Raw genomic sequence first — 72089 nt, 5'->3', positions numbered from 1 at the left:
CCAAAGTGACATAATTCGGGCCGGAAATGTGAGTAATTCCTGAATTACTTCCTGGATTCTGTCAGTGCAAGGCTTTCCTGTGGAGGGCAGACATGGCCAAAACAAGAAGAGTCCCCTCGCGCAAGTTCTGGCTGACTTGCAAGATTGTGCCAGAGGGGGACATTCCAGCTCCCTAGAAAATTCTGATGGTAAGAAACATTCCATCTGTTATAATCAGTAATAATTATAAGCGGGAAAGATTGTCATTTATATATCTTATGTATGCGTCTGCCCCACTACATGAATAGTGGTGGGGAAATGTCCACAAATATGCTCTGTTTTGTCATCATAGGACTGAAACCATGGATCCTAAGCACCAAGGAGGACCACTCGGGGACCGGAAGGAAAGACCCAAGGGGTCCGGGGTATCACTCCATACTCTTATCTGGAACCGGCGAGGTGAACCTGTTGATCCAGCACTGATGGGAGAAGCAGACACATTTTTCCCACTTGGACCAAAAAGAAAAACTGAACATCCCAATCTCCCGACTTCCCCTTGATTGGTGGTCAAAAGTCAAGTCGCGAGGGGGGACTTTGTGGGATGTATTAACCCACTTATACTCTGCCCTGCGGCATCACTGTGTCCTTGTCGTACCAGAATTATCAAAATGGCAGCAAAACCCTGGGCCCGCCAAAACCTATTGTAAATGGCGCTCTACAAAGCACAAAAAGATGGCGGTCAAATCTACCATGTATGTTGTCAGTGGTGGAACGGAGTCTCACTCCTGAAACATGTCACTGGGCTGCCCGACAAGTAAAAATGGAGACTGCATGAAAAGCAGTGCTTGTTGAAAGAAATCCGGAATCTTGTTTTTAAATCTTTTCTTGGTGGCTGAAAATACAGAATGCTGGTCCAAAACACCCACAAATATCCAAACTTCTTGCTGAGTGTCACAATTCACTGAGTTCAAGAAATCATTGTGAAATTGCAATATCCTGGAAAGCTGAATTGGTCATTAAAACACCCACAGCACAAGTTTGCCTGCCTTTGGGATCTGTCAAAATCTGGGCGTAGTACCAGCGGCTGCCTGAATGACTGTTTTCAAAAGCCTGCATCTAAACTGTAAACTTGTACCACTAAGATCTAATGTCTGAAATCTAGGTGACCTGTTCTCAAGAGTAACCTAGGTTGTAACTATTTAAACTTCATGGTTCAGAATCTGGAATCAGTGTTCTAGGTGCTTGTATTAAAATAACAAGTTTATTTAAACAAAGAAAATTGCAAAAAAATGACATTTAAATGTAAGCCTGACTCCAAGCCAAACCACAAACAACTTCCCCCAGAGGTACCAGGCACCTCCCTTCTGCTCTCTAGACCAGGAACTCGCACCCTTGTGTTGATTAAGAGGGGATGGGAACTTTGGCTGCTGTGGAAAGAGCACAACGGACTTCCTCCAAGACAAGCAGATACTAATCAGGAAGGATCGTATATGGCCTCTGCCAGAAGGAAGGGGGCGGAGATTGCTTCTGAGCTGCAAGAAGGAGAAGGAGGTGGGGACAGACAACCTTTTCTTTATTCACAATGGGCAAAAAGCATATTTCTAAAAAGACTGATAATTTAATGTGTACAAGTATAAAAAAATATGTAAAGCCCGGACTTCTAAACCTAATTTTTGGCTGCACATTTTAAAAGGAGCCAGAACTCTGTGCTATGTTCTGGGAAGTAACTGCAGAAATGGTGGTTTTATACCAAATGTAATTATGTCAAAAGAATGAAACTTCACATGCTTATGCCCAGATACCATGCGCACAGTTGTACACATTTTTGGACAATCTAGATATTGGGCCTCATTACGACCCAGGCGGTAATCTGCCGTCATTACCGCCATGGCGTAATGAGTGATTACGCCGTGGGCCGATGGCGTAAAGAGCGCCACATTACGACCCATCGCACACGAGCATTACGCCATGGCGGTAATGCAATTAACGCCATGGCGGAAAAGGCCCCTACAGGCATCGTAGGGCGTGCAAGGTGCACTTCCGCCACCGTAAGTAGTGGCCACCGTAAGTAGCGGCCACCGTAATTAGCGGTGGCCGCAATTAGCGGTGGCTGCAATTAGCGGTCACTGTAAAAAGCAGAACCGGAAATAGCGTCATCGCGGCGGAACGGGAAACAGCACGTCGGCCATCTTTAAAAACACAATCCATTGCCATCCTACCGAACAACACCAGATCCAACCCTGACACCTGTCCCAACCAATCACCCACCCATCCAACTACCCAAAAATGCCTAAAGTTGTTAAGAAGGCATGTGACCGCCAGCGCCAGGAAAGATTTAGCCGGGAGGAACTCTGCATGCTTGCGGAGACCCTGCAAGACAACGCAGCTGTCGTTTTCTCCCCGGAAATGACCAGGACAGCGATAGCGAAAAAGAAGGCCATCTGGGCCCTGGTGGCCGAGCGCGTCAGCGCGGTGGGGACCGTACCCCGCACCCCACAGCAGTGCAGGAAGCGCTGGGATGACCTTCGCATACGGGTCAGAGCCGTCATCTCTGCGAACCGCAACCTTGCCCTGGGTACCGGTGGAGGTTCGGAATCCCCACTAAAACTCCAACCGTGGGAGGAGATTTGTGCAACCACGATTGGCATGGAAGGCATTGAAGGCATCGGAGGGATGGAAAGGGGAGCTCCGACATCAGGCGATGAAGGTAGGTGCCTCAAACAAGACATGCCATAGTCACTGCAGTCCATTCATGTGTAGCACAAGGTTGCCCTAGAGTGTAAATGCAACACATTAGCTCCACACTGCCCATAGCCACATGCGAGCACCACCCTGTATACACTGCTGGCACCCACATACCTGCATCCACATTCCACACAAAAAGGAGACAACCTGCATGGCCCTGCCTGAAATCGGCCTCATCTACTGACCAGAATCATGTCAATCATTGTCATTCCAAAGTCCGCAGACCCATCAATAACGCCCTCCCTCCTTTGCTCCACCACAGGCACAGATTCACACCCCGAGGACCAGGACACCCCTGCGACGAAGAGAGCCAAGAAGGCCAATAATACCATCCCCGCACCCTCAACCTCAGCTGCAGTGAGGCAGACCCCACAACAAGCAGAATCCACTGCAAGCAAACCGGACGGCCCACCGGCAAGCACCCCTGTAGGCAGCAGGCCAGCACCAGCAGCAGCAGCTCCACCTGTACCAACATTGCCTGCCACAGAAGGCACCGGGTCTGCGGCCAGCAGCAACATGGGTGAAACAGCTGCAATTGCTGCTTGTTCAGACTCTGACATTGAGGAGCACGAAGTCAGAAGCCCCACTGACCTTCTACATTCCCCCTGTTTGTCAAACGCCAGCCCCCATGAGGATCACACACAGGGGCACACAGAGGAAGAGGAGTGGCCTTCTACCCCATGCCCAGACCTCAGTCCACAGGAGGGGAGCAGCCCCTCCATCACACCACCAGCACTGGGCATGGCCCAGCAGGGGTAGCAGTCCCTCGAGGACATCATAGAACGGCAGCAACAACTGTCCACGATGCTGACTGAGCATGCCGCGGAATGTGTGGGGGCTAGGGCAACCATTGAACAGGCCACGGAGACCCTAAGGGCCGAAGTAGCGCAGAGCACTGCCACCCTGAGGGATGCCATGCAGGCCATGTCTAGGGACATCTGTGGTGAACTTGCCGGGTTGCGTCGTGTGCTCACTGAGCTCACCCACACCCTACAGGACGTGCATGCACGGGGGCAGGCAGGGACATCCTCCGCTGCCAGTTCTGCACAGAGCAGCCCCGTCCGACGTTCCGGTCGTTACCTGCGCTCCACAGCCAGGGGTGCCCCGGGGGCCGGGAGAGGGGCCTTGTAACAGCCTGTGGCCACTGTCACAGGCATCTGTTGACACCTACATGGGGTGTGTTGGGGTGTGCAGGGGGGAGGTGGGAGGGGGTGTGTTGGGGTGTGCAGGGGGGAGATGGGAGGGGGGAGTGGTTGTGTCACGACGTTTTATGATTGAAATACACTTTTTGCTTTCCCGAAATGAAATGTGTGGACATTTTCATTGCATATGTGTGCTTTATTGGTGTACAGTCCACAGTGTGCATGTCCCAGAGACACACAGTGCCCCAAGTGCAGTCTCCATGTGATACACACCAGCCGTGTGTGCTAGAAGCAGTGGTCGATGATAGTTTGGCGCATTGCACGCCCCTCCTGTGCATCGCCTCCTCCATGGGGTGCCGCCCCATCTGCACCCTCCTCATCCTCATCGTCAGGTGGTTGCAGTTCTGCGTCAGGGGGCAGGGGCACATTCCGTCTGACGCACATATTGTGTAGCATGACACATGCCATGACGATCTTTGCCACCTTCTCATGGCGGTACAGGAGTGCCCCACCAGACCTGCTGAGGCATCGGAACCGTGCCTTCAATAGGCCGAATGTCTGCTCTATGACCACACGAGTACGTGTATGTGCACGGTTGAAGTCCTCCTCGTGCTGGTTCTGCGGGTTCCGGACTGGTGTAAGGAGCCACCTCTTCAGGGGATAGCCTGCATCCCCTGTATGTAGGCGAGAATGTATGTGTCAGTCATGTCGTCTGATCAAGAACATGATGTGCCACCATGGCTTGCATCCAACTGTTACTTTGGCTCACTTCTACATGTACTAATTGATTCACGCAATGCAACCAGTATATGCTCATGGCTCCCATGGCCTGTTTTGCATGCCATCACCCAATGTATGCAGAGGGGTTGAGTGCATTGTGAGTGCCCATCCATTGTGTCAGGTCATGCCGTTTGGTTAGTTGGCCTGGCACATGTCCTGTGATGGCAATGCGCACATCATTGCAACATTGCTGTGGGCCTCATCATGACCCCAGTGAGCAATGCTGATGTAGACAGGGACATTGTAGGGGCCCTGCTGTCTGTGTAATGGTGTGTTGATGTTTCTGTCCGTCATGTGCCTCCTTCGTGGGCAGTTATGGGGGACAGGCCTATCGGTTGATGGTGTTTGGTGACGTGTATGTAGGTGCTTTTCATTGTTGACAATGTGGTCTGATTTGGTAGAATGCACTTGCAGATGGTTGTGTCATGGTTGGGACACAACCTCATTCACATGGTAGGGCTGCATACATTGGCTATTGGCTTTACTGGTGTTGGGTGGAGTATGGGTTGCTTCAGGGTATCCTCTGTCTCCGTTCTCTCTGCTACTCACAGCCAGGTGGAGTATGCATCATTCCCCCCCCTTTCAGCCAGGTGGAGTATGCATCATCCCCCCCTTTCAGCCAGGTGGAGTATGCATCATTCCCCCCCCCCTTTCAGCCAGGTGGAGTATGCATCATTCCCCCCCCCCCTTTCAGCCAGGTGGAGTATGCATCATTCCCCCCCCCTTTCAGCCAGGTGGAGTATGCATCATTCCCCCCCCCTTTCAGCCAGGTGGAGTATGCATCGGTACGTCATTCACCTGCCCACTTCCATGACATTGGACTCACCGAGTAGCCAGGATCTTGGGCCTGCATGTCGCTCCATGTAGCGTGGTATTGTGGAGTTCCTCAGGACCATAGAATCATGGGTTGATCCGGGGAATCGGGCACAACAATGTGTGATGATCTTGTTGGAATCACAGACCATTTGCACGTTGATTGAGTGGAACTGTTTCCGGTTGCCGTACAGTACCTCCATGGCACGTGGAACCACCAATTCCACATGGGTGCAGTCGATGGCACCAATGCAACCGGGTATGCCGGCTAGTGCATGGAAACCCACTTTGGTGTTTGCAATCTCCTGGGCAGTCCGTGGTAATGAGATGTGGTCGTCTGTGTGCTTGAGGAGGGCATCGAGCACTTGGATGAGTGTTCGTGAGAATAATGGTTGTGAAATGCCATGCAAGTGCCCCACTGTGTGCTGGTAGGTGCCTGTGGCCAGGAAGTGGAGTACAGACACTACCTTCAGTAGGGGTGGGATGGCGGTTGGAGTTTCTATCATGCTGACGATGTCGTTGTGTGTCATGTCTACGATGGCGGTGATGGTGTCCCGGTCCAAACGGCACAGGGTGTGGATCTGCTTAGCAGTGAGGTTGAATGGATTGGCTCTGAAGCGTGGGATTGGGGGCTGCCTGCGTGGTGGCACTGGCTGTGCTGGTGGGGCTTGCTGGGCCTGCCTTGCCCTCCTTCTCCTCCTGCGTCTCCTCTGTGCTGCCTGTTGTTGTTGTTGCTGTTGTAGCACTTGCATTGCTATCAGGTCCTCCAGCCCCAACATTGCTAGTCGTATTGGTATCATTGTGGAGTGTGACTGGGTGTGGGAAGGGGTGGGGTGTGCTCTTTTTGTGCTTCCTGAGTCTGTATTGCCTTCACCTGTGCTGTTTCTGTGCACTTGTGGCAGCTGCATTCACTTTACATGGCCCTTTACGGTTGGTTCGCGATGGCGTAATTAGCACCATGGCGGTAAGGTACTTAACGGGCTGGGTGATGGCGTTAGGTGCATGTCCGCTTGGGTCGGCATTCGCGTACCTTTCCGCCATGGCGCTAAGTACGGTGTGGGAGGTCGCGTGCGCGTGCCCTTGGCGCAGTTAGCGGCAGCGTTAACTACGATGCCGCTAATGGCATCGTAGTTAACGGTCACAGGTCATGATCGGACCTGGTGGAAAACGATGGCGGTAACCATTTACCGCCATTGTTTTTCACTTAGCGCCAGGGTCGTAATGAGGCCCATTGTGTTCCGGCCAAAAAAGGGCAGAATTCTGTCAAAAGCCGACACAGATCCTACAACGACGGGGCTTGGAAGAGCATTTGCTCCACAAAATATGTGATCTAGTATGTTATTGTTATAATGTTTGAACAATTGTAAATATGTATTATACTAAAAGTAAATTTCATGTTCAAAAGCCAAGGAGAGGATTCTCTAACTCATAAACCCACATCATCATGGTGACATCCTGTTTTCTCCTCCAATCAAGGAGATGGGAGACTCTAGCCTATAGCCAGCCTAGGGGGCACACTTAGGTAAATCCAGCATACACACCCCTTTATGAAATGCATAAATAGAGAAAGCTGAGGACTTAGAAAGACAGACAGATTCACCCACTACCCCAATCCTGGCGAAGCACCCTAAAGAAGATCCATCAATATTCCTTGCTCCAGACTCCAGAAACTTTGCAAGCAGAAAGGCCCATTCCATTAGTTGAACCATTCTCAACCAGGCCTTGAATTTCAAGAACCAGAAAGAATTCCCCAAAACTAAAAGGGAACCAAATAACAGCCGTGCTGTGCTGTAACTGCTAACCTGCTAAATAATTATCTTCATAACCAACAAGGGCAGATTCAACCCAATCCTGTGCCGTGCTGTGCTGTGCTGTGACCAGAGAGCCATTGCAGACCCAGTCCAGTTGTGCTGTGCCATGCAGACCAGAGAGCCTTGCTCTCCAGTCCGGTGTGCCCAGCAGAATTCTTGTCCAGAACCAGATCCCTTACCAGAATTCCTGACGGTTCTGCTCAAATCTATATATTGAGTATCCATAGTATAGGACTGTCACTAACCTATGTACTGTCCATAGCAATCCCTATCCAAATCCATCCTATCTTATCTTCAGAACTGCATTGTTAGAAATATTTTGAATTGCCTGAACTCTCCATCTCACCCCTATTATCTCCTTCTATACTAGTATTGTTAAACTGATCTTTGCGCTGGTATATTTCATTTGAAGAAGCCAAGCTTCTCGGCAGGCAAAAACCTGATCCAGAGGCGCCCTGGTGAAGTGGATGTGCTGCCGTGTGGTATTTGCTTCTTCATAGTCAACCCCTAGTGTAAAGAAATCCTGTTTGTCTTTTAAAAGCGCATCCTTGTTGCTCATTGTTGCACCTATCTCAGAAAAACGACCTCCACGAAAACGTCCATAACTTCTTCAAATTCTATGCTAGTAACAACATTTAAACAGCTTGTAGCTAACATCCACAGCTTTCCATAGAACCAAAAACTGCATCTCAAATCCCTATAGTTCTCACATGATGACAATTTCCACGCGCGGAAAAGTTTGCTTGAAATTTTGTCTTAGGAAATTTCTATAACTTGTAAACTAGCTTTCAATTGCACCCGACCTCAAATTTCAGTTTGCACATTGCTTCTTAGTTTCAAATCATTGCTAGTGTTTGTCTGCAACCCTATAAAGCGCCACCCATTAGAATTTAAAGAATTTCAGTGATTTAAGCCATATTTAGTGTTTTACCTATTCCATTCAAAGCCAACTTTAAAACCATTTTGACAGTTTGCCAATCAGTTCTGTTTCTCATCTCTCGTCTTTGCTGGGGGGGAAATTGGGATTGATATATTTGCTTGAATTCTGCATTCCTGAAATCTGTTCTCTCTCCTCCTATCTCTCTACATTGCATATTGGGGGGTTGAGAGGTCTGCAGGGGGAAAGAGTTACCACATTGCTATTTGATTTGAACACACACCAACAAAAGTATTATTGCTGTGCTGCATTGTTTTTGCTCATTATTACTCCTGGTGATTAAAGGGATTGCTTAGTGTGACATCACCCCATTGGTGATTATTGTATCCCCATTAAAAATAGTGTGATTATATTGTGAATATATAAATAAATATTTTAACTTTGCAAACCAGCCTGATTCCTGGTTCAATGTGACCGGGGAGTGGGGGGGTTCCAAGAGAGGGGCGTGATATAAGTGGTACATCGTTCAGAATAAAATAACTTTTAGACACAAATAAATAAATAAGGATTTCAGTTGTGCATTACATGCTAGGCATTGACTTAGTGCCGGATTGAAATCACTTACACCGCGATGCCGGACCCAGCAGACCTGACCACACTCTGCATCCCGTACTGAAGCGGGTGACCGGCCCCCTGCTCCTTGTTGCATAGATGACCCCCTAGCACTCCTCCAGATCTCCGAGTTGAACCGGACCTCGTACGAGACCCAAACTTCCTCCATGACCTGTTTCTGCTTGGTTCCGGCCTGGGGAGGGGGACTAGTGCATGGGCACCAACAACAACCAACCCAAGGAATAGTGGCTATGTAGTGCAGTAGCACACCACGAGGCTCTGGGTTGCGGTATTACCCTCAACATCCCCCAGCAGCACTATCCAACCTGACGTAGCGACTGGCAGTGATACCGCCGAAACCCTTGCCCTGAGCCATACACTCCTAGCCCTGAAAAGCAGCACTGACAGTGTAGGTGCAAAAATAGACGCTTCGACATGCAAGGTGGATATATCAGCGATACAGATTGACAAACTATGCAGTCGCATGACCGAGGCTGAACAACGTATAGGGGAGGGCGAGGACAAGGTATCACCCCTGCAGCACGAGGGGGCAGACCTCCAGCAAGCCATTAAAAAATTGATGGCCAAAAACAATGAACTAGAAGGACGTTCTAGGCACAACAACATACTCATTCTTGATGTTCTGGAATCCACGGCTATCGACAACATGGAAACATACATAGAAACACTCCTAATGGAAATCCTGGACCACCCCCCAGCAACACCTTTTTTCATGGTGGAGAGAGCGCACCACTCACTAGCGGAAAAGCCTTCCCCCCGAGCCCCAGAACGACCAATCATAGCCAAGGTCTTCAGCTACCGGGACCGTGACATTATCCTCCATGCAGCCAGAGAAAAAGGAGAACTGCAATTGGGATCCTCTGTTATCAGACTGTTTCCGGACTTCAGCCCAGAGGTCCAAGACCAACGAAAGACATTTCAATCTTTCAAGAACACCCTTAGGAGAAAGGGCATCAAATACTCCATGCTATACCCAGCCAAACTCTGAGTACAGCACAACAGGTCTACTGTCTTCTTCACCTCCCCAGAAGCTGCAGAGTGATTTGCCTCAAACCTCCCGGATCCGGCCGGTACCCCAGGATGCTCAACACAACATCCCCAATGAATCATTGCGAGCAGATGGCAATTGCAACATCAACTGTATAAACACTTTACAATGATCCCGTCCTTTGGGAAAATCTCAGATGCAACATTTTGTGGCCTCGGTCAGCAAGAGCATGTTGACCGCCCTTAGCGCTCCATAACCACAGTCACTGTGCGATTTTTCATTATGTTCATGGGATTAGTTGGGATTGGGGGAGGGATAGAGGTGCCGGTAGGTTATGGTTTCTGGCATGGGTGGGAACTGGGAGGGGGAAACCCAAACTTGGGGTTAGTTTGGTTTATTACTAATGGTTACATGGGTATTCAACGGATTCCGGATGACGAACAAGATTCATATTGGTTTGATACACACATGTGGACCTACAAGGTACGGATCATAACTGAAATCATTGCAATGCTGCGAGCGCAATGACCATGCAGGCAGTAGGAAGGAAGAGGGGGATGCTGAGATCCATACTGTTGTTGAATCTAAGGGGCTTCACTAATGCCAAAAACATGTTTGATTGTGAACCATTGTAGAAATCACAGGATTAACATATTATGCCTACAAGAGACACACCTTACAAAAGGGGCATCCTTAACTAAACTCGCGGGCTGTGGCATTCACAGATACACCTCGTCCTATACATCACAGCCAGGGGCGTAGCCATTTACATTCACGGCTCTCAACAATACAGACTACATGAGCAAATTGATGAGGAGGGCATGTACATAATGTTAGCTGGGGAAATACATGGCTTTAAACTTCTACTCATAAACATATATGAACCCAATAGGGATTCCCCAGAGTTCTTCCACGAATGTTCAAGATACATACACAGATTCACGGGTTACGAGATGACATGGGCCGGGGACCTCAACATGGCCCTCATGCTGGAGGAGGACAGATCCACTACCCTTCAAGTAACTCTACCTGCGGCAGTGAGGGCCTGGTCCTCTGTATCCCAATCTTATGACTTACATGACGCGTGGCACTATCAGCATCCTGATACCAGGGAATACACTTTTTTCTCTGGGGTACACAGCAGCTCATCCAGGATTGATTACATAATGGTCTCCCCCCCATTCTCCGGCTCACAAGAGAGACGCTTATCCTCCCTCGGACACTGTCCGATCACTCCCCCATTTTAATTTGTTTTGGAGCCATAGCGTAACCTCCGGGCCAACTCCGATGGAGATTCAGAGCATCTGCTCTGGAAGACGTAGCATTCCGGTCTGAGATAGGACAGGACATACTGACATATTTCTTGGTCAATGCCGAGTCGGTCCCCGACCAAGGCATAATATAGGAAGCATTCACCGCCTACCTAAGAAGATGCTTTATCACTACGGAGTGTGGGGTTCTTAAATCCATCCGCAGGTCCATGCAACTACTAGAAAGAACAATCAGGGAAAAGGAAAACAGTCAAGGAAAGGCGGACACCCCCACACTCCTCAGTGAGCTGCAGGCCCATAGGGCTGAACTTTTTCAGCTGGCCAAAAGTGAGAAGAGGTACTTGAGAGAGCCAATCCTTGAGATTAAATATGGTGAAGGGGACCGCCCGAGCAAAACCCTAGCGTGGGTTATTAGAAAAGAGCAACAATCCAGCAACATAATCGAGATCGAAAGGCCGAATGGGACCCCCATCAAAGATTCTCAGGGGATTAACGATCAATTCAGAATACTATAATAGGCTGTACTCTGCGTGCTCCAACCTCGGGCACGATGCACTTACAAGATACTTAGACGAGGTAGCGCTGGGTTGGTTGGACCAAGACATGGGTAGATCCCTTAATATCCTCATCACAGAAGAAGAAATGTGTGAGGCTATAAAATCACGCCCCAATGGGAAGGCCCTCAGCCCAGATGGGATAACAGCCGAATTCAACAATGAATACGAGGACTTGGTCCTCCCTCACCTCCTTGCTATGTACGAAAGTGCATTCTCTAAAGGATTACTCCCAGAATCCATTAAGTCCGCCCTTGTAACGGTGCTCCTTAAGCCCGGAAAAGACCCCCGACTTTTGTCATCATACCGCCACCTGTTGCTCATTAACAACGACAATAAAATCCTCGCCAAAATACTCACCGCCCGTGTCCTTCCACACATGTCAGCCCTGGTACTGCTCGTCCAAGCTGGATTTATTCCCCATCACTCTACCCAATATAATCTCAGATGTCTCTTCACCATCATGCATAATATAAACCCAGAGGTACCAATGGCAATAGCTGCTTTGGATGCGGAGAAGGCCTTCGACTCAGTCCAATGGCCTTTTCTCTTTCAGGTACTCCGACGATCGGGTTTGGGTTGACATACATTCATTGGGTCAAAATTCTGTACACGGCCCCCAGAGCAGCAATATACACTAACAGTACAACATCGGAACACATCTACCCCACCCGAGGTACGCAACAGGGCTGTCCTTTCTCTCTGGTTCTGTTCGCTCTAGCTATGGAACCTCTGGCATGCCATATCTGAGAACTACACGCACATAGAGGCATCCGCTTACATACACACCTCGCCATTGTGTTCCTCTACGCGGACGACATCCTACTATACGTTAAGCACCCCCTACAGAATCTTAGCCGACTGACAAAGGAGGTGGTCAAATTCGGTGAGCTGTCCGGACTCAGGATTAACTGGAACAATTCAGAGGTCCTTCTCCTTAGCCCTAGTGTGCAGCAAACTGACGTGGGCGATGGATTTCGTTGGTGCCCGCAGGGGACACAATACCTAGGCATCATAGTTTCCACCTCGCTAGAAGACCTGTATAGAGACAACTACGTGAAAACAGTGGAAGCCTTGTATTAGGGAGAATTCTCATTCTATGGCTAAATAGAGTCCCCCAGCAGCTTTGCTGGATTTGAAGTGTTTGTTTTTTTCTCCTGCTAAGAGTGAGACTCTTTTTCCCACTCTTAGACATTTTTGCTATGTGTGTTCTAGGCTATTTTGTATTTAATGTCTATGGGGTTTCTCTCACCCCCATGGGAACCATCTTTATTCACATGTGTTACACAGCACCCTCCATGTAGTGACACAGGGGTGTCGTAGCGACCCCCAAACATAGACTCCATCCCCTGGGACTGACTACTGTCTCCCAGGGCATGTAAAGTCCCCATTGACTTTACTAGTCATTATTTGTGAACTAAACCAGTACAACCCTTCTTACTTTCGAGGTACTGGAATGGGTTAATAGTTTTTTCCTTATGTTCATTTTCGAGAGGGTACCGTACAGTCCCTCTCTCAAAGGTTTCTGGCTGGTGGCAGTGGTTACTACCGTAAATATTCGAACGCAAATATTTTCCTATGGGATTTTCCCATTGTTCGAGGCTACCACATTTTCTGACAGCCTCTAACATACCGCCGATGTATTTTAATATTAACTTTACTCCGGTAGGTTTTATTTGCCAGAACTTTAATATAACTTCTTTCTCGTGTCTTTCTGTAAACTCCTAACCCAGGTCAGGGATCCTTTGTTCGTCCTTTTGGCGGGCTTCTGCCAAGAAACCCTCCTTCCAGCACCACTGAGTCTGGGGTGGGTCCATTGTGTGGGAGGGGGAGTAGGACCCCTGGACAGGGTTGCCTCAGCAACCCATGTCGCACTCTATCCTGAAAGGCTGGAGGGTCTCCCGCCTAGAAGACCACTCCACTGTGTGAGTGACAGCTAGGCTGTATGAATGGGGCTCTTTTTGCATAAAAGCAGGGTCCTGAGGACTAGAAGAGCAAAACGTTGCCACTGGAACTATGAAGCTGAAAAGGAGAGAAGCCAAAGACATCTGCAACGACTGAACCACCGGTGAAGCCCTGCTGCAGCGTCTCACCGACGAGAGAAGATCTTCATCTGTAAGAGCCTTCTTCCCTTGAGCTGGTGGGGCCAACCAGTTTGCCAATCGCCTTCCCGGACCTGCCCTGGTCGAATCGCCAATACTCTGTACTCGGAGACTGGATAGACAGGCACCCATCCACCCGGACCGCGATTTAAAGGAGCGTACCTTTTATATGTCGGGCAGCACTGTGGCTGATTTAATCCCTGGGTAGTTCAGTAACTCAAACCTTCCTCCACAACGAGAGCCTCTCTTCCTCTGCTGGATCCCCGAACTTCACGAACTACCAGGAACTACCGCCACCACAGGAGCCACTTCTTCATTTTAAAGGTACATTGTTCCGCCAGGCCGCCCTTTCTGCGTGGTAGAGCTAAAGGTGTTTTAAATCCTTTACCTACCAGTTGGGTTGGCCGCCCCTCTCTCTTAACATTGTCTTTCACCTTCTGCATCCACCTTTTCAAAATCGTTAACCCAAGACTTGACTGCAGCTACAAGAACATTTTGCTCCTGGGCCCTTGCCCTGTACCACTGACTCGGGCAAAGGCCTACTGACTCTGGCTAAATTTGTTAGACCTGCCTTCACTAGATTGCTTCTCAACTAGAACTGTGTTGGTGCACCTACTTCTTATAACCACCCCTTCCTTCCCACTTTTAAACCTTGTGAAATGCCATTTTGCTCAGTTTTCATTTAAGTATTTACTATACTGATTTACTGCTTTGCCTAAACTGGTTCACAAACTCATGGGAAGTGTTGCTAGGGCATATAAGAAGATATTTCTATATGACTTGTGTTTTCCCTCCCTTGTAAGAAATTGCTAGAGTGCCATTTTGCTCAGTTTTCACTCTTGCTTAAACTTGTCTTCAATTTAACTAGGGAGTTGTGCATACTTTCTCTGACTGAATTTAACTTGCTTAAGAACTGTGATAAATGTGTTTTACTAGAAGTGTATAAAATAAATATATATATATATATATATATATTCCTTTTTAATACAAAGCTTTGGTCAGTGTTTCCTTATTCCAAAGCGCTGAAGGCCTATTGTGTATACCCTAAATACTGCTCATCTCGTTCTTGAGATAAGTCTGACTGCTCAGCCACAGCTACCAACTAAATCTTTATGGTACAGACTGATACCAAAGGGGATTTATTGCTCTCACCTGTAGTCCTAATCTTCTGTAGTGCTCCCTAATGGAACTGCACAGGATTCTGCCTAACACCTTGGAACAGAGAGTGGAATCATGGGTCCTACTCCCCATATCCCAGGTGGCCTGCATAGCCTAGCAAACATGGTAATCCTCCCCAAACTTCTGTATGTCTTTACTAACGTACCCCTGTGGCTGCCCACACACTATTGGTCTTGGATTCAGAGATTGAAAGCAAGACTAGTTTGGGCAGGGACACAACCCAGGGTAGCCTATGATACCTTAGCCCGTCCATACGAACAGAGTGGCCTGGAGTACCCGGACATGTACCTATATTACCTGGTGGCCCAAACGCAATACATCGCAGGATGGAGTAACCCAAGCCCTGAGCTGCCCCATTCCAAACTAGCAGCAGCACTCTCCGCCCCGACGTCCTGATGGGCCTGCTGTGGGGCAACCTCAAAAGTGCCCCCTTGCGGGGAGGTTCAACCACCGGAAATAACTTGTAGAGCCTGGGACGGGATATGTTGATTGCTTGACTCCTCCCCCCACTACTGATCTACAACATATCCGGGATCCCACTGACACACGGAAAATCCTTTTGAGAACACTTCCAATCACTAGGTGTATGATCCCTTGGTGATGTAGTACTCGACAATCACTTTGCAACCTGGGAGGAACTCCAAACACACAGCAATCACACGCCTTGACCCTGCTCCACTATTACAGACTACAGGGTGACCTCAAAAATAAGTGGCCTGCCTTGGCACAAGCACCCTCCCCTTTCCAGCCCAGAGTTACATTACACAACCTCTATCCCCCGGAAACTGGTATCCACAATTTACAGACTAGTCAGAAATGGCAAGGGTGTGCAGGACCAAAGAAATAAAATCACTTGGGAAACAGCCCTCAGAGAGCAACTGAGCGAGGACCAATGGAAAACTGTCTGCATGCAGACTTGTTACATATCCTTACACAGCCGATACAGGCTAATCCAATACACATTTCTCCATCAGATCTACTACTCTGCCACCACCCTAAGTAGATTCTTCCCTGAAAGGACTCTAAACTGTAAGACATGCGTAACCCAACCAGCAGACTTTTATCATGTGGCTTGGGGCTGCCCTGCATTTGTTCATTCTGGTCAGACATAGAAGATGCATTGGCTGAAATCCTACCTTCTCCTAGGGAATACTCTCCAAAATTTTGGCTGTTGGCCCAGATTGAAGTGGGCACCCGAATGAAAAAGAAACTCTTAGGTATGGCCTCTGTACTGGAAAGATATTTAGTGGCCAGAACATGTGGCGATCCAACCCCTCTACAGTTCTGAAGTGGTTGGAAGTTATGAATCTGTCAGAACAGAGAGAAACTAGATATGCACCCACACTCCCCACCTCAAGCCGGCCATTTGACTATTGGGCCCCATTTAGACAATACCAGACTGACATCGCCCCGGTTTCCCAGACACCAGAAACTACTTCAGAGTGTAAGTAGAGATACGATCCTGTAGCCTCTGAATTGCTTCCGTAATGTCGCCTTAAGAGCTAAATGGTGAATCGAAAAATACTTCACGACGCCTTCCTATGTGCCAATGTACTTCCTAAATCTAACAGGTGTATGCCAAAATTTAACACTGTGAGTCCGAAGGGAGGGGGGAGTGGCGGGCAAGTTTTTTGTAGTCTTGTAGGGATTGTTGTATGTACTCAACTAAGGAAATTCAATAAAGAACGTTTTTTTTTTTTAATCTGGGTTTAAAATCTTTCTCCAAACCTTTGTGGAGATTCATAAAATGGACCAAAATGTATAAGTCTTTCAAATATTCTGGGACCCACTCTCTACTTTTGCCCCCTCTTAGCGAAACAGCACCAAACTTTGGAGAACCATTCTGGGTCAGGTCTAAAATGATATTGCAAAATGTCATTGAGTGCCACCAAAGTTAGAAGCCATCCAAAAAGTGCTTTTCACCGACCCTGTAATGCAGAAACATGCATGGGTGTCTCCTAACATCTGAGATGTTTGCAAACATCACATGACTGTCGCCGAACATCTGAGATGTTTACAAACTTCGTAAAAGAAAAGTAACACCTTATTTTGGGCTTTGTTTGGCCATATCTCATTCCATCCTCATCACCCCTCACCTTCCCAGTGAGTTTCATTAGTTTTACAATTTAGCGTCCGTTTCAAACGTTTTGACGCACTTTTATTTGACTCACTTAATTGACCAATCAATGGGTGCATATGATGACCGCGAATATCACTCTTCTCTTTGATGGATACATAGGCATCTGTGGACTCCCAATAAGGAAATGAGTCCACGTACTGGACCCAGATATCACACATTTTGTTTTACCTACTTTTCGGCAATTTAAAAAAAAAAACTACTGGACGAATTTACACCAAATCTACAAGCCACTGCACATGGTTCAAATTTGGTAAAAATCTGTCCAGCAGTTTGGGATGTAGGCTCGAGCAAAAAGAAATTTCCATTGTGTCTATGAGGATTTCTACACATTTTGGGACCCCCCTATAACTTTGCCCCCCCGGATGAAAACACAGCAGGTTTGCAATATCATTCTGAGGGGGCATATACTTGTTTTCCAAAGTCTGGTGAGGATTTGTCCAGGAGGGGCAAGGTTGTAAGCCGCCCAAAATGTGCTCTTTCATTGAGTTGAGCAATTTAACTGTAACTACAGGGCCGCTACCGCAGGTCCTGTAATGAACCTTTGTTTTTCAATTCTAAGTGATCTTCCCTTGCTCATTTATTATTCTATGGCTTGTTATACTCTCACCCTCTGCAATAATGAACAATAAAAAACTCACACTGTTAAAACTAGCTTCATTAACCTTTTAGTACCGTAAAGGTTAATGAAGTGTTGCCTTATTTATTTATTTACTTATCTTTTATACTCACCATCCAAATAACTTCTTGTCCCTCTGGCTCTTTGATGGACAGCCTCTCTCCCTCTCACATGGCCAGAAATCTCCTTTCCTGCAGCTAGATATGCCTCAGCTCGTCTTTTCCACACCAACACCTCTGCACCGGACCTCAAATTCTCCCTAGTCACAGCAAGTGCACAGGGTCAGGTGGGGGCATTCAGGAGAGTGTTCAGAATGCACCTCTGGGCAAGAGGCAGGAGGATGTGTAGTGCACCATGGAGGAATCTGCCCAACCTCCTGTCCTTGCCCCATCTGATGCAGCAATGACCACCATTGTGGATGCCTCCACTCAGACCATGCCCCCCCTTGGGGCCAAAGAGATAATCCCTGATATGACACATGCCCTGCCAGCTGTGATTGAACAGCAGATGGCCTTGATTTGTGATGATGTGAGAACTTTGCCTTCCGAACACTCACAGCACCCCAAATCAATGGACAACTATCCGCGCCAGCTGGCACGTGTGCTGCTCTCGGGTGGTCTCTATGCGCTAGCACATTCAGTTGCCCCTCCTACACTGCCTCCTCTGTACCCCAGTTGTCCTCTGGTTGAAGTCCCAGCAAGTACAGATGTGGTGGTTTCTGTGCCTGACCAGGCACCTGTACCGTTACAGGCATCATTCGGACAGCTGGTACATCACAACAGTGCTGGTGCTGTACCTCCCCCCCCTGGTACAACATCTAGACAGCATGGGTAGTTGCGTAGAGTACGCTTGGCAAGGCAGTGGCAATATATGAGTGGACTAGTACAATCCTGAGAAGGCCGACCAACATCGAGGAGGCAAACGGGTCATCTACATGTAGTTACCTGGCAGGAGGAGCGCAGGTGCATTTGCGAATTGGTGTGCGTCCGGATGGACTTTAGGATGCAGCTGAGGGCGGAGAGGCAGCAGGCGAGTAAGGCACGGGTTGCGAGGGCAAGGGTAGAGTTGATGGAAGGATTCACACAGAGGCGGGTCAACATACTGGAGGACGCCTGCAGGGATACGGAGGAGGAGGTGTGGTGGTTGAGGGAGAGCCTGCAAGCCATCCAGGAGCAAACATCCAAGTGGAGAATGATGAATGCGACTCTGCCCTGGAGGATGTCATGAGGGACTCTTGAGCCTGCTGCCTATGTATACAGTTCATTGTGTTGTTTTTATTTTTAGACTTTGTTGCATTTTTAATATTGGACATTCCCCCCTTCACATAGTTTGCTGTCATAGTGTACATATTGCTAATGCAGTTTTCTCTTTGTTCATCACAGAGTTGTTGTAGCCTGTTCATGTGCTGCATTTTGTTTGGTTTCATTTCATTATGCATTGGTTCAGTGACTTCCACAGGGGTTGTGGCCCAACTTGTGGATATGTGTCATACACTCATCAATAGAGTAGTTGGAGGGCTTGCCTCCCAATACATGGCCACCGACCAACACACATTGTGTACATGCCAATGGGTGCTCTCATGTCATGCTGCACATCTGCTGCTGGAATGCTTAATAATCACATGTGAGTTAGTATCTGGCTGTACACATCATCCATCTGCTTGGCTCACACACTGTCAGACTTCCTTCACCCTGACACATAGGTGTTCAACTTGTGATAGTTGCAGCGACTTGGAATGCTATGCTTTCCTACCTGAGTCACTTCATTCATTGATTATTGCTTGCTACTCTGCCCTCACATTACATGTGACTATATCATATCAGTGATGTGTTGGACTTGTGTACTACTTGGTCATTCACCTATGGCAATTTGCGCCATTGCAAAGGCACATGGGCACAATGATACATCGCTTTGGAATCCATGGCTTTACTGTGTCAGGTGTACATGGTGCTTTCACTGTGTCGCTGGTGCTACATTCTGCTGTTCTCTTGCTCTGCCACTGGTTGTGATGTACCAGGGAGCCCTGTGTTGATAGGCACACATGGATTCTGCATCAGCGCCCCCAGTTGTCATGTCTATGTGTAGGTATGTGGCGAGTGTGGTTCAAGTTGGTCACTGGCCTGTGTAGTAGAGGTAAGTTGTTGTTCTACATTGGACTGGTATGGGGGTGTTAGGTACGAATTGATGTAATCACACCGTGGGAACTACACAACCCTTATCTGCTTGGTATTAGGTAACCTACCTTTTGGTATAGGTCTGTACTAAACAAATTGGTAGTGTGACTGTGCAGTCAGGCCTATCTCATGAGGGGTAAAGGTGGGCTGTAGACCTGTACAAATGAAATCCGTAAATACAAGTAGCCAAGTAACACTTACACTCAAGATTTCAGTTATAAATAATTAATTATTTAATTAACATACATTTTTAAATACGCATTCTTTAAAAAGGCAATTCATGTAACAATATAAATATTTTTTTTAATTACTTTTCAGAATCAGAACAAGTTAGTGGATAATCGTTGGCTATGCTACTTACACAATTCCTACACCCCGAGGTGACTTCAATCACAAGGACATTCATGGCATTTATATATCACACTAGTTATACTCTGCAGATTCTGAGGTTGCAGAAAGGAAGGGTTTAGGGAAGGAAAAGGTTAAAATGGTTCTCAGTAAATGTGTGACAACTAAATCTTCCAATGCAATCTAGACAAGCCCTTCCCAGCAGTAACAGTCTACATCAATTTATCACCTAGGAGGAAAAAACAATATGAGAGTCAATGGACTAGAAGAGTCTTCAGGTATCCAGGACAGCCAACGTCAATTGGAACACAGTCTATGGAGCTGAGGCACTTCTTAGATCAGAAACAGGCATGCACAAAGGTAAAGAGTTTGTAAAAATTCACTAGTAGTGTCACACGTTGTTAAGCCTGTGAGGAAAAGAGTTAGACTCAACCCCAAAAGCACAGCTAAAAAGGCAATGGGGTAAGTATCCCAAACCTAAACAGTACTTCTGGTTTGAAGAAGAGTGGTCCAGCTGGATTGTGTCTTGCTACAGTGGTGCAGACCCTTGTTCCTGAGTCTCAGTTGTGGGGACAAGAGGGAGGACGTCTGGAGGGCTCCTGTGGCAGTACTTAGGAAGTGGTCGGCAGCTACGGGCTCTTTTTGGTTCAGCTTTACTTTGCGGTTTCAGTGCTTAGCAAACAGCACCATCACAATCCCAGATACCTTTATGGTTTCCTTCACTCTTTGGTTCCTGCACCTTGGTGAGGGGAATCAAGCTCTGTTTGTTCTGCTTCGAGAGGGTCGTTAGGAGACTCCTGGAGCTTATAGCCAGATTTGTTATGGCATCAGATGTTTCACTCGACTATGGATTAATCGACCATGGCATTCGGTTCTTACAGCAATGAAGAAGTACAGCCAACCGGGGAAGATGGTCTAGTGGAGTTTGTCTAAGGGTTAGTTGGTCCCACTAACCCAAGGGGAGAAATCAAATATTCTGGATATTCACCGTCAAAATGAAAAAGGAGTTTCAGCACAGCAGCAGGGCTTCACCGGGCAATTCAAAGGACCAGGAGGATGCAGCAAGCTTTGTTCATGGTTACTTCACCAGGTGTTTCTCCCAGTGGTCGACTCTGTCTTAAAGTCCACAACCCTCACTTTTTAAGCAGGTTTCAACCATTAATGCACAGCCTAGGCTGTCAATCACACAGGAGGGTGGCTGTCCTGAAAGGACAGCCAGCCAATCAGGACTGATTGCATGCAGGCATTCCTAGAGACAAAGGGCAGGTGATCTTCGGGACCCTCCCTCACATCCTGTCCTTCCAGACACACTGGAGCCAGAGGCGGGCTTCAGGGCTGAAGCCTGCCAAAGGCAAGATAAACATAGGGTTCAAATCTGTCTCAACGCACAGAGTAAAACCCAAGACAGACCTCACAAACAGAAATTGCCAAAAAAAGAAGTCAGGGGCCATTTTGACAAAATGGTCACCCATGGGTGCTGTACTGCAGCTGAAGGTTCAACCTGTGGTGGAAAATCACAATGGTAGCAAAAGTTTTACTACTGCTACCAGCCAATGAATGTAGTGAGGGTGACATAAAAATGTTACTTGAGAATGTAGGATAAGGGGCTACTAGATAATCCACCAGCACTCCACATAAGATGGGGTGTGCTAGACCTACAAAGAGAAAAGGTAAGTAAAGTCAGTTTCACTTTACTATTTGTGGGAACTGTAGTTCACCCAAGAAAAAGTATTTAAACCTTGTGAGACATCTAAAGGGATTTCTCTGTGACACTGCCGGTGCTGTGTGTCACAATACAACAAGTAGATGCCTATGTAGTTTGTCAGACTCCAAAAACAGTGAAAATACATAATCCAAATCAGGTTAAAAAAAATGAGAGAGTGGGAAAAAGGTCTCACTCACTCCACGGTTAAAGTTAAAAAGTCTGAAGTCCAGCAAAAGACCTGGGGGTCTCTAAATTGGGAGGAATTAAGCTTTAATATGAAAATTCTCCCTAACACAGGGTTATGTGGCAGGGCCTAGGGTGGGGTGTTGTCAGACAGGAGGGGGCTGGTGGGTGGTGTCAGGACTTGAGGGGTCTGCCTGTGGTAGTGTCACAGGTGAGGGGGGCTGGTGTCACTACTTGAGGGGGATGCCTGGGGGTGGTGTCAGAAGTGAGCGGGTATGGTGATTGGTGTCAGTACTTGAGGTGTATGCCTGGGGTAGTGTGTGAGGTGAGGTGGGCTGGTGGGTGGTGTGTTGACCTGAGGGGGATGACTAGGGCGGTGTCCAATGTGAGGGGAGTAGTGGGTGGTGTCAGTACTTGAGAGGGCTGCCTGGGGGTGGTGTCATAGGTGAGGGGGCGGTGGGAGTAGGGGAGATGGCTCACAGGGGTGTAGCGTAATATACGTGGGACTTCACGCAGAGTAGCTGGGGTGCAATTGAAGTGTATTATCTTAGAACAAGTCAAAGTGGAACCCAGAGGGGGAGATGTACATAAAAGACTGTTACAAAGGTAGATCATTTGGATAGATCTGTTGGATTTCCTTAGCCCAATAGGCATGAATTGTGAGTACAATCTTATGTGCTTCGTCTACGTGTATTGTGAAATTGATCTTATGTGTTGTGTCTCAGAACTATGACTGTACTATCAGAATAACATCAATATGAATCTAGGGATTTGCTCTAGAGCATGGAAGGGAAATACTGTGATACTGGGAGTGAGGAAATCCCACAAGAACCATTCCTTGAGGGACTACGCCATAGGAGATTGTGAGCGGGCGGATAAACACTATATATGTACCAGTATCTCCCCCTGAAACTAGCAGTACGATTACTCGACTGGACATTTCTTACTGGGAAGCTAGGCCTTTTTTGTTAATTAAATATTTCTAATTATTGTGTATCATGTAACAGCACATGGTTTACACATAATTTATTAGCAACCCCGCAAAATGATGCTAGGCTCAGATTGGGTTGGATTGGGGGAATTCCATCTAATCCCTCATACCCACCCGCACATTCTCACTAGTCAATGTGAGCAAAGGGGCAGCCTGCAGTCTCGTGCTGTGGTCCTGACACCTTTTTCAACGTTTAAAAGTGCTGTTTGGTGCTAAATCCATCCATTTACCATGAACCACTGTGATTAAAAAGGCCCTGCAATGCCCAGGATAATCCATTGTGTCTCAGAGGAACCGGGGCTCACTTGAATGACAGCTCCTGTAAAAAGTATCTTTGTTTTCATTTTACATGGGAAACACATCTATTTTCTTTGCAAAAGTATCACAAATCAGCTGTTCAGAGAAAGACTATAAATAGATGTCTGTTAAATGTAATCATGCGGCAAAACAACTCCAGCACTCAAGAAAAGAACTACAGCTGCAGAAAGTGTGTATTTGCTGGAGATGAAAACTGAATTTCAAATAGTAAAATGTGCCTTTTTCTGACTTAAGAGAGAAAATCGCCTAAACGTAAATCGTTGGGTCAAGGCCTGCTTACTTAGAAATGTAAAAGGATTTGTTGCTGGTAAAAGTGCACCTATAAACGGTTTTGATTCCATAGGTTTAAGTCAAGATGTTAAAACTTATAGGCTAAATGGGCAAACTATATTAAAAAAAAAACTTGTTCTGCCAGTTACTAGCCCTGAGAAAGAATGACATCTCACAAACTTCTGGAACAAGAAAGCGCTAATTGCTTGCTTGGAGGACTTTGAATGCACAGGATGAAGGGACTTCCCCAGCTCATCAGACATTCCTCTTTGCTCCAGGATGGGACAATAGCAGGCTGATTCTCTCACCTGTCAAGTGTGAGGGGCAATAAAACCTTCAATCAAGAGAGAGGCCCCTCATCCTTCTTCAAAGGAATTGACAGCTGCTTGTAGTTGGGGGGAAGAAAAAAAACTGATCAAGTGACATTCGGTTTTAAAGTTAAAGTTTATTTTGTAACTGAACTTTAAAAGACGTGTAACTTTGCAGCAAGAATTAGGGAAAATCTGAAAAGTTTGTAGTTCTAAATCTAATTCTATGCTCTTTCTTTGAAAACTTGGTAGAACTCATTACTGCATGAGGAATAGAAGTTGTTAAAAATGTCAGATTACGGGGAAAGTGTTGATGTTGCGAGCATAACATTTTGTACACACATGCCAGGGGTAAAAGTACATCTGTGCCCAAATTTGGGGAATTTTAGGCCAACTCTTTCATGGTTAAAATTGCCAAAATGTAGCAGAACGGCAAAACCATGTCCCACAGACTTGGGATTTGGATTGAAATATGACGCACAAAATATGTAACCAGTGTATCTGATTTTCTCAGAGGTTATAACTGCATAAATATGTATTTGTGGCAAAATTAGATTTTGGTTCCAGTAGCAAGGGGAGGTTTCTAAACACTGTAAAAAAAAACTGATCAAGTGACATTCGGTTTTAAAGTTAAAGTTTATTTTGTAACTGAACTTTAAAAGACGTGTAACTTTGCAGCAAGAATTAGGGAAAATCTGAAAAGTTTGTAGTTCTAAATCTAATTCTATGCTCTTTCTTTGAAAACTTGGTAGAACTCATTACTGCATGAGGAATAGAAGTTGTTAAAAATGTCAGATTACGGGGAAAGTGTTGATGTTGCGAGCATAACATTTTGTACACACATGCCAGGGGTAAAAGTACATCTGTGCCCAAATTTGGGGAATTTTAGGCCAACTCTTTCATGGTTAAAATTGCCAAAATGTAGCAGAACGGCAAAACCATGTCCCACAGACTTGGGATTTGGATTGAAATATGACGCACAAAATATGTAACCAGTGTATCTGATTTTCTCAGAGGTTATAACTGCATAAATATGTATTTGTGGCAAAATTAGATTTTGGTTCCAGTAGCAAGGGGAGGTTTCTAAACACTGTAAAAAAAAACTGATCAAGTGACATTCGGTTTTAAAGTTAAAGTTTATTTTGTAACTGAACTTTAAAAGACGTGTAACTTTGCAGCAAGAATTAGGGAAAATCTGAAAAGTTTGTAGTTCTAAATCTAATTCTATGCTCTTTCTTTGAAAACTTGGTAGAACTCATTACTGCATGAGGAATAGAAGTTGTTAAAAATGTCAGATTACGGGGAAAGTGTTGATGTTGCGAGCATAACATTTTGTACACACATGCCAGGGGTAAAAGTACATCTGTGCCCAAATTTGGGGAATTTTAGGCCAACTCTTTCATGGTTAAAATTGCCAAAATGTAGCAGAACGGCAAAACCATGTCCCACAGACTTGGGATTTGGATTGAAATATGACGCACAAAATATGTAACCAGTGTATCTGATTTTCTCAGAGGTTATAACTGCATAAATATGTATTTGTGGCAAAATTAGATTTTGGTTCCAGTAGCAAGGGGAGGTTTCTAAACACTGTAAAAAAAAACTGATCAAGTGACATTCGGTTTTAAAGTTAAAGTTTATTTTGTAACTGAACTTTAAAAGACGTGTAACTTTGCAGCAAGAATTAGGGAAAATCTGAAAAGTTTGTAGTTCTAAATCTAATTCTATGCTCTTTCTTTGAAAACTTGGTAGAACTCATTACTGCATGAGGAATAGAAGTTGTTAAAAATGTCAGATTACGGGGAAAGTGTTGATGTTGCGAGCATAACATTTTGTACACACATGCCAGGGGTAAAAGTACATCTGTGCCCAAATTTGGGGAATTTTAGGCCAACTCTTTCATGGTTAAAATTGCCAAAATGTAGCAGAACGGCAAAACCATGTCCCACAGACTTGGGATTTGGATTGAAATATGACGCACAAAATATGTAACCAGTGTATCTGATTTTCTCAGAGGTTATAACTGCATAAATATGTATTTGTGGCAAAATTAGATTTTGGTTCCAGTAGCAAGGGGAGGTTTCTAAACACTGTAAAAATCACCTCATAAACATGACACCCATTTTCTGTGATGTGGGTAGTAAGCCTGCCCCTGCCATATACTGTAGTGATGTCATCTGGCATGATAAATAAGGGCCCTTGACAGCACACAGGTACACACTGATTCCTGACTTTCTTCCTGAATTCTTGCATGGCATCTGGTTCCTGATTTCTTCATCCTTTTGATCCTGAGTCCAGATTTCCATGGCAAAGCCAAGGCCTATGCATTGCTGAACCCCTTTTCAGTTAGGCATCAAATTCTAAAAATCCCAAAAACCCAAGGTTATTTATTTTATTATTAAGGGAAGCATCCTGATCCAGCCTGGCTTGCTACTACTAAATGCATGCCTTCTCCAAACTTGGCATCCGGCTGATCTGTAATATCCAGTAACCAGAAGCACCAGTCCAGTGCAGTCCGGTGACCAGAACGGCTCAGCTGATCCTGTCGTGCCAGATTTGCCCAGCTTTCCTTGGTTAGACCCGATCAGTGTGGTGATCCAGAGCCCTTGATGGTCCAAAATCCTAAATTAAAGTGGAATGTAAGTATTAATAGGAATCATAGAGAACCATAACATACCTTGCCTTGCCTTGTCCTATCCCAATCTCTAAACCACCCTATTCTTACCTTAATAACTTGTAACATTGTCAGAATCCTTATTGTAGTCCTGTCTTTTATTTATCTTGCTAAGCGCCATTTCTTTAGTCATTTTTATCTTGTGTAAATCCTAAACTATCAATCCTATTTTGAGTGATCCGACTGGTTCTGAAAGGGTGGGTGCTGGGGATCTGGGGTTGAAGTCATGAATCAACTCTAGAGCTTACTGTGTCCCTCTTTGGTATTCTAGCCGGAATGCTCCAATCTAGAGTAAAATTATAGTAAATATTTTCTTGTCCAAACTGAGATTCTTTTCTGTTTTCACTACCCGATTTTTCTAAATACGCCTCTCATTCTACATTGCATGTCTCCCACAGTTTAATAGCTATAGACTTCATTTCAATTTCAAAGTGTGCCGAAGACCCATAGCTACATCCCAGCACACTCAAAATCAGTGTTTTTCACCCGTTTTCATTAAAAACGTTTGGTTAATTTTAGGCAGGAATCAACATTTTTGCAAAGTTTTACATGTGTTATTATTATTATAAATTATTTCAACCTTACATTCAAATTCAAATTGTTTACTTTTGCTCAAACTATTGCTCATGATTGCTAGTATTTTCCCAGTGTTGCTCCCATAGAAATGTGTACTGATTTAGGGATTTTTGCACATTTTTAGTGTTTTATTCAGCCATTTCCGAAATGTCATTTTAAACAGTAGGGTTTCAAATCCGTTTTTCTCTCTGGTTTAGGAAGGGAATGTTGTATTTTAATACTGCTTCTTATTCCTTATTCCCAATTACCTGCTGTTTCCTTATATCTATTTAGAATTGCTTATTTGTGGGTTGAGGAATATTGCAGGTGGAAATTCTAACGTAAGTGCTATCTCTCCAAACAAGCCAAAAGTGTTCTTTTCTGTGCTGTTTAACATCTGTGTTGTGAACGAGTGAATTTAAGTGCATTATATACTTTCTTATCTGTAATTGTCAACACAGTGTTGCTCCCTATTAAAAAGTATATGTTTGATTTGGATATTAAATAAATAAATAAATATTACCTTTACCAACCAGCCTGATTCCTGGTCCATCGTGACCCGGGGTATTTGAAAAGGGGTGTGGTATGAGTGGTGTATCACTCAACATATTAAACCTATCGATATAACAAAATAAGCATTTTGGTTGGGCACTGCATACTAGGCTGAGACCGTGGTGTATCGCCTGATTGAAATATTTAACAGATTTGGGGGCTTGTGCCATGATTTTAAGTTTGATTGCCACCCATGACAGTCTGACACAGCAGACTTACTTACAGGGTACTGACACCTTGCTTGGTTAGTGTACTGTGCTACACTGTACAAGCGCCTCCCAAAGCAAATACTCCAAAAGTCTGTAACAGTAAAAGTAAATCAACCCCGAAATAATTAATAAACAAAGTGCATTCTCTAAATGGCAATCCCAGTGGAAATCAAAATGGCTAGGGAGCACCTCCAGCATAAGCCTTTTGTCAGGGGTGAGTGGCCAGAACAGAATGAACATGTCTGGCTGCAGGAAATCACAGAACAGGTCACTGCCATGAACCTGGATAGATGGCAGGACAAGGGCCCATTACACCATGCTCTCAGTGAATTGTACATGACCCCAAAAGTTAAAGAGGAGCAAAGCAAAATTGCCAGAATTGTGGCTTACCTATACCTCCACATACGAGTGATAGGGGAAAAGCACGCTGAAAACATAGTTCTGGGACAGAATCAAATTGAATCACTAGAGAGAATCCAGAATGATCTAGACTCTGCAGGACAAAGGCTACAAAAGAGGCAAGAATTGGAGACAGAATATAAACATTATGTCACAAAATTAAAAGAAAACCTGGCTCTCCTACAGAAAGAGAATGCAGAGCAAGACACCCAATTACAGGCACTAAAAGAGGAGTGTCAGGAACGGGTTGACTCTCTGCAACAGAGTCATCAGGAACTGGCGCAACAATTAAATTATAATAGAGCCTGCGCAGAACAGATAGTTACCCTACAAAACCAGATAGAAACCTTGAAAGAGGAAAATAATAAATTAATTATTAGAGACCTACAATCTCAAACAGAATTTGACGAGGAGCGCCGGAAATCCAATACCATCAAAAAAACAAATGATGACCTGGCTGAACAGAGGGGTACCCTAAGTCAGGAGAGAGACGCTTTAGGCCAGGAAGTAAGCCAATTATAAATCGAGTTAGAGGGAAGAAAGCTGGCCCTCCAGGAGCTCAATGAATTAAAGACAGAGTATGGGAAGCTACTGGTCATGCCAGACGGGTGGAGGATGCTCTGGAAGAGAACACCCAGACCAAAGATGCTAAATCTCAGGAGGTGAGTCTCCTGCAGCAGAAATTGTCCCAGTATTCCAGAAACAGGAAGCACAGAGGGACAATGAGGCCCTCTGTGAAAAGATCGATGAGCTCCACCAACAAGTAGCAATGCAAGAGCGAATCATTGAGACCAGTAAGGCCTTGATAGAGGAACAAAAGGCTCAGATTTCTGCTTATCAACAGGAAATAGGGGCTGAAAAAGAAAAGGTAGAGAGGGACAGACCAACTCCTGATCATAACGTAAGGACCCCTGTACTCAGGGTCTCAAACCCCTTCAATACCATGAACACTGCCAGCTTCATGTCTACTGGCTCATATGAACCTGGGTCCATCGGGATGGCAGAATTCAATAGGGTTGGTAAGATGGGACTGGCAGATCAGCGCCCCCCAGAAATTGATGGATGGCCGTCTCTGTACAGATCCCCAAATGTTAGGGCTGATATCTCTGACCAGAAAGACTCCTATGAAGGGAGAGTCAGGGAATTGGATCCACAAAAATACTGCCTTCCAAAAGATCAGTTTGTGAAATTTGGTGGGGAACGCAGGAAATAAAGCCCAAAAAGAGTATCCTGAAGACCTCTACCCAGTTAGGGCAGTGGGGGGGGGGGTACTCCACAACTCCTGGGAGCAAGGGAGAGTCAGATGACTCTTCTGAGCACCACAGAAATAGGGAAGCTAGGCCCCAACATTCTGCAAGCCCTTCTCAAGCTCAAAGAATCAGGGAGAGCATAGAGGATCAAGGAGCCACCTCCAGTAGCAGTGCCTCTGTGGCTGAGGACGAGTGGACTCGGGTCACTAAAACCAAGAAGGCAAACAACATTAACAGAGCTATGCAAAAAGATCCCCTTAGGCAGATCAAGGGCATTAGGAGTGTTATAACTCCATATCATAAAAATTCTAAGTGTTCTGTCTGCGAACACCTAGAATTATACGAACAAATGATGGACACTTTTCATATGAAGGACAGCCAGAATTTCATACAGTATGTGAAATGGACATTCTCCCCTGAATGCTTCAGTTTCTTTGCGGGACTGGAGGATCAGAACCACTCAAGATGGTCCACCTACAGGGCGGCCATCTTAAAACATTTCTCTGCACACAGAAACCCCCAAGAGGCCCGCAAGGCGGCCTACAATCTGCAGTGCGGGGAGGATCAGGCCCCACAAGAATTTGTGCAGGAGCTCAAACGCGCCTTTGCGCAGACTGCCAGGAGGGTGCGCACAGATAGTCGGGAGTTCATCACCACCTTCTTTCATGCACTGCCCAAACATATAATGACCCAGCTGGTGAGGGTCTTTCATGAGAAGAGATCACTGGACTGGGTCATAGAACAGGCGACACACATTTATGAGGTGAAAAAACCCAGAAAATAACAAACACACAAACAAAAACCCCAAACCAGCCAACACCCGTGCTGCTGCTAAGGTGGCGGAGGTGAAGGTTACCCCCATTGTAGATCTGGAGATGGGGGGGCTAAAAATATATCTGTACAAAATCCATCCAATCAAGGACCCATAAGGCCCTCGGGCCAATCCCAGACAGGCTGTAGTCAGGGGGGTAATCCCACAAATGGTACCCTAAATCCCCTGATTACATCAGCCCCCGGTACACAGGTAACAAACTCATCCTGGGGTATGTGTGGACTCCCCCAGCCCAAGGGGGGATCCAACCAGGTAGGTACCACCCCAGGAAACTTCCCTCCTAACTTTCCCCAGGTGGGCAGTAATCCCCCAAATGCCAGGTTGAGTTTTGAATGAACATGGCGGCTCAGAACCCCACAAACCAAGGGTCGGGTACTCCAGAACAATGACGGGAGAGCACCCGATAACTCACCGGTTCCAGAGGAAGAGGCATGGGGGGAAGGGAGGTGTAAAGCCTTAGGGGAAGCTTCCTTCCTCACTCATGAAAAGCACCTGGAAACCCAGGAACCAGAACAAAAATGTCCTGCCCCCGAAAGTCTACAACCCAAGGTACAGAGAGGGTGGGTAAGAGAAATAAAGAACACAAAAAGGCCCATTTTGTGGTGGAGGTTAGTATCCTCCAATTTGAAGCAGAGGAATCCTCTGAGGATTCTGGGAATAAAATCTTCTCCTTCAGGGATGGGGGAACTCCTCTCAAAAAGAAATGAGTCCCAAGAGATCCTAATGAAGACGGGGTGAATGTGGGGACTGAGTTACAATCGCCCATCATTGAACGCCAGAATGATAGTCAAGGAAACCACACTGTCCAAACCTATTCTGGTGACTGCCTCCAAAAAGGAGGCGGGGGCGGCCCAGAATCAGAAAAAGAGGAGCCCAAACTCCCTAAATATCCAACTGTCACATCTTTCTTGTAGATCCCCAAGCTCCCACACAGAATCATGCTCAAACTACCCCTTTGTCGGAGTCAAGAATCAGGAAATTGACCAACCAACTTTCCCAAAATGCACATTATCTTTGCCTCCTCGAGGAGAAGGAGGGACGATTTTATGTCCTCGTCCAAGTACAAGGGCAATGTACAGTGTTGGCACTGGTGGACACTGGATCCCAAGCAACTCTTCCGTCAAAGAGGGCCTTTGATCAGCTGAATTCAGGAAGGGGGAGAGATACCAGATCCCTCTCAGCCCTCTTCCTGGACAACTTCAGAACTTAGATGGGAATAAAATTCCTGTCGAGGGGACTGCGGATCTGGAAATTAAAATCGGGCGACACAAGGTGAAACACCCAGTCATAGTCGTGACTCCGGAGGGCACACCGTGTCTACTAGGGAATGACATCCTGCAAAGGTTGTCCCCACTAATAGACTGTGTGAACAAGGTCCTCTGGACCCAGACTAACCGCCCAATAAAATAAAAACCTAGTGTCGATGATATTAGTTTAAATGGCACATGCCACATGGTTGAACAAAAACATGATCATATTGAGTTCCATTTTGAGAACAACCAAACCCCTGACGTGACAGTAATTGCTGTAAGACAACAAACTGGTGATGGGAACTCCTCTCCATTTCTGAAACTCAACCTTCCTTCCAGTTTCAAGTGGCATTCCACACTGGAAGGAAATACTCTGAAATTCTATATTAATTCACAATCGGAAAATCCCAACTCCATTGTCAAGAGAGAAACTAGCACAAAGTTCAGCTGACATTCAGAAAACTAGAGAACAGTTACTCATCCCTATTCAGTTAAATGAGGGGAAGGAACCTGTTCTTGCCAGACTGTAAGTGAACAACGGTAAGTGCTTCATCAGTGAAGCCATGTTCCGAAAACTCCCAAAAGATCCAGCCATTCCCACATTTAAATTGATTGCTAAATGGGAAATGGACCTGGAAACTCCCAATTCCATACATCTCCTGCCTAGTAGGTGGATGCTCAAAATTTCTATAGGCAACAAAAGCATAGTACATAATTGTTGGGTTGTGCGAGATGTCCCTGCTGCATTTTAGGCAGTGACATTCTCAATCATTTTGCCATTAATTTGGACATGATGAACTACAAAACCTGGTTCCGATTAGGGGGTAATTCCATGGACTTTGAAGATTCAGAAAAAGCATTTCGGTCAGCCCAATTGCTGCCATATGCAGTTGAAGTTCAGATTGGAGAGGCAATCACCATTCCAGGATGGACACAACTATTTCCACTTGAATTAAAAACTAAAAGAGGACACAAACTACAAAATCCGGACGCATATGTTCACCTCAATTAGTCAATGTAGAACACAACACCATTCCAATATTGATGGATAACAGTGACCTTCAGAGTATCACTCTGGGCGCAGGCACCATTATTGGAATGGCGGTTGATGACCAACATTTTTCGATGGATCTAGGTGATGAACTGGTAGGAATTTCCTGGTGTACTCTTCCTGCCTGTATGGTGACGAAGAGGTGACCTGTGACAACAGGAGGGATTAGGTGATCTTCCAGGTCCACAAGGACTGCCTTCCCTTCCTGAAACCTTCTGTCCAGGTCAATACTTTAACCAGGGACCTCTCCACCCAGCTGGAGGAGGCCATTGAACTAGCCAAACCAGTAGTCTTTCCGGGCTTCAGGCAAACAGTTGAAGAGAGAGTCAACCTAGCTGATGCCTGTGAGACTCTGGAGCAAAAGCAAAAGTTGAAACAAGTTTTTTTTAGATTTTCAAGATCTCTTTGCGATAGACTCATATGACTGTGGTCGCACCATAATCCATACAACAACAATTCCAACGGACCCTGGTATGACTCCAGTGTCTGTAAAGCAATAAAGCTTGCCTCTCGCATCCATGGAGTCCCTGACGGAAATTATCAAAAACCTGGAGTCCCGTGGGATAAATCGTTCAGTCCACAGCACCTAGTAATCCGGTGCTGGGGATTTTAAAGCCAAACAGCCAGTGGAGACTCTGTGCTGAGCTAAGGCAGCTAAACAAACAGGTCCATATGTCCCAATGGCCCCTCCCCTACATTGACCAGGGGTCAAAGGTATACACTGTCATTGACCTGACCAATGGGTACTGGACTGTACCTGTCAGTAGGGTGGACCAATACAAGCTGGCCTTTACCTTCGGGAGGCAGCAGTATACTCCCTCTCCAGACTCTCTGCTTACCGGATCATCGCTGCTGGTGGAAAAACCAGCCTCTACGCGCCAGACCTCGCGCTCGCTTCCTGGAGGAGGCGGAGCGCCCTTGCGCTCACGTGACAGGTCACGTGTCGCTTCTGCCGGCTCAAAGAGGAGCACAACCCACCCTTGCGGCGTTAAGCCCGACGGGGTAAAGGGCGCCGGCTGTTGTGCGGCTGTTTGGTGCAGTGGGGCCGCAGAAACATTGCTAGCTTGCTTGACACCGATCAGAAAATGACTGCTCAATCAAGTCATGGTGGACCCGTCTTAAGGCGTAAGACCATTCAGCAGCACCGGATGCAAAATCCTTGGACTGCCCTCAAGCCTGACGGCTCGCCCTCTACACTCAAGAAACCAAAGGTAAGCGAACCAAGTTGCTTGCTTACATCTACTGGCTTTAATGACCTGCAAGTAGCCCCACTAGCTGCTATGAACAATCTTGCACCGCTTAACACTTCTGAAGTTACAATCTCTGGTACCGAGTTAACCTCACTATCCTCAGCTGTACGAGAGCAAATAACCGTGACGACAGCCACGTCTGGATTGGCGGACAAGAACCTCTCGCCGCTTAGTACACAGGTTATTCCATCTGACATCTCCGCTGAGTTTCCTGTAAAGTCAGGAGAAATACAAGACGCTGTTGCGACAACTACAATAGATAACTGCCTGATCGGCCATCAAGAAGAGCCAGCGGAAGTGTCAAATCTTTCAGTCCATTTAGAAGCCACTCACAGCACAAAATTCCAACCTCAAATGCATTTACTCTCCTTAAAAGACTTACCCCTGATCTCTCGCTTACCATCGACTGTATCTCCTCCTTTGACAAAAACACTTACAGAGCAGTCGTTACTAACCACCGAGACTGTTGACGAATTTTTCTCACCATTTGACTTCACTGATGCCGAATTAATGGAAGCTTCTCAATGTGACGAGGACACTGAGCCACAAAACAATTCCTTGAATACCGGAGTTGAAACTGAAAAAGAATTGGATGCTGTCATTGATAAGCGGCAGGTGTCCATATTAGCTGAACCCACTCCTACTCCGACGCATACACACCCAGATGCTACCCAGCCTCAAATAAATCACGAGAAAAGGAGCACTTTGCACCATCCAATTGCAAATGTTCACCGGTCACTGAGCATATCAACCTGTCACCTAGAACCAATAGCCTCGTTGCAAACACCAAAAAAACAGCAAATTACTATAAATAAAAATGACATGCAACGAAACATGATGCGACTAGATGACACCCTCTCCATTTTGTCAAAAAACAGACCAAACTCGCGTTCAACGCTATACGTTGAAAGAGCAGGGTGCGACCTTACAGTATCAACACTGCAAACACCGAGCTTGAAGCCATACGCATCTCAAACCGGACAGAAACAAGTTAGCACGCCAATAGTTCCATCTGCTCGCACGAACTCAGTACCTTTATCAAAAGAGAACATCTGTGCTGCACCAGAAAACTCTTCTTCATGTAGCGACCTGCAGTCAGAGACATTAAATAACACACGTTCTTCTATCGAAGAAAATCCAAGAGTTAAATATAAACCTAGTCTCTCCTCTGCCGCTGCCATGCAAATCTACAACAATGTTTTAGCAGCTTACTCAACAGCCCTTCTTCCCTTTTTAAAAATGTACGAATCCCTTCACGAGTCCTTTAAAGATCAGACTGCGCTCATTATAAATATAAAAACCAAGATGGAAAAATTTGAAGCAGTCAACGAGGCACTACAGACGCAACTGACTCACGAGGCCGAACAAACATTAAGATGGCAATTCGGCTGAGTGATCTCGCCGCACGTCACCATTGTCAAAATGACTCTTTAATGGACGGGCTACTGGACGCAGTAAAATGGATGAGGCACACAAAAGACAATGGTAAAGTTTCAAACTCTGGTGCCCCATGGTGCTGTCCTGGGCCTCACTCGACAACTACTAGCGTGTCACCAGAGGTTGCCACCGTGATCAAGGATTCGCCATTGCAACTCACGGAATTGAATAACATAAGGAACAAAAAATCGCACTCGACAATCAAGCTTCCAGCAGTGGCCGACATTTCAGTAGTGGTGTCATCACAATCCACAAAAGGAGTTGCAGAACCATCACCCTTGAGCGGAAAGTTTGCAGACAACTTTCAAAAACCAGTTGCCGATCAGGCGGATGAACCGTCACCTCTAAGACCTCAAACTGCAAAAGGAGTAGTTGCAATTCAAAATGTCTCGTTTGGAATCATTTCTGGTCCCGCCAAATCAATACAAGTTAAGAAAGCAAAGAACTCTATTCAAAAAGGAACACAAAATGTTAGCAATAAGACGAATATTAGCACAAATAAACCTCTCCTGAAAAGGTCACGTTCTAATGGCGCAAAGAAATTTATAAGAAATCTGACATCCCCTCCACGCCCTGTTACCACCAAAACAAGTGCCCTGAAATCCAGATTGGAAAAACCGCAAGACAAGCACATCTCCACCAATGATTTAGAGCGCTTACCAATTCCATCTGTTAAGCGTAAATGTGAAGAGTCACTCCTCTCAGAGGACTTGTCTTCAAACACTTCAATCGACCTATGCGACCTCTCTACTTATTCAATTGACGACGAAGATTGTTTAGCAACTGTCGTCAGTCTGGCTGACGAATGTCCGCGGCCACGGCGAAATCCTCATGTCGACCATGCGGCAGGGAATTCATCTAAACATTCGTTCAAGCCTCAGGAATCCACAAGTCCTAAGAATAAACAAAAAGAAAGACCGTCGTCATCGTCCAATACGGCACAGCTCCCGAAACCTTCAATAAAGTCAACTTCAAAGGTAGTTGAGTCTCCTGCTTCAAAGCTTAATCCGAAGCAAACTGCAGCTTATTCGATGAAAAACGCTCAACCTGAGACCAACTCAAATAATCGAGTATCTGGACAATCTAATTCACGATGGTGGAAATTGGAACTAGAAAACATCCTTGAAGAAAAAAACGATGTAAATCTGAATCGTGCCAATATAATGAAGCTGCTGCACTATATCCCAGCTCTACGTATCATATCATCTGACGACATAGCGATCGTAGAATACAAATCAGAACGTAGATCTGATTGGGTCATTCTTCACATGAAAACTAGACACGTAGCAAAACCACTGCTCGATGCCAAAGATGACCTATTATTTTATGGATTCGATCTAACGATATGTGACGAGCAGTCTTCAAGCAAAACTGTCAACTCAAATTCTTCCAAAACCACCGGCCGCAATATGTCAAAAAGAGACGATCTGTGGAAACAGCTCAGAGAGCAGCCTTCGCTCTCATCCAACATATACAACTGGAACAAGCGCGATTAGGATAACGTTGGGCAAATTGTATGACCCCTTTGTTAACCTCATGGAATACAAGAGGATTCTCACATTTGTTTCAACCAGGATCAGCGGCAGACCTAAGAAGCCCAATAATTTGCCTGCAAGAAACTTGGCTCCATGATTTACCTGTCTGTGATGGATATTCCGTGGCCCTAAATGCTGCGGGGAAAAATCAATTTGGCAGACCATTTTCAGGGCTACTCACGCTACTAAAAAACACATTCGAGTGGGCCGTGATCGACAGTTCAAACCCAAACTTGTTCGTGCAAGCCATAACCCTAGAATCAACATGTAAAGCCCACTTTGAAAAGAAAAAACATCTTTTGATAATAAACACTTACTGGAACCCCGCAATGATTTCAGAACTTGAGTACTTAGCGTCAATCATGGCGCAAATAGATGCCAGTTTTGTGCAGTTTGACGACACTTTCATCCTGATCAGCGGAGACCTAAACTATTCTTGGTTCAATCAAGACAAAACACGCATCTCTCGGAATCAGTTTAAAAATCCTTCTGACCCTGCCGATCGCGGTTACAAATGGGAATATGAATTAAGTTTGCGACATTGCACAATGCTGAACGGCTGTACCACAGACATTCCAGCAGCCGACACCTGGCATAGAGGTCAACTAAGAAAAACCTTAGACTATATCTGGGTGTCTGATAGTTTACACCGACACATTTCCATGCTGTCCATAATAAAATCGGCCAAGAGCGATCATGATGTCTTGAGGGTATTTTGGGAGCTGAAAAACAAATCTAACCAGCCAAGATACAAAACATCCCTAACTACAAACACTGCGCAAAACCGACTAAAGATAAACAGCCGTCAGATTGACATCCTGACCGCTGACTTTTGTCACGATAATAAGCTGGGCAACGCGAATAACTACGCGCAGTTGCTGTTGCAATTTTCTTCATGTTCAAATAGGCATAACATCAAAGTGACAAAAAATAAACATTCTTTCAGTGAAGAACTATGTGAAGCCAAGAAGTCGCTAAAAAAGGACATTCGGCGGTTGAAGAAACTAGCAGATGGAAATGCACATGAACAAATTGCGATGAGACGATCACGTTATCGAAACTGGCTGAAATCATTTAACTGCATTCGTGACCAAGATCAAGCTGAACAAATGTTGCGTGTAATAACACAAAAAGATAGCAAAAACATATGGGAACTAATTAACAACGGCCATTTAAAACAGACGTTTGCATTATCCAATGGTGTGTCTGCATCCTGTTGGGTAAAACACTACACGTCTGTATTTACATCTTTGGACGCTGTGGAAACTGGACCAACGCTGTCGGAAAGTCGCATCTGGCATACAACTGAATCTGTAGAAGATATTGAAATTGCTATTAGAAAGCTCAAGAATTCAAGGGCGGCGGGCCCGGACGGCATATCTGACCTAATGCTAAAAGCTAATAGCAAACAATGGGCAACTTTCATCAAAGTACTATTTGATCGAATAGCAGCAACACAAACTCTTCTGGCCTCATGGACTTCAGCAGTAATTGTTCCAGTGTTCAAAAAAGGCAATCGTGAAGATCCGGCAAACTACCGCCCTATCACGTTGCTCGATACTATGGGCAAAATATTTGCCACATTTTTACAAAAAAAACTTGCAAGTTGGGCTGACGAAGCAAATCTGATCGATAAAAGGCAAACTGGCTTCACAAAAGGAGTGGGAGTGGAATTAAATCTACTGCTTCTCAATCTGGTAAAGCTGGACGCCCTGAGCCGCAAGAAAAGGTTGTTTCTTGCATTTGTTGACCTCAAACAGGCCTTCGACACCATTAACCGACAACTGTTATGGTCAAAACTCAAGGCCTGGGGCTGCCCACCACAACTACTGTCGCCCTTATTGGCACTTCATTCAAACACTACCATCCGTGTGCGCATGAACGCAGAGGGAGACTTAACAGACGAAATTGTAACAACAAAAGGTGTGAAACAGGGCTGCCCGTTAGCCGCATTACTATTCAAATTTTTCATCTCAGATCTTCCAGCAGCCTTGTCCGTAACAAGGTTGTTTCCACTGAAGGCGAATGGCAAACAGCTCAGCTGGTTATTCTATGCCGACGACATAGTCTTACTTGATTCCACCGAAATTGGCCTACAAAGACTTCTGTCATCCTTACAAGTTTACGTAACTCAAAATCATCTGGCAATAAATGCTATGAAATCAAAAGTTATTGTCTTCGGCCAAAACACGCAGGCCAAGAAGCCAGTCTTCACCTGGAAAGTTAATAATGAAGCGCTAGAAAAAACTGCTGCAATTCGTTACCTTGGAGTGTTGTTCAACACCTCTATCAGAGAACAGAGCTGGACCCTTGATGTACTATCCCGAATGAAGATTCTCGCTCAACAAGGATCAAAACTGCATGCTAAGTATGGAAAATTTACTCTGCATCCACTAATAATCTTTTACTTGCAAAAGGTATCTCCGGCAGTAACATTTGGAAGCGAGGCAGGATGGAACATAAAAGCAGAATTTTGTACTCAAATCGAGGGGTTCTTCTGGCGAAAAGTTCTGAAATTACCCCGATGTCTATCAATGGTTGCAATTAGATATGAACTGGGCCTTGAGTCGCTATATAATCTAGTGGTCTGGAAGTCGCTTTCAGCACTTCGAAAAATGCGTCTATCAGCACCAGAAAAAGCATGTGAGATCTTATCTGATCAGTCTAACGATCCATCAGCAGGCCTACTAAACAAATGGGAAGCAAAACTGAAGTCAATCCTACTCGACGCTAACATCAACATAGAATTGTTGTTGTCGACTCCGCAGATAGTGAAAAAAAAATTTCATCAATGGAATTGGATAACAAACATGAACAAACAAAATGCTCTTACTTCGTCATTAGATCTGGGAGTCTCATCAAAGAGGCTCGGAGATCTGCCAAGATACCTTGAGAAATTTCCCTCTAGACACCACAGAAATCAATTTCTAAGATTACGTTTAAATCTCTATAAAACTCGCGACGTGCTGATGCAAAGGAAAGATTTGTCTACACCGAGTAATATCTGCCGGTTCTGTACGAAAGATGTGGAAACGAGCAAACATTTGATAATGGGGTGCCCAGCAATCGCTGCCCAACGCTCCTTGCATTTGGAACGTTTTGCACCCAAGAACGGAAATATGCAGGACTGGTGGAGTTACTTAATTTCAGGGACAAACACCCAACTAACATTTGCCACCATTAATTTTATGGATTCGATTCTTCCTAACCTTGACGCGTTACAAGTCATTAAGAGTTGGACTTAGTATATTCCCGTGTGTTTATCTGTCTACACCCCTCCGCTCGTTTTTATCATCTTACTTTTATCATCTTACTTTGAACCTGTTACTTCATTTGTAAGGATTGCATGATGCAAACATTGGAAGGAATGACAAAAAAGTTTTTTTTTTTTTACAAAACTAATGTCAATAAAAAATAAAAAAAAAGTATACATGGACCCGACTCCCTTCGTATACATCAACTCCGGCAACACATTGAACATATTCTTGCACAAGGCCATGCCCGACTTGGGTGAAAGGGGTAACCTGGCCTATATAGATGATGTTCTGATCAAAAGCTCAAATGTGGAGGAACACAGAGCGGAAATCTGTTATGTTCTTACCCAGTTGAGGGTTGCCGGAGCAAAACTATCCTTCCAAAAGGCACAGTGGTGCAGGACCCGTGTCAATTTCCTGGGACATGAGATAACTCCTGAGGGTCTCTGTCCCCAGGAAAAGAAAGTGGAAGCACTCTTGAAACTAAAAGACCCCACAACTCTCCATGAGTTTAGGAGCCTCCTTGGACTAACTAATTAAAGTAGAAAGTTCAATGAGGATTACACAAAGATAACAAGACCCCTGATCCATCTGTTGAATGGGGGTCAAGTGGGAGTGGGGTCCAGAACAAGCAGAGGCAGTAAAGCAACTCAAATGAATCCTCTCACAAGCACCTTGTCTAGCTTACCCTGTCAAAAACAAGGAGTTCTTCTTGGAGACAGGGTACTCAAATACATGCTTGACCGCAGTAGTATATCAAAAGCATGACAAGGTCAATAAAGTCATCTCATATGCAATCAAGACTTTATCCTCTGTGGAGGAAAAATTCAACGATTGTGAGAAAGCACTCCTGGCAACGGTGTGGGGGAACACATCATAGTGGAGACTCCACACCAGCCTCTGCAATATCTCCCAAGTGACAGAATCCGGGCCAGAAATGTGAGTAATTCCAGAATTACTTCCTGGATTCTGTCAATGCAAGGCTTTCCTGTGGAGGTCAGAAATGGCAAAAACAAGAAGAGTCCCCTCACGCAAGTTCTGGCTGACTTGCATGATTGTGCCAGAGAAAACTGTCTCGAGGACAAGAGTCTTAAAACCCAGGACAACATGTAGGCGTACCTGAATTCCCTGCACAAAGTCTATGAAGAAGACAAGTGCGAAGGAATGCCCACCGTTTATGTGGACGGGGGCTCCTACCATGTTGACAACAATGGGGAAAAGGAATTGGTGGCCGGCGTTGGGAATGCCTGGGTGAATGATGCCCCGAACCCTCTGCTGGGTACAAAATCGGTCCCCATAGTAGTCAGGTGGCAGAGCTGATGGCAGTTCATCAAGCCATCGTCACTGCTGTCCAACACCAATTCCACAAACTGGTCATAATCACTGATTCAGATTATGTCCGGAACGGGTTAGTGGAGCACCTGGTAAATTGGAAAACCAGAGGCATGCTATGTGCTAACAACAAACCGCTCAAACATGGCAAACTCATCTCATCCAAAATATTGATGATCTGGTCAACTCTAGTGGATGACCATCTATTGGAAGAAGATCAAGGGTCATTCCAGAATAGAGGGGCCAGACAAAACTGGAAATGACTTAGGTGATCAGCTGCCATCCAGAGCCATCCAAGGTGATCTCCTTGAGATCGAGTCCCTGGTGGGGGTAATCCAGGTCACTGCTATCACTAGGTCCCAGACAAATGCTCACAATGAACTCAACTGCACAGTGGAGTAAGGAGACCTCAGATGCTGATTTAATCATGGCTCAAAAAGGGGATCCAATCATTGGTAAATTTTATCAACACATTGAGGACCCTGAGAACCTTCCCCTGACGGATACTGATTGCATTGGGAAAGAGGACCTCAGAGAGTTGACGAAATGTCCAAAAATGTTCCGAATCCAAGACGGTTTGTTGGTGAGGAGATCCATATCTGGCTGTGACCAGTGGGTGGTCCCTACCTCATTCCGAAGCCTGATGCTAAGTGACGCCCATGATGCGGCCACAGCCGGTCCTCGAGGGTTTCATACTACATTAGAAATTTTGCGAGAGGTTGCATACTGGCCACATATGGGGCAGGACCTCGACCAATACTTGAAGGGGTGTCTTGTGTGTGCACAATTTCATCCAACATCAGTCACACATCGAGCTCCCCTCCAAAAGAGGGGGATGACACTGCCTTGGTCAGATTTACAAGTAGATTTCATCAGGCCCGTGATTCGCTTCTATAGGGGGAACAAGTATATGTTAACCGTAACATGCTTGTTTACTAAATGGGTGGAATGTCTCCTGGCCCCAAATTGCAAGGCAGAAACAGCAGCTTCCCTGATGATCAATCACATCTTCTCATGTTTTGGAGGTAGTCACTTCACCAGCGAAGTGATGACAAAGATGTGGGAGATACTTGGGGTAAAAAGGAAACTACATATTGCATACCACTGTCCTCTGGTGGTGGAGTTGAGAGGTACAATGAAACCATTGTGAGCATACTAAAAAAGTTTGTGCCAGATTCTGGGCCATGTTGGGACATCTAAATATCACTTGTCTTGATGGCCTTCAGATCTACCCCTTCTTCTGCATCTAAGATGTCTGCATTTGAGCTGATGACTGGACAAAGGATGGGGCTACCACAGCATCTGCTCTATAGAACACAAGAGCAGACATTGATAAATGCATCCACAACTCATGAGTATGTTGAGAATCTGAGAAAACACCTTCAACATGCTTTTGCATACACTCAGCGGAATCTAGAAAGATTTGCAGACAGCTTGAAGACCCATTATAATCTAAATACAACCAAAAAGGAATACCAAGGAGGAGACATGGTCTACTTGTACAATTTCCAAAGGAGCAAGACAGAAGAGTGCAAATTTTTGCCTAGCTGGTGGGGACCTTTTGAAATTGTGGACACAATCTCACAAGTCGCCTACAGAATCTGCATCCCAAGGGCGACTTGAAAGAAGAGAAGTGGGTCCACATCAATGAGCTGAAGAGTTGCCACCCCAGGCACACTTTGCAGCGAATAGATGAGTCCATAGAAAACCCAATAGGGTATACATCTGAAGCATAGGAATATTTCAATTGTCACTGAATGCATTTGTATCCCTCTGCTGTCATCCCGAATGGAGGACAGTTAGTGGGAAATTGTCATAACCGGTTTGTGTTCTCTTTTATAGATTTGCACTAGTTGCACCGTCCTTACCAAGGAGGACCTCCTCAGGGACCCCGTTGGAGAAACCCAAGGAAATCTGGGGTGTTGCTCCGCACCAGAAAAGAAAACCTGAGAGAAGGCTGGGGTATTGTTCCATTTTCCAAACAGAGGCAGCGAGGAGAGCATGTTGCATCGTTCGCTGATGGAAGAAGGACTCATACCCGACTGAACCTGCTTTTTCAAGAAAAAAATAAAATCCCACTTGCCCAACTCCCCCAAGACTGGAAGTCCAGACAAAGTCAGGTGGGGAGATCTGTGGGATATTTTGACCCACTCAGCTGCGCTCTGCTACATCACTTTGCTGCAGTGGTGCAAGAAACAGCAAAATGGTTGTGCTAACTCCTGTGCAAGCCAATATCTCTAAACTGTGTTTTTGCAACAACCCGAAAATGGCTGCACCACCCTGCCACACACATTTCAGGTGGCGTGGAATAGAGTACTCACTGCAGGAATGTGTAAGTGTGCTCTGCAACATTTAACAAGAGTGAAGTGAAAGAGGCAGCATTACTTGGCTGAAAACCCAAAACGCCTCTTTAAAATGGTACCTTTTTCAACCTTTAAAAATGCTTTTTGGTGCTAAATCTATCCATTTACCATGAACCACTGTGATTAAAAAGGCCCTGCAATGCCCAGGATCATCCATTGTGTCTCAGAGGAACCGGGCCTCACTTGAATGACAGCTCCGGTAAAAGTATCTTTGAAAAATCAACCAGAGGCTTTGTTTTAATTGTACATGGGAAACGCGTCTATTTTCTTTGCAAAAGTATCAAGAATCAGCTGTTTAGAGAAAGACTCTAAATAGATGCATGTTAAATGTATCCATGCTGCAAAAAAACTCCAGCACTCAAGAAAAGACCTTTAGCTGCATAAAGTGTGTATTTGCTGGAGATGAAAACTGAATTTCAAGAAATAGTCAAATGTGATTTTTCTGACTGAAGAGAGAAATCGCCTATTTAAAAGTAAATTGTTGGGTAAAGGTCTGCTTACTTAGAAATGTAAAAGGACCTGTTGCTTGGAAAAGTGCACCTATAAACTCTTTTGATTCTATAGGTTTGTCAAGATGTTAAAACTTATAGGCTAAATTGGCAAATTATATATATAAAAAAACTTGCTCTGCCAGTTGCTAGCCCTGAGAAAAGGTGACACCTCATAAACTTCTGGAACAGGAACATGCTAATTGCTAGCTTGGATGACTTTGAATGCACCAGGATAAAGGGTCTTGCCCAGCTCATCAGACATTCATCTTTGCTCCAGGCTGGGACAATAGTAGGATGAGACTCTCACCTGTCAAGTGTGAGGGGAAATAAAACCTTCAATCAAGAGAGCGGCCCTTCATCCTGTTTCAAAGGAATTGACAGCTGCTTGCAGTTGGGGGAAAGAAAAAAAAACAGATCAATTGACATTTGATTTTAAAGGTTATTTTGTAACTGAATTTTAGAAGACGTTTCACTTTGCAGCAAGAATTAGAAAAAAATATGAAAAGTTTGTAGTTCTAAATCTAATGTTATGCTCTTCCTTTGAAAACTTGGTAGAACTCATTACTGCATAAGGAACAGAAGTTATAAAGTAATGGCAGATTATGGAGAAAGTATTCATGTTGCAAGCATACCATTTTGTACAAACATTTCAGGGGCAAATGTGCATCTGTGCACAAAATTGGAGAATTTTAGGCCAAATCTTTCATAGTTAAAATTGCCAAAATGTAGCAGAACGGCAAAATCATGTTCCACAGACTTGGGATTTGGATTGAAATAAGACGCACAAAATATGTAACCTGTGTATCCGATTTTCTCAGAGGTTATAACTGCATAAATATGTATTTGTGGCAAAATTAGATTTTGATTCCAGTAGTTAGGGGATGTTTCTAAACACTGTAAAAATCACCTCATAAACATGACACCTATTTTCTGTGATCCAATCAGCTGTGGGCAAGGCGGAAACTATGCTCTGGTCCAATCCTAGCATTATGGCTGTGGGTAGTAAGCCTGCCCCTGCCATATACTGTAGTGATGTCATCTGGCATGATAAATAAGGGCCCTTGACAACACACAGGTACACACTGATTCCTGACTGTCTTCCTGAATTCCTGCGTGGTGTCCGGTTCCTGATTTCTTCATCCTTTTGATCCTGATACCAGATTTTCATTGCAAAGCCAAGGCCTATGCATTGCTGAACCCTTTTCTGCTAGGCCTCAAATTCTAAAAATCCCAAAAACCTAAGGGAAGCATCCTGATCCAGCCTGGCTTGCTACTACTAGATGCATGCCTGCTCCCAACTTGGCATCCCGCTGATCTGTAATATGCATTAACCAGAAGTACCAGTCCAGTGCAGTCCAGTGACCATAACGGCCTAGCTGATCCTGTTCCGCCAGATTTGCCCATCTGTCCTTGGTTAGACCCGATCCGTATGTCAGTCTGAAAAAACAAAATCCCTAACTTTCATCTTGCCCCCCCTGGGCAAGATCACTCTGGTCTCAGACAATCTTCGACAACCTCCTAGGGGGTTAGGGATCACTATAACCCCCTTGCTGCATTCGTATCTCAGGCCCTAAGTGCACTGTGTTACTCCTATCTTACTACCGTTAATAGAGTAACAAATACCATAAGACACAAAACAAAGAAAACACAAAGAAGCGATTCAATTTATAACAATGGGATACATTTATTTATGATCACACAGCTAAGTATAATGCATAACAATGCAGGCAGTTCTAATGCTATGTCTAATTTGCACCTTTTATACTTCTGGTGCAAAGCTACCATGTAATGACTATAAGCCTTTCAGGTTTCTAATGCAAGACTGTGCTGCAAGTGTGTGGTTCTAATGCAGTCTAATGCAAGCGCTCCTTCACGGGCAAATCCACACCAATCCACACTATCGTCACTCTACACAATCCCTGTCTGGTTTCCCCTTCTCCCCTTATGTGAGTGTCTGTTCTAATCAATCAATCAGTCCATACAAAACCATACTTCCCATTTGCATGTGTTTCCAGCTCTGTCTTTGCCAGCTCTGCACAACTCTTCAATCAGCCAGTCAGTGTCTGCCTCTCAAGATCTGGTCACTCGAACTCCCTAGCTCTCTCTCTCTCATCAGAGCATCATCAGGCTGCTTCTCTCTCATTGCATCTCGTACTCCATCTTGCACCATCTCCAACCAACAGCCAGCAACCACAGCAACTCCTCAGCAACTCTCTCCAACTCACTCGAACTAGCTCACTCTTTTCTCTCCAGCCCTTCTGGTTATAGTCTCCAATGACGCACATATTTCTCCATGATTACATACATTCCCTAAGCTAAGAATGTCTCCTTCTGTGTCAGCATATAGCAAATTCCTGCCAGACTGCTTGTATGTTCCTTTCGTGTCCTGTTACTGCGTGTGCTGTCAGCGTGACATTTGAACATCATATCTTCTTTCATGGCCATTCTGTGTGCGGTGAAAAACACCACCTATTTCCATCTATTTCTGCATTAATCCACTGTAGGCTCTCTCTGCATTGCATTGCAAAAATGCTCTCTTAGGCCCCGTCTCTCTCATGCAAAAGCACTCCCTCCATGTGTCCATGTCGCTCCCTTGGCGCAGCCCCCACCCTCGTGTTGTCTCAGCGAAGCACAGAGCTCGAGCTGATTAGCCTAGATCGTCTCTACTTGGACAAGGTTCATGTTATCTATGTCTCTCTGCCAATGTTTACGAATACTTTCTATCACAGTGTACCGCAACATTTCTTCACGCTGAGCCCAGTGCAAACCCAACTTCTGTCTTTCTCCATCAGCAAATGGCTCAGGCCTCGTGTTAAATGCATCCTATTGTTTACAATAATCCAAGCACTATAATGCAAACTCATTCTAAGTGACTCAACATACATACATACATACATACATGTTCATTCAAACATATCTCATAAATGTGTCTCTACAAAGCATACATGTGTGTCATTCTAAATGGCTCTACGTGCATTTCAAATATGACTGTGTGTGTCATTCCAGGCCTAATTCGAAGTTTCTCTCAGCCTAAGCGCTATTTCTAATACAAACATAAATGCATAGCAAATCATTCTCTGTCATGCTGCAAATGTAGCGTGTCTCTAAAGCACTACCATGGCACTTCAAATATGTGCAAGTGTCATTCTATTGCAAATGGCAAAAGTGGCAGTCTAATAATGTGGATAGTGTCTACTTCAGCAATGTACTAATCAGAACTAAACAGAATGCAATAATGGAATGATTCCATAGCAAAGAGTAATGATTGGGTAATGGTGATTCTAATGATTCTCTAACAATGGGTCTTATGATTCTTTATCATTAGGTCTTATGATTCTTCTAATGATAACAATCCAGGCTTCTCATTTTATCCAATTCCACAATTCTCCCCTTTATCATTAAATAAATCATAACATAACAAAACATAGCATAGCAATCGTGGTATCCTAATACCAAGCAATATTACTGAAGAGAAAAAGCATAAATTTCATGATGCAGATTATTTCATGATGCAGAAAAAACCCTACTTCAATATGGAAGCATTTCACTCTATCATCGCAAGCTAACATATCAAATGCAAAACTGCAAATGTGTCAGAAATCAAAATAGAATAGCCAAATGTCAAAGGTCAAAGGTCAAAGTCAAGCAAAAAGTCAAGTCAAAAAGTGTCTACAAGCCAAAGGTGTGAACGTGTCTCTACAAGCAGAAAACGAAAATGCAATGCATAGAATCAATGCACAAGTACTGCGAATACAGGTGTTTCCAATTCAATGTGTCAAGCACAAAAAATAACAATCACTTTCACGGGTGTCAAAGGTCAGTACAGATGTCAGTAGCCAAACAGGCCAAACATTCCATAGATCAATGCATACATATCAGTTCATACATGCAGTCATATTAAGTTATATTCCAGTCCAAGGTATTTCCAAGTTCTCATGAGGTATGTGTGTCCTCACAACCGTGCACAGTTCCATTTGAGCACAAATCAATTCTGATTCAAAAGGTTTCAGCCAAGGAATGCCAACAAAGATGCAGTGTCAACAAAGCAAGTGTTCACAAATCGGATACTGTGTTCACTAAGAGCATATCAGTGTTCAGCAAAAGGTCAAAGTTCAGGTTGCAAAGTGTTCTCCACAGCAACAAAGTGTGAATACAGCAAAGTGTTCAAGCCAATCAATGTTCATGCAGCAGAAACGTGTACAAGCCAATTCAGGTTGGCCTGCTTGATAAATGGCAGCAAGATTTTGCACAGAGCTCCAAAAAGACAGGCGCAAGCAAGTTTCAGGTACCATATGTGCCCCATTTTGTCTCCATGGGGTGATCAACATGTGCCCTTTCACTTCAAAGGTAGCACAGGGAAAGACTGCTTGTCAGGACTTTCAATTGATGCCAATTGATGCATATGCTCCCTTTTTCCCTAGGCCTTAAGCACAGGTGCAATCATTCAGAGTGTTTGCAAGACATGCAGATGGTGACTCTCCTCAGGACACAGTGGCCCTTCTCCATAGGCCCATCTCTAGCAGGTTCAAATTCTCTTCTTCCTCTCGCCAGGTCATTCTGTTGTCATGCCATTGCCATGCCAGCCAGTCCCATGCTCTTCAAATGAGGGACAGCCAGCGCTAAATGCACGTGCAAAATGCTTTCAAAGCACCACGCTCAGTCTCCTTCACTCAAGAGAACAAAGCTTCACTGCTTTCAAACGTGGATCAGGCAAGAAATGCTTTCAGAGCGTGTATTCCTGCTCATTCCTTTATTTTTCTCTTTCTCTGCTCAGGCACAAACTTGTCTGGTGCAAAAGGTAGGGCATTCCAAATGGATTCTCTTCTCGCTGCAGATTACAAAACCTGCTCACAAAGCAATTCGAATTTTTTCTCTGCTCTCCTCTTATGCTGCTGCTGCTGAACAATTTTTCACTGCTCTTTCACTTGGCACAGGATGCTGCAAGGTGTATTCTCTCTGCACAGTCGGTCACGATCTTCACTTCCCATGGCAATAGGTGTCATGCCACAAAGTCTCTTTAGTCTGGGTAGCAAGCAGATTTTCTGGGTTCATTCTCAGAGCACAGTCATTCGGCAAGGCCACACACTAAGGCCTCAAATCGGTCGGTCGGCATTCCCCAAAAGTGCTACTGCAAAGCGTCAAGGTCAGATGCCAATGTCTCATCATTGCTGCAAACAAACAGCCATGATGCAAAGTCACATTACAAGGTGACAAAAGCCAGTCTCTTTCTGGTGCTGCTTCAAAACAGCCATGCAAAGTCACAAGGTGTCAGCCATCATCAAGGTCTGGTCATTTCTGGTCATGCCGGTCATCTGGACATGCTGCTCTCAGGCGTGATGCTGCTCCAAATCATGGTCTGGTCATTTCATGCGGCGATGCCATCTGGTCTGGTCAATGCGATCCCGGTCTGGTCAAGGTGTCTCTCCAGATATCATGTATAGAAACAAAAGTGCAAGAATCAGTCTTACTCAATTTCAGGTGTTTTCAAAGCCAACAAATAAAACAGCATTTCTCATTATGCGTTGAAGTGCACATTGCTAGTTCTCTGCATGTCCTATGTCTCTAAAAAGACATCCATGCCATCTCCCCTGTGTCTCATCAATGTGTCAGTGCATCTAACTACTGTGCCTGTCTCTCCATGCCTCATAATGCATGCAGGCTTAATGCATGACTCCTGCAGTTCCATCCCTATCCTTTTCAAAACAAAACAAAACAATCAATTTCACATACTCTAGACATTTCACAACTGCATTCTCTGTGTCACTTCCATGTCCTGTAGATGTCACAACACTCTCCCCATTTTTCTTCATTAAGAATTCACAACGTAGAATTATTCCATGCTGAAAAATCTACAGGCCGATTCATGGAATTAATGTGCGCTGAAAATTTCCGCGCAAGTGTGCAAAAGCGTGCGAATCACAGCGCAAGCGTGCAAATCGCAACGAAACCCGTGCACAGCGATTCATGGAATTCCGTGTGCATGTAAATCCATGGATGAGCGCTAAAATCCTGCGTGGCGCACGCGGGCGCACACGTCATCAAACAGTGTGCGCTACATGCACAGCGAAAGCGCACATAGCTCAGCGCACACAATAAAAGTAGGCGGAACACGGGGCGTAACAGGCGGAATGGGGAACAACGCGTGAACATGTGGGCGTCACGGGGGAAGTATAGGAGGCAAATGTGCGGAACGCCCACACACGTGCCTACAACACGTATTCATGGAATCGAACGGGGCTAACCCGTGCGCCAAAAAAGATGCGCTAATCTGGAAACACGTACGCCACCAGGAAGCAGGCGTACATGGACCCGTGCAGCATAAAAGTGCATGCAAACAACAAACAAGCTCAGATGCTACGATGAATATACCGTTTTTCGCAGCAGTGGTCGTGGGATACCGCAGGAGGAGGAGGAGGATAGTCAGGGCCAGAATTTTTACACCCAGGACCAGCCTTTTTGGGATGCCTGATGACCAGGTGTATGGGAGGTACAGGTTTCCACCTCACATAATACTCGACCTGGTGAGTGAGTGGGAGGATGACCTCACATCACCCACCCTGTGCTCCCAAGCACTGAGCCCCTTGGAAAAGGTGCTCAATGTACTGCACTTCTTGGCTACTGGGTCATTTCAGCGGACAAGTGCCATAGTGGGGGGGGGGTGTCAGGCCACGCAGTCACGCTGCCTACACCAGGTCTTGGCCATCATGACTGCATGCCCCTCAGTCCGCAGGCACATATACCTGCCCAGAACACCTCCAGTAAGGCAAGTTGTTGTCCAGGATTTTTATGGGGTGGCACACTTCCCCAAGGTGCTAGGTGCCATTGATTGCACCCATGTGGCTCTACGTCCTCCCAGGGCATCAGAGCACATCTATAGAAACCGCAAGCACTGGCATTCCATCAACGTGCAGGTAGTATGTGATGTCAAGGGAATCATCACCTCAGTATATGCCAACTATCCAGGGTCCACCCATGACAGTTTCATATACAGAATGTCAACCCTAAACCGTGACCTAATAGCTGGGCGGCATGGCGATACATGGCTGCCTGGTGAGTATAAATGCCACTGCACATGCATGCATGTCAGATACTGAGTAATGTCACAACTCCAATAATTATACCCATCATCACCTCCCCAGGGGACAGTGCCTACCCTGTGAGCACCCACATGATGATGCCAATTCGGAACCCCACCACACCACCCGAGGTAAGATACAACACAGCCCATATTGCAACCCGTGGCATAGTGGAGCGCACATTCGGAGTGCTCAAGTCACGCTTTCGCTCCCTTGACCGTTCTGGTGGGCAGCTGCCATACGCTCCCCCAGTAGTGTGCAGGATCATAGTGGCAGCATGTGTCCTGCACAACGTTGCAACATGCCAGGGCCTGCCGGTGGACATGGTGGTGCCCCCACATCCCCAACCACATGCACGCCCGCTAAGCATGGGAGGGGACAGGGCACGTGGTGAGGCAGCCCGTACGCAGCTGGTGGCTAATTACTTCACCTAAAATCACACCCCTGTGGATTGCACACAGCCCTGACACATACCAGCTGACAATCAATGATGATGACATAAGGGACAGTCAACTGTCACAACCATACCAGCCTGAGATTGGTCACCTGGAAGTGTTACATTGTGTGCATCCCTACCTACCCAAAGACAACCAATGCTGTGTCATTAAAAGACATACATTCATGCTGCATGAATGACTACCCCCTAGCAAAATACAACATGAAAATAGCACCATGTCACCTAGCCCCTCCCCATCTCCGTCACCCAACACACGATGGCATGTCATGCAATGTGTAAGCAAACAAAGCAATGCACAAGACCTGACACAAGTGTCACAAAGTGCACTGTCCCAAATGGAAACAGCCCACAGACAATATGCTCCCAGTAATCAATAACAAACAGCACACATGACCAAATACTTACCACCAACACAATACAGCAACACAGCATGAAACATTGCAAAAACATGACAGTACAAAGTCAAAGTAGTGGTAGTCTTACAACCTGAATAAGCCAGCACATCGACCCCTTCCAACTGCAGAGTGTTGCTGCCACGCAAATGTGTCAGTGTACTGCATACAACATGAACTCCATCTGCAAAGGAGATGGCCTTGTGAAGACATGAATAAGGTACCTGCAAATTTGAGGAAGACATGGATGCACAAGCACATATCAATACACCATGCAGTGTTCAATACAACAACAATACCCACTAGGGATGTCCACACAGTATTGACTAGAGACTGTCCACACAGCTCATGGGAGCCCAATGTCACCATATAAGTCACTTGCACTTGGTCACACCCTTTGCAATCCCATGGAAACAGGAAGCATCTAACCCAAACTCAGGACAAGCCTGCATGTGCCCAGCTGGAATACACAGTGGATGCCCACGGGAGCCACACAAGGCAACAAACTGTAAAAAAAAAAAAAAAAAAAATGGCCATGTGGGGGGTGGGGGGTGGCACCCAGGAGGTTCGAGGACAGGCTGCACCTGCGTGGATGTTGGGAAAAAAAAATACCTCCAGGGGCTCATGGCCTGCACGGCTATGCCATTGTTGGAGAACTGCTGTCGGTCTCTTCACCCTCTGCTGCTGCATCAGGAGGTGGTGGTGCAATGGGAGGCAGCCCACGCAAAGACCTGGTATGGTCCTACATGGCAGCAAGCATGCGGGTCTGGATGGTCTGATTCTGGAGGCTGATAGTGCGGAGATCCCCATGCAGCACCTCACGGGTTGCCTGCATTTCTGAACGCATGGCCTCGCGTGAAGCCTCAAGTTCAAGCACAGTCTCCCTGATGTTATGGAGTTCTACCCTCAGGGCTTCCCTGTGGCCCTGTGACTCTATTGATATGGCTTCGCGCAGAGTCTCCAGTGCCGCCCGTCGGTCCCTGTTGTACGCCAACATGTCTTCCCTGCGTGATTGGCAAATGGAGTCTGTTGCCTGCTGTTGTTGCTCCATCTGCCTTTCAGGGGGGATAATGGAAGTGGCCACCCTCTCCATTGCCTGAGCCATCATTTCAACTGATGCTGCCTGTTGGGTTGCCATACTGTACATGGAGTTTTCCCATACAGTATTGCCTGGTGGCAGGCACCACAACTGTTTGGGGCAAGGCGATCTGCACCTTGCTGTGCTGGCACTGCCTGAGGCTGCAGGACTGCATTCCCCCTCTGATCTGCTGGCCCAGGAACAGGATCAGATGTTGTGGAGTGTGACCCTGCATCCGTAACCGCCAAAGGCGGACCTACCAACACTGACATCCCCATAGAGGGTTCTACCCCTGGTGCAGGTGGGTTGGACAGAACAGAAATCCCTGCCAGAAGCACTCACCTGCGACAGCACATAAGTCTCATCATCCGATTCTGCACCTGAATAGAGGTCTGGGGAGGTGCACCCAGAGGCACCCCTGGACAGTATGGTCTGCAGTAAGAAAGGGTTTTCACCCACCACCACACACGTCCTCCACTGGTGCCCGGTCGTGGCTGAGATCCCTCCTGGGTCTGCACCATCTCCTCAACCTCACCAGCATCAAGTGCGTCATCACCTGCAAACACATGAAATACAACAAATGCAAGCATGAGCACCATAGCACACACATAGGCCTGACAAGACAGAGATCCTGTACATGATTTACACATGTCCCACATGACTATAACCCTGGCATGCATGCACTGTCAATGAGTTGGAAGGGGAGGCAAAACGCAGACACTGAGGACACCAAAATGGAAAAGCAACACACTTGCTGCATGGTGGGTAGAACTGGTATCACACATTAGCATGTGAGTGGCATGTCCAATACACATACATGACACATGCCAGCACACAGATGGCATGCAGCATAGGCATGGTACATTAGACAACTACAGCGATATGTCAGTGAATGAGTACTGTCACCCATCCATGTCAGATGGACATGATGAGATGAAAAATTCTAAATAGTGTGGCAAAAGATGCATGTGCCACACACTGCAACACATCCAGTGTACAATATTACAGTGATTGTAGGCAGATTTACACATCAAAGGTTGGTCACTTTAACATGACAGCAAACAAATATCATGTTCCACATTCAAACAGGCACCAAACATGAATGTGAGCAGGCCAATACTCAATCAGCCTGAATGGTCTAATCATTCACATAACAAGGCAACACATGTGGGCCAATGTGGGGTGTAATCAATGACAGAAGCATGTCACATATGTGGCATTAGGGCTGAAAAATGCGTAGCAAAAATGGGAGAATTGAAACAATCAGCCAGAATGAACAATGAAAAAATCTGAACAATGTTGTTGCAAGATGACAGATCAAGGGCAACTGCAGTATTGTGGTGCTAATTGGCTACTGTGGGCAGAAGGGATACTGTCATACCCAAATCCAAGGCACGTGAATGTATTGGAGGAAGCACATGGGTGACCCATACACTCTGGAGTACACATCCTCACCTGGCACTCAATCAGAACCCGTCACACAAACAAAATACACATGGATTACACACACATGCATGGGCACTCACCGGACAATGCGTCGTAATCAGGTAGGTCTCCCATGCCTTGGATCTGTGACAAAGGTTCCAGCAACAGACTCATGCTCAGTGAGTTGGTTGTCCTCTGGTGGTGACCCACTGCCAGTCACCAGAGCAGAGGCATGATTTGAGGCCAGCTTGTTCTTTGCTCTGTGTTTCAGGTCATTCCACCGCTTGTAGCAATCATCAGCTGTGCACCTCACAAATCCAAGGGCACTAATGTGGTCCGCGATGGTCTGCCAGTGTGCCCTACATTGACCAGGTATGGTCTTGCACCCTGCAGTCACCACCATTTCGCGGCTATGTTCCGACACATAGGCCACAAGTGCATCAAGTTTGGCGTCATTAAAGCTAGGCTTCCTTGACGTGCCGGAGTGTGTAGCCGTGTCTGGTGTCTCAGCCTATAGTGCCAGAGCACCCTTCTTCTTCTTTTTCAAAGGTGGTGCGGATCCTGAGTGGCTTTTGCCGCTCTGGTCAGTATGGGCAGAAGTGCTGGTGGACTGTATACTAGGAGTGTGCGAAGGCACAATGACCATAGGTCTTGGTGCAGGCATTGGCTGCAGGGTGATGTTGGCAGGGGCAACGTCGGTCTGATGGACCTGGACCGAGACTGTCCTGGCTGGGAGACTCAGTGCTGGGGTGGATAGAGCTGCAGCAGCCCCTGCAGCCTCCCCACCCTGCCTACTTGGGGCAGCAGATGACATTGCTGCCCCAGATCCACGTGGCCTGGTGACAACAACTTGCACCGCCACACATGGCTTAGACTTGCTGACCTGGAAGTCAGCCTGGGAGTCTTCCTGTGCCGGTTCAGGTGCCACAATGGGCCGGTCCAACAAGGGCTGAACTGGGATGGTGTCAGCTACGTTTCACACAACCATGGGGGGGTGGGGCCTGGGTGTCCCTGATTGGTCCTCCACACATGGGGGTCTAGGGCACCCTGCAAATCCTGGCCACGTCCCCTACCGCGCCCACCACGCCCACCTTTTGAAGGTCGGCCACCTTTGCTTCCCTTACCGCTTGGTCGCCTCCCAACCATGGCACTGATGCTGTTGTGCGTATGGGAGTAGAAGTAAACTATTGTCTTGGGCAATTGGGGGTGAAAGGGGTAGGGTACTATATGGAATTTGTTCCCTAGTGCTCTAGCAAGGCTGTCTGTGACCCCTGGGGGAAGATGACGGGTCACGCAACGCACAGGCACCCCGAAAACAAAAACGAACATGCACGCAACCCCTCGTAGACCACGTGCGTGGAGAATGAACCCGCACTACGCTGTGGCACGCAGAAACACAAAAATAAGCGTATGCATAATACACGCAGCTGCAATGACCTCTGAAGGGGTACCCGACACACGGGGCAAGCACAGTTGGTAAATACATGTGCGACTCAGCGTATGCCTGGAAAAAGAACGTGAAAAAGACGCGCGTGTGTGCGTTGGCAACACCCCCGCCAAAAGAAGAATTGTACGCTGTCTGAGGAAACAGGACAAAAGAAGAAGTGAACGCTGTTTGAGGAAACAGGCCCAACCAAAAAATTGAACGCTGTCAGAGGTAACAGGGAGTATGAACTTGAAACGCTGTGAAGTAATCGCGTGATAACCGAAAAGAAGTACAAAATTGACCCACTTGCTCTCCACGAAAAGCACATACAAGTAAATGGCGTCCTACACGTACCTTTTAAACCAGCCCACACGTACAACGTCACTTACGCATGTACGCGCTAAGGCCCTTTCCTCCAATTACACGAGCTGACACTTGGACGTGCAGTTATTGCATGTGTACGATGAACATGTACCCGTGTTGAGGGAAACGCCCTTGCGCGTCACGTCACCGACGTGCTTACGCGCTAAAGGGCCTTTGGTCCAAAGAATTTGCCTATGTGCGGTGTATTCAGGTGCTGATTCACTTTGCACCCATCACGAGGGAAACACCCGCGCGCGTAATGTCACAGATGCGCTCACGCGCTAAGGCCCTTTCCTCGAATAACATGCTGACGTGCAATTTGTTCATGTGCCAAATCACTCCGTATCAAGCGGGTCACGTGACAACACACGGAAGACCATGCTCCTGTGCAGAAGGCCGAATTACTGCCCCCAAGAGCCCCGAGCACGCTCCCACCTGCCATCTGCTGCTGCCTGCCTGCTGCCTACGTGCCCTGCTATTTGCTGCCTGCACGTCAGCCAGGGGTGAAGTTGCTGTGACCACCCCTGCTGGAACTGAAGACTGGGATACCATCACTCCACAGCCCAGCCCCAGGACCAAGTTTCCCACCCACACCTGCCTCTGGGGTTGCCATGTCGGGCACAACACCATCTGGCACCACTGCAACCCCCAGCCAGTGAGGCAGAGGGCCACCAGCTTCAGTGCCAGGGTAGTTGGTGTCCTGGTGGAGCAAGTCCTGGGGCAGTATGATGCCCTCTTTGGAAGTTCGCGTGCCGACTATGAAGGACGGACCAGGATCTGGATGGACATCGTGACTGCCATCAATGAGGAGGGGGTGGCAGTCCGCGACATCAAACATGTCAAGAAGCGCTGGGAGGACTTCACGTCCAGGACCCTCGACAAAGCCCGGTGCCTCTTGAAGGCAGTGGATGCAAAGGGACGCCGGGGCCACCTATCCGACCACCAAATGAGGGTCAGGAAACGCATAAGCCCAGTGCTCCATGTCCAGGTCCTTGAGAGGCAGACCCGTCTGGAGTCGAGCGGTAAGTGTACATGCATACTGGTTGGACGTTGTGCGTGTCATGGTGTGCCAGTAGTGTGCAGGTTGCACGTGTGTTTCTGTAGGGCCATGTATGGATGTGTATGTACAGGGGCGTGAGGCTGACACATGCAAGTCCTCTCATGTGTGAGACACATGGATGGTGTATGTGTGGATAAGCATGCAGGCCAAATGCAGATGTGGGAGCACACATGTTTGAATTACTGTGTATGTAGGTTGGCATGGTTGTGGTGTCACACATGGATGTTGGTTCCAGCTGCATGTATCTGCACTGTGTACATGTGCATGTGTGTGTATTTGACAAGTGTGCAACTGTGATGCAACATGGATTCATGTGGCACTGACATGTAGAAGGCTGAATGCCAGATGTGACATGGATGGCGATCTCATCACTCTGACAGTTGGTGGGCATGCACACATGCATGTAAGTGTGTTGGTGTGTGTGCATGTGTTGTGTACTCCCCGTGTTTCATGTGACGTCAGGCTCACCTTTGGATGCTGATGCTGTTGTATGTGTATGGATGGTGCTGCCTGGTGCAATATTGCTGTGGAATTGCTCATGTGTGTGAGTAGAAATGACATGTGTGTTAGGGAGTGTGATGCATGTTTGAAGTTTGACACTGCCACTCATGTAGAACTGTCATGTGTGTATATGTCCATTGTACAGTGCCCTGATGCCTGTGTTCTATCTCTCCCTGCCTGCAGCGTCAACTGATGAAGAGGGCGGAGAGGGTACTGTGGAGCAAAGCGGCAGGTATCCCACCACCAGCCGGAGACGCAAGGCCCTACTCCCCTCCCAGATTGTCATCTCTTCAGGGAGTGGGGAGTCTGGTGCTGCATCCCAGGCCGCAGCTACCGAGGGTAGGTCCAAGAGGCGGAGGTTGGAGATAGACTCCTCTGCAGCAGAAGGGGCAGCTGAGACCCTACAGGGTCCGTCGGAGGAAGATGGCATGAGTCATCCAGGTTGGTGGGGGTTTGGAGTAGGAGGAGGCCGTGGAAGGGACACACACGGGGTCTGGAGGTGGGGATTCCACTGGTGCCAGTGGTGCAGTGCAGGGGCAGGGACAGGAGGCAGCACAGGCCACCGCAGAGGTGTATATGTGTGTAATCATGTCCCTGATCCTGTGACTGCATCATCCGGCACCAGCAGGGATGCTTACGTCCAGACCCGTTTTCAGGGAGGGGATGGGCACACAACAACTGGTCTTCCTCTCCCTGCGGACATGGCTATCCGGGACCGTGTTGAGCCTGTCCTGGCTGGGATAGCCTTGCGTCAACGGGGCATGCAAGGTGACCTGCAGTGTTTTCGTGAAGACACTGCACGTCATCTCGGATGCCTCTTTGACCGTGTTGACCTACTGGGAGGGGTCACCAGTGCTGGATTCCTCTGTGTGCTGGACCTTCTTGCGACCCCCTCCTCACCTGAACCCCCTACGTGCCAGTCATCCTCCATGCCATCTTCCCACCCATGTATCACCTGGGTACCCTGTGGAGCTGCCTCTGACCCAGCGGCCTGGCTGGTGGAGGACACATCCCTGCCACAGTCGGGAGTCGGACGTCCAGCAGGGGTGGCCACCATGACAACTGCACCCCAGCCGGAGGAGGACGTGCAGGCAGCAAGAGCCAGGGCGCAGGCACAGGCACAGCAGCAGCAGCAACATGGTGGGAGCAATGATGGCTCGGGGCCTTCAACATCGGAGGGGCAGGCATCGGCCGGAGGGCAGGTGGACCCAGGATTGCAAATGTCTTCCGTGTGGCAGCGGTTGGGCCATGCCATAGATGCGGAGTGGCAGCGGGCGGAAGAGGCACGGCTCACAATGGTCAGGGCGGAGAACTCCATGCAGAGGGCACTGAGGCAGGCCGAGTGCCTCGAGGCAATTTGCAGGGAGTTGGAGGCCAACATGTCATCGTCCCTGCGAACCATCTGGGCCATGGAAGAGTACCGCCTCCAGGACATTGAGCGATAGTGCGATGATGCCCTGGCTCGGGACATCCAAAAGTGAGCCGTCGGACTACCCGCTGCCATTGTAAATAGTTAGTTAGTTAGTGTTAGGTTTCATTTTGGTTTTCATTTTTTTTGGGGCGCTTGGACAATACCCCACATTTTTGTATATAGTTATTCATTAGTTAGTGTATTTTTGTGGGTTTCATTTGGACAGTTGGGCTCATGGACCCAGGATTTCTTCCTTGTTATTAGTTGGAGTGTGGATTTGTCGGCATTTTCTTTTTTGATTTTTCCATGGAGCAATGGATTTTACTTTTTCATTTATGTTTGGATTTGCTTTGTTGGAAGGAGACATTTTTGATTTCATATATTTTGGATTCTGATTTCCTTTTTTTATCATTATGTGACATTCTGCATTGTTTTCCTTATGTCCATTGTTTGGTATTTGATTTTCTTTCACCACATTTTTTGTTCAATACATTTGTTCCCGTACTTCAATGTGTGGTGTTCTCTCATTGGTTTCATGCATGTCACGATGTGGGTTTTCAAATTCACTGGCACCCATTGTGTGTGTGTGATGGGCATGTGTTAATGTACATACATGCCATCTGGGTTGTTTCATGTAATGGGCATTTCAATGTGGGGTGTATGTTATGCTTGGTTGGTTATTTGGGCAGGGGTGGCGTGCCGTGGGATTTTGGTGGCCATGAGGGCCATGATTGTGGGTCATGTTGACATGTAGGGGGGAACATGAGTGGGGGCCTGCTGGCAGGTGTCCCTCACTGCTGGGGCGTGAGGGTGCTGGGGGACTTGAGTGGGACATGAGTGGGGGCCTGCTGGCAGGTGCCCCTCATTGCTGGTGGGTGGGGGTGCAGGGGGACATGAGTGGGGGCCTGCTGGCAGGTGCCCCTCACTGCTGGGGGGTGGGGGTGCTGGGGGACATGAGTGGGGGCCTGCTGGCAGGTGCCCCTCACTGCTGGGGGGTGGGGGTGCTGGGGGACATGAGTGGGGGCCTGCTGGCAGGTGCCCCTCACTGCTGGGGGGTGGGGGTGCTGGGGGACATGAGTGGGGGCCTGCTGGCAGGTGCCCCTCACTGCTGGGGGGTGGGGGTGCAGGGGGACATGAGTGGGGGCCTGCTGGCAGGTGCCCCTCACTGCTGGGGGGTGGGGGTGATGGGGGGCATGAGTGGGACATGAGTGGGAGCCTGCTGGCAGGTGCCCCTCACTGCTGGGGGGTGGTGGTGCATGGGGACATGAGTGGGGGCCTGCTGGCAGGTGCCCCTCACTGCTGGGAGGTGGGGGTGCTGGGGGACATGAGTGGGGGCCTGCTGGCAGGTGCCCCTCACTGCTGGGGTGTGGGGGTGCTGGGGGACATGAGTGGGGGCCTGCTGGCAGGTGCCCCTCACTGCTGGGGGGTGGGGGTGCAGGGGGACATGTGTGGGGGCCTGCTGGCAGGTGCCCCTCACTGCTGGAGTGTGGGGGTGCTGGGGGACATGAGTGGGACATGAGTGGGGGCCTGCTGGAAGGTGCGACTCACTGCTGGGGGGTGGGGGTGCTGGGGGACATGAGTGGGATATGAGTGGGGGCCTGCTGGCAGGTGCCCCTCACTGCTGGGGGGTGGGGGTGCTGGGGGACATGAGTGGGGGCCTGCTGGCAGGTGCCCCTCACTGCTGGGGGGTGGGGGTGCTGGGGGACATGAGTTGGTGATCATATTGCAATGTGACATTTGGCTTGGCTGGGGGGCATGCCCATGGTGGATGGTCTGCCTGCGGGACATGACCAGGGGTGCAGGGTAGTCCCCTGTGGTGCGGGCTGCCTGCAGGGGCCATGGAGGGGGTAGAGGGGACAGCTGGGAGGACCCACACTGCCAATTCACGTGTGGTACTCCCTGCACACCCCACTGGATACACGTACCCCACGCTGACAGCAAAAACACCTGTGAAACTTCACGCGCACCCCCGAAATACACGTAACCCGCTCTGACAGAAAAATCATGTGTGAAACTTCAGGCGCACCCCTGAAATACACGTATCCTGCTTGCACAGGGCCAATCGCGTGTGAAACTCCCCGCGAACCCCAGTAATACACGTACCCCGCTCGCACAGGGCCAATCGCGTGTGACACTTCCCACGAACCCCAGTTATACACGTACCCCGCTCGCACAGTGCCAATCGCGTGTGAAACTTCCTGTGAACCCCAGTAATACACGTACCTGCTCGCACAGGGCCAATCGCGTGTGCAACTACCCACACCGGGGTGTACATGTATTCGGAGGGGTGCGCAGGGAGTTTTACAGGTGTTTTCGTGGTTGGGGGCCTGTGCGCCATGTACGGGATTTGTGCACTGTGCATGGTGCACGGGGAGGGGTTGGGGGCGTAACTGGCGCTGCTGCAGGGTCGCTGCGCCACTCTTTGCCACGGCTGGTTTTGGATGTTAAAATCCATGAATACGCTGTGCGCGGAAATGGATTTTAGCGTACGCCGCTGGCGCAGACTGTCGCACGCGCACACTATGCACCAGCCGCGTGTGCCACTTGTGCGCTGGATTCTATCAATTACCCTGTTAATCTGTTTCATTCAAACAGCCTCTCTCACATACAATGCAATTCACATTCAACAATGCACTGCTAACTCGTGCTTCAAATACACAGTCTGCCAGTCCCGCGCGATCTCTAATGTCAACAAACATGCTTTTCATGCACACATTCAAACTACAAAAATTCCAGGCATGCAAGCTTTCAAAACATCCAAATTTAGCATGATTCCTTTTATCAACGTTCTCTTGCAATGTTGTCAAAATATTTATGTCATTCGACAATATTTTATTCTCACTGGAAAATGTAGGAATCAAAATACTGGTGTTCAAATCTGTACTATCTCTCCCATCAACAAAAGGTAACTCTTTCTCCCCATGAACAATATGCATTACTCTAGGAAATATATTTCTGCCCATCACTGCTGATGAAATTGAATTCAATGGGTCTGATTCTGCTTTCAATGGGACATTTTCCCAGTTACTAATCATATCTCTGAGATGATATATTACTCAGTGCAAATCAACAATATATGGGCTCCCCTCTCTCATAGCTATGTCACTTTTCACTTTCAATACAGTTGATTCCTGTGATACATCCCAGGCCTCAAGCATATTTTTAAGCCGATTTCTTATTGCCTTCAGGTTTCTCTCACTCAGTGAATTAATGTACATTTATTCATAAAACATTGCCAGTCATGAAATACTGCTCTCAGTCAATGTCAATCAAATGTGACTAATGTCAACCAATTCCAGCAATCAAGGTCAAACAATTATGTTCCCCTTCCCACGACGAACGAAATTGCAGACAGCATGCTCAATAACAATAACATACATCCCCAAGACAGACAAAACATGAAACAAAAAAAATCTCTATTCCCACGACGAACGAACAGAAAAAAAAACACAGTTGCACAAAATGTTCAAACTTCGACCGCTGCGAAACCGATAAGTGTGCCAGCAGACCAGCTGCAAAACATCTATCTCTATCAGTCAGCATTGAGTGAAGATCCGGGTGTCCCCTCCATTTGTCAGTCTGAAAAAACATAATCCCTAACCGCCGTCTTGCCCACCTCCTCTGGGCAAGCTCGCTCCAGTCTCAGACAATCTTTGACAACCTCCTAGGGGGTTATGGATCACTATACCTCCCCTTGCTGCATTCGTATCTCAGGCCCTATGTGCACTGTGTTACTCCTATCTTACTACTGGTAACAAAATACCAAATAACATAAGACACAAAACAAAGAAAACACAAAGAATCGATTCAATTCATAACAATGGGATACATTTATTTATGATCACACAGCTAAGCATAATGCATAACAATAGAGGCAGTTCTAATGCGATGTCTAATTTGCACCTTTTATTTTTCTGGTGCAAAGCTACCATGTAATGACTATAAGCCTTTCAGGTTTCTAATGCAGGCCTGTGCTGCAAGTGTGTGGTTCTAATGCAGTCTAATGCAAGCGCTCCTTCATGGGCAAATCCACACCAATCCACACCATCTTCACTCTACACAATCCCTGTCTGGTTTCCCTTTCTCCCCTTATGTGCGTGTCTGTTCTAATCAATCAATCAGTCCATACAAAACCATACTTCCCATTTGCATGTGTTTCCAGCTCTGTCTTTGCCAGCTCTGCACGACTCTGCAATCAGCCAGTCAGTGTCTGCCTTTCAAGATCTGGTCACTCGAACTCCCAAGCTCTCTCTCTCTCATCAGAGCGTCATCAGGCTGCTTCTCTCTCAATTCATCTCGTACTCCATCTTGCACCATCTCCAACCAACATCCAGCAACCTCAGCAACTCCTCAGCAACTCTCTCCAACTCACTTGAACTAGCTCACTCTATTCTCTCCAGCCCTTCTGGTTATAGTCTCCAACGATGCACATATCTCTCCATGGTTACACACATTCCCTAAGCTAAGAATGTCTCCTTCTGTGTCAGCATATAGCACATTCCTGCCAGACTGATTGCGTGTTCCTTTCGTGTCCTGTTACTGCGTGTGCTGTCAACGTGACATTTGAACATTATACCTTCTTTCATAGCCATTCTGTGTGCGGTGAAAAACACTAGCTATTTCCATCTATTTCTGCATTACTCCACTGTAGGCTCTCTCTGCATTACAAAAATGCTCTCTTAGGCCCTGTCTCTCTCATGCAAAAGCACTCCCTCCATGTGTCCATGTCGCTCCCTTGGTGCAGCTCCCACCCTCGTGTTGTCTCCGCGAAGCACAGAGCTCGAGCTCAATAGCCTAGGCCGTCTCTACTTGGACAAGGTTCATGTTATCTATGTCGCTCTGCCAATGTTTACAAATACTTTCTATCACAGTGTACCATAACATTTCTTCGCGCTGAGCCCAGTGCAAACCCAACTTCTGTCTTTCTCCATCAGCAAATGGCTCAAGCCTTATGTTAAATGCTTCCTAGCGTTTACAATAATCCAAGCACTATAATGCAAACTTATTCTAAGTGACTCAACATACATACATACATACATACATACATGTTCATTCAAACATATCTCTAAATGCGTCTCTACAAAGCATACATGTGTGTCATTCTAAATGGCTCTATGTGCATTTCAAATATGACTGTGTGTGTCATTCCAGGCCTAATTTGAAGTTTCTCTCAGCCTAAGCGCTATTTCTAATACAAACATAAATGCACAGAAAATCATTCTCTGTCATGCTGCAAATGTAGCGTGTCTCTAAAGCACTACCATGGCACTTCAAATATGTGCAAGTGTCATTCTATTGCAAATGGCAAAAGTGGCAGTCTAATAATGTGGATAGTGTCTACTTCAGCAATGTACTAATCAGAACTAAACAGAATGCAATAATGGAATGATTCCATAGCAAACAGTAATGATTGGGTAATGTTGATTCTAATGATTCTCTAACAATGGGACTTATGATTCTCTATCATAGGGTCTTTTGATTCTTCTAATGATAACACTCCGGGCTCCTCATTTTATCCAATTCCACACGTATGGTGATCCAGAACCCTTGATGGTCCAAAATCCTAAATTAAAGTGGAATGTAAGTATTAATAGGAATCATTGAGAACCATAACATACCTTGCCTTGCCTTGTCCTATCCCAATCTCTAAACCATCCTGTCCTTACCTTAATAACTTGTAACATTGTCAGAATCCTCATTGCAATCCTGTCTTTGATTTATCTTGCTAAGCGCCATTTCTTTAGTCATTTTTATCTTGAGTAAATCCTAAACTATCAATCCAATTTCGATTGATCCAGCTGGTTCCGCCACAGCAGGTGCTGGGGATCTGGGGTTGAAGTCATGAATCAACTGTAGATCTTACTGTGTCCCTCTTTGGTATTCTAGCCGGAATGCTCTAGTCTAGAGTAAAATTATAGTAAATATTTTCTTGTCCAAACTGAGTTTCTTTTCTGTTTTTCACTACCCGATTTTTCTAAAAACGCCTCTCATTCTACTTTGCACATCTCCCTCAGTTTAATAATTAGAGACTAGGCACTCAAAATCAGTGTATTTCACCCGTTTTTATTAAAAACCATTTGGTTAATTTTAGGCGGGAATCAACATGTTTGCAAAGTTTTACATTTGTTATTTTTAATCTAAATTATTTTTAACTTTCCATTCAAATTCGAATTGTTTACTTTTGCTCAAAATATTGCTTATGATTGCTAGTATCTTTCCAGTGTTGCTCCCATATAAATTTGTACTGATTTAGGGATTTTAGCACATTTTTTGTGTTTTATTCAGGCATGTCATTTTAAACAATAGGGTTTCAAATCCGTTTTTCTCTCTTGTTTGGGGAGGGAAGGTTGGATTTGAATACTGCTTCTCATTCCTTATTCCTGATTACCTGCTGCTTCCTTATATATATTTAGAATAGCTTATTTGTGGGTTGAGGAATATTGCAGGGGGAAAATCTAACTTAAGTGCTATCTTTCCAAACAAGCCAAAAGTGTTCTTTTCTCTGGTGTTTTCTATGTGTGTTGCGAAAGAGTGAATTTAATTGCATTATATACCTTCTTATCTGTTATTGTCACCACATTGGTGAATGTTACTCCCTATTAAAAAAGTATATGTTTGATTTGAATTTTAATAAATGAATATTACCTTTACCAACCAGCCGGATTCCTGGTCCATCGTGACCCGGTGTATTTCAAAAGGGGTGTGATATGAGTGGTGTATCACTCAAAATTTGGAACCTATATATATATAACAAAATAAGTATTTTGTTGTGCACTGCATACTAGGCAGAGACAGGGTTGTATCTCCTGATTGAAATACTTAACAGGACCTCCAGCGTTGGAGCATGCTGCCTCCATGCCAATACCCTATTCTGTTGTGGTTGCTTGTCCTTGGTGGGAAGAGTGTTACCACAGGTGGGGGACGCCTGTTGAGAAACTGCAGTCGCGATGAGTTCCGCTCCTGTGTGCGGTGCTTTGTTCCGCCATGTGATAGTCTTGTTGTGACATTCCCTTGACAGCATCATTTTGTGCTCTCCGGAGGGGTAGTCTTGGTCACAGTCAAATTTAGGAGTGCCACATCTACAGTCCAGCCTTCTAACGAAGGTGTATGGGGCACAATTGTTGTCCAGCCCTTCTTCCCCCATTGGCTTGGGTGTGACGGTTTGTATGGTTTTGTGCTTCTCTTGACTCTCAAGTTTGTTCCGGTGGGATTCCATTTTTCATGGACCTTGTCGCTTCGACGTCCCTCAGTAATGATGGTACTTCGCCAGGCAGTGGAGGACCTGGGTTTAGGTGTGGTGCCTCATTTGTCCACTCACTCGACTGGGCATGTTTGATTGGTAGCTGGCTGTGCTGTGTATCGGGTATGCCGTGCAGGGTTTTGCCCCTACTCTCTTTTCTTCTGTGTGGCACCATTGTTTGTGCTTTCTCTGACTTGTTGTGTTTCTCAGTACTCTTATACTGCTTTGTTGATGTGGATGGGCTTCCACAAAATCCCTTATCTTGTTGGTCTTGATGGCTTGATGGCTTGACTGTGGGAGCCTCTGTGGGTGGCTGCCTCATGCCCAGTCTCTGGTTGACTTTCTGGGCAGGCATGGTTGTACCCTGCTGAATATCATTCCTGGCCTGTGCTCTTGTTCCTTAGTGGTGGCTCTCTTCATTCGTTGGACCCCCCTTTGTTTTATGATGCACCCTGGTGGCATTGTGTGCCTGCTGCAAGCACTGTTGCTAAATGTGTAGCCACCTAGTAGGTTCCCCTTGGTGGGCATGGCTTGTCAGCTGGGTGGGTGCTCCTCACTTCCTTTGCTTGCTGATTAGCGATGGGCGCTGCTTCTCTGCCAGCTACTGCACTGTGCTGGGTATTCTTCACCTTGGCACGTCTCCCCAGCGTCCTTGGATCACCCTCCTACCTGGGTCGGTCTCCTCTGGCAATGCCAGGGCTCTTACCTCCTCCTATGTTTGGTACCTCACCCGGCCCTCGCCTTGGACATTCTCAGACATGACCACCTCTTTGGGCAGTCTTCCCTTTAGCCCCCTCCTTGGGCAGTCTCTCCTGTGGCCCGCCCTGTGGCTAATCCCTCCTGTAGCCCCGTCCTTGGCCAGTCTCTCCTGTGGCCGTCTCGTTCGCCTTCTTCTACCTCGGGGTCATCTGGATCACCGCCTTCAAACGTAGATCACATTTCTGTCTCTGTTGTCTTTTGATCTTTCTTCCAATCTGTTCGCCTCCGCCATGCTCCTGCAGAGTGTGGTTGCACTGTTGCATATCTGCACTGTACCTTCTTCAGTTCTCATGTGCTCCATTGGGGGTCATGAAATTGGTGTCCTCTGCAGTTCACAGTCGTCTGCAGCACGTTTATTTCCCTTACTTTGGATAGTTTGTGCTACCTTTTGACTTTCTGTGCGCTGTGCGCTCCTTTGGCGTTGTATCCTTTCTTCCTGCACCTATCTTCTGTCTGTTGCGCTTCGTTGGTGCCTCAGAGTCTGGTGTCGAACGTTACGTTTATTTCCTTTTTTTTTTCTTTTGTTTTACGTTGCTATTATGACTTCCCAAGTGTGCGTGTGATGTAGAAGCCCTCTCCTTTAGTTTCCAGTCGGGCCAATAGGGAGTACCAGTGCTCTTGTCTCCCACTTCCGTGATCACGCACTGGCATGCAGTTGGCTTCTCGCCGGGGCTGTTCCACGTACCTTTCCCTGTACGGCGGTTGAGTGTGCCCACGCACCTTGCAGGCACCGGTGGACCGCCTGTGGATCGCTGGGCACTCCTTTCCATTGAGGAGTATCCTGTGTCCCCCACTGGTCCTCCGCTGCACACAGCACTTCGCAGGCTCCGTGTGCTGCGCTCGTGTTCCCTTCCACCTCGACGGCATGCGCGACATCTGTCTTGCTTTTTCTTCAGCAGATGAAGGGATTTCAGATACCTTAGTCACGCGTGGCCCTTCCTCATCGTCGCCAATTGTTGCATTCAGGTTAGCCTCCCTTTACTGGAGTCCCACACCTCAATGCCCTGCACACCGATCCCAAGCACACACAGGAAATCTCCAACCTTCTTTATTTTCCTCTACAGAAGTGTATGTCCCAGGCTCTGCTAGCCCCTCCTCTTCCTCTCTTCCTCCCCTCATCATCGCCTGCCTCCTCTTCCCTCAAGGTGGTTCTCTCCTCAAGGTGGGCTGGACGCATCTCATATCACAACAGATTCAGGGGTCAATTTGCTGGTACTGTGACATGCGAAGTCTGGAGGAGTAGTAGGAGTAACAGTAGTTGTAGTTAACTTGTTTATTGAACACAGACCTATCACCAGTACCACTAGATTCCAGGAGCTGTACCCGACAAATACCAGTAGATACAAATAACACACTATAAAATCATATGATAAATCATACTGAAGAACACGGACTTTCCATTGCACAGTACACAAACGCTATGATGGAGTCGCCAAGTGCAGGCAACAATCGACTGCAAGTTTAAGAATGAGAGTCCTGTCGGAGAATCCAATGTAGCAAAACAACAGAGGTGATGTCTGGAAGGTTTAGAATTAATCACAACCTCTGGCATTGCTCTGGCAATCCTCCAGGCCATCGTTCTTCGCCTGCCAAGCCATTACAAAAGCCACCAGGGCACCAATATTGTGGCTGGGCACAGTCTACGACTGTTGCTATTAACCGTGCTAGTTGCTACGTGCAGCTGCACCAGCTTGGCGTGTTCTGTGGCTGTGTAAGGTGTTGGGTGCTGTCTGCGATTGACTAGGGTGCAATTTGAATCAGCTACATATTGTGTGCATGATAAAAGATGTGCCAGCTACAGCAGCACTGAGTGCTGAGTGCTTCACTGTAGACCACGAAACTTGTGAGGTAATCTGGGCTGTAAGGCATGGACAAAACGTATTCAACAGAAGAGGCTGATTTGGCCTCTTCGAGTTCCATCTGCCACTTGTGCAATTCCATCAGAGTCGAGTCCCACATTTCTGACAAAAAGGAAGCCACAATCTTCTGTTGGCTATAATTGTATTAAGTGGTGGGCATTGCAGCCAATCACAGCATCTGCAGCATAGATGTCTGCTGGTTAGCCACCAGCGTGCTCACTACCAAGAGACCATCTCACCGTTGAATGTTTGTTGATGTAATTTTAAATATTTTCATACTCACGGTCCAATGATGAATGCACACAATCTTTATCTCCGCCCGCTTGCCCTCTCCCTAAAATACGTATGCAACAATTTGTTTATTTAGATGGATGATATTTACAGTTATTGTTCCACATTGAGAGGCTGGTTCATTGAATCGACTGCACAATACTTTTTCGTAACTTGCAGATTTTTTGCGCAGGCGTGGTACATCTCTGCGAGTGTTCAAGTGGGTTGCGCCAGACTCCATGCAAAGTATGGAAGAGGCCTGCATGGAGGGTGGAGTAAGGGGCGGAACTCGGTAAATGAGGGAGAACAACGGTAAAAGTGGGTGTTACGAATGATGGCCTGCAGGCAGTCCATAGCATACCCACAAATGCGCACAACAAAGCGTATTTATGGATGTGACCGCGCAAACTCTTGCCTGCGAAATGCCCATGCAAATCTCTCCATCTCTCTGCCACCGAAGGCAGGCGTAAGTACACTTGCGTATAGGAATCGCGGCACAGAGGTGGGTTTGCATGTCGGATTTACGGGTGCTTGTATGCAGCTGGGGATCCGATCAGACTTAGGGGTGCGCATAACAGTTATGGAGGACCCCGCACGGGGTCCCTGAGATGCAGGACCGCTTGCGGGTCACCCCACGCACTGTTTGAAGTGGGCATGTATTCGAAACCTAGGGGAGCACGCAAAGGTAGTTGTTCTGGAAATTTTAGTTTTGCTTGGGGGCGTTCCAGCCACGTCTTGCGTATGCTGTTACTTTTTGCAGAAATTTCCATGAATACGCAGGGTGCGTATTTTCTATTCTGCGCGCACGCTTGTACAGTGTTGTTCTTGGCGTGCGGCCCTTGTGGGATTAATGCACTCTTTTCCATGAATCAGCACCTCAGTCCATGCCTCTCTTTACCATGTAGCAACTATTCCTAGCAATATGCAGTTGATTCTGCTGCTCCAACACGGCAACTGCATTGTTTGATGTACCCCACATATTATTTTTAAACTGCAGCTGAAACATAGAAGACACAAAAGGGATGAACATTTATGATCACCATCAAATGCCTTCTCACTCATTTCGCGTTCCCATCTCAATCAAGTATGACGTTGTATATTAATATCTGGAAGCAAGATATAACGTGCACACAAAACGTACAATTTTGAGCATAACGAATTTGAAGAAAGCCCTTTCAAATGAACAATTCATGAGCCAACACAGTGTATTCAGACTACTGAAAGTACCCAACAAAATTATTCATTCCATTTCCCGTTTTATGATTATCGTCCGATTGATGTGCCTTTCTTTCAATATTATTCAATTGAGTATTTTCTTTCTCTAGAATTCATCTAATATAATGTGGGTAGCGTTACTGTATATGAACCGTCAAATCTCATCTTCCTTGTCAGGCGGCTTCAATTCATGCTGAGATATTCTTTAACTCATATAATCTGAAATCTCTTGTGTGTATTCCGAGACCATCTTCTGGGAATTAAAATGGAGACGCTATCTCCAGGACAGGTTTTGACTATTCATCATGCATGAGATTGCCTGTGCCAGTTTTGCAATGAATATTCGAATGCAATTCGAATGGATTTCAGCCGTAAGAATGTGAGCTTCTGTATGTTAAAAATATACAATACAAAATAACTTTAAACCGAAAGATATGAACTAGAGGAAATGCCAGGTACATGCGGAACTATGTCTGGCTTCTGTTTGATTTTTCAGTGTCACAGTCCCTTACCAGTGCAAAATCGAGCAAAAACAAACCTTACATTAATTGCCTGAAACTAGGCTATTTATTTTGATGGGATTTAATCAGTGCATAATTTGTAAGGAAATAAGTGCCAGGGCCCAAATATTTTCTTGCACGCCTGTGACACAACGGGGCAGAGAGTGCTCTACCCACTGTGGACCCCACCCACGGCTGCTCCATACAGTGTCAACATATTTGAGGTTTAAGCGGCAAATACCATCGGTTTATTAATGGTGATTGATGCACTGTGCGAGTTACAGATATCAGTCGGCGTAACATAGTGTTTAAGCAATAAGGGGCTGATTCATGGAATATTTCAGCCGAAAATAGGGGATTTGTGCGCCATTCTGCCCGTAAATCCCCATTTGTTAAACAGGGATTTGCGGGTAGAATGGCGCACAAATCCCTGTTTTTCGCCACACAAATTCCATGAATCAGCACATAAGTGTTTTTTTAAACACATCATCATTAACATTATGCAGTGATCCTATCAGTGGCAGATAGAACATGTTAACCATCTATCCACATAATAGATGCAAATACATTCTTTACTCATAAGGTAAATTGATAGACAAATGCAGGGAAAGTCATTGGTAAACTGATGAACTTGCCTGTCAAATTCTGCAGCAAGATCTTACTGTATAGGTGGCCACTCATGACATATAGGTAGCC

The sequence above is a fragment of the Ambystoma mexicanum genome, chromosome 4q (genome assembly GCF_040938575.1).
Source record: "Ambystoma mexicanum isolate Mex_15411 chromosome 4q, UKY_AmexF1_1, whole genome shotgun sequence".
Taxonomy (NCBI): Eukaryota; Metazoa; Chordata; class Amphibia; order Caudata; family Ambystomatidae; genus Ambystoma; species Ambystoma mexicanum.
This window is presented reverse-complemented; position numbering follows the sequence as displayed.